The sequence below is a fragment of the Lolium rigidum genome, chromosome 7, assembly GCF_022539505.1.
Source record: "Lolium rigidum isolate FL_2022 chromosome 7, APGP_CSIRO_Lrig_0.1, whole genome shotgun sequence".
Classification (NCBI taxonomy): domain Eukaryota; kingdom Viridiplantae; phylum Streptophyta; class Magnoliopsida; order Poales; family Poaceae; genus Lolium; species Lolium rigidum.
The window spans coordinates 22,599,131-22,671,219 of NC_061514.1; the positions used below are offsets into that span (position 1 = coordinate 22,599,131).

The 72,089-nt window shown below is 42.2% G+C and overlaps 4 protein-coding genes across 4 annotated transcripts; 3 read left to right on the forward strand and 1 right to left on the reverse strand.

Annotated features, from left to right (window-relative positions):
• Positions 1-27,691: 27,691 nt before the first annotated feature.
• On the reverse strand, positions 27,692-29,678 carry LOC124678284 (UPF0235 protein C15orf40 homolog). The gene is made up of 3 exons (XM_047214198.1): positions 29,507-29,678; positions 29,340-29,428; positions 27,692-27,943 (listed from the first exon to the last, which is right to left on the reverse strand). The coding sequence occupies exons 1-3, from the start codon at positions 29,676-29,678 to the stop codon at positions 27,812-27,814; spliced, it is 393 nt and encodes a 130-aa protein (XP_047070154.1). The 3' UTR covers positions 27,692-27,811.
• A 1,796-nt stretch (positions 29,679-31,474) lies between these two features.
• Positions 31,475-34,865, forward strand: LOC124674445 (3-isopropylmalate dehydrogenase 2, chloroplastic-like). Its single transcript, XM_047210493.1, has 11 exons — positions 31,475-31,831; positions 31,924-32,053; positions 32,190-32,301; positions 32,625-32,700; positions 32,827-32,915; positions 33,184-33,270; positions 33,550-33,666; positions 33,754-33,861; positions 33,976-34,029; positions 34,147-34,299; positions 34,552-34,865. Exons 1-11 carry the CDS (start codon positions 31,618-31,620, stop codon positions 34,612-34,614), a joined length of 1,203 nt encoding a protein of 400 aa, XP_047066449.1. The 5' UTR covers positions 31,475-31,617; the 3' UTR covers positions 34,615-34,865.
• A 3,948-nt stretch (positions 34,866-38,813) lies between these two features.
• On the forward strand, positions 38,814-43,723 carry LOC124671019 (organic cation/carnitine transporter 4-like). The gene is made up of 11 exons (XM_047207464.1): positions 38,814-39,171; positions 39,284-40,109; positions 40,186-40,500; positions 40,884-40,969; positions 41,248-41,285; positions 41,383-41,454; positions 42,562-42,636; positions 42,742-42,816; positions 42,930-43,004; positions 43,100-43,150; positions 43,232-43,723. Exons 1-11 carry the CDS (start codon positions 38,814-38,816, stop codon positions 43,721-43,723), a joined length of 2,463 nt encoding a protein of 820 aa, XP_047063420.1.
• A 427-nt stretch (positions 43,724-44,150) lies between these two features.
• On the forward strand, positions 44,151-46,127 carry LOC124671020 (protein FAR1-RELATED SEQUENCE 5-like). The gene is made up of 5 exons (XM_047207465.1): positions 44,151-44,715; positions 44,792-44,806; positions 44,856-45,117; positions 45,205-45,929; positions 46,030-46,127. The coding sequence occupies exons 1-5, from the start codon at positions 44,151-44,153 to the stop codon at positions 46,125-46,127; spliced, it is 1,665 nt and encodes a 554-aa protein (XP_047063421.1).
• Positions 46,128-72,089: the final 25,962 nt, after the last annotated feature.

Genomic DNA, 72,089 nt, shown 5'->3' on the forward strand with positions numbered 1-72,089 from the left:
GCTAACCAATACAAGCAACTATGTGATAGCAAGATATATAACTTCAAGCACGATGGCTATGACAAAGTAAAGTGCCCAAGTAAAAAAGCTCGGGTATAGAGATAACCGATTGATGGCGTGTAGAGACACGTCTGTTGGGAACCCCAAGAGGAAGGTGTGATGCGCACATCAGCAAGTTTTCCCTCAGAAAGAAACCAAGGTTATCGAACCAGTAGGAGCCAAGAAGCACGTTGAAGGTTGATGGCCGTGGAGTGTAGTGCAGCGCAACACCAGGGATTCCGGCGCCAACGTGGAACCTGCACAACACAACCAAATTACTTTGCCCCAACGTGACAGTGAGGTTGTCAATCTCACCGGCTTGCTGTAACAAAGGATTAGATGTATAGTGTGGAAGATGATGTTTGCGTAAAACGAGAGAGCAAGTATTGCAGTAGATTGTATTCGATGTAAAAGAATGGACCGGGGTCCACAGTTCACTAGAGGTGTCTCTCCCATAAGAAATAGCATATTGGGTAAACAAATTACAGTTGAGCAATTGACAAATAAGGAGAGCATAACAATGCACATACATGATATGATGAGTAGTGTGAGATTTAATTGGGCATTACGACAAAGTACATAGACCGCTATCCAGCATGCATCTATGCCTAAAAAGTCCACCTTCAGGTTATCATCCGAACCCCCTCCAGTATTAAGTTGCAAACAACAGACAATTGCATTAAGTATGGTGCGTAATGTAATCAACAAATACATCCTTAGATATAGAATTGATGTTTTATCCCTAGTGGCAACAGCACATCCACAACCTTAGAGGTTGATGTCACTCCCCCAGATTTAATGGAGGCATGAACCCACTATCGAGCATAAGTACTCCCTCTTGGAGTTACAAGTAATGACTTGGCCAGAGCCTCTACTAGCAACGGAGAGCATGCAAGATCATAAACAACACATAGATAGATTGATAATCAACATAGCATAGTATTCATTATTCATCGGATCCCAACAAATGCACATGTAGCTTTACAGATAGATGATCTTGATCATGTTAGGCAGCTCACAAGATCAGACAATGATAGCACAATGGGGAGAAGACGACCATCTAGCTACTGCTATGGACCCATAGTCCAGGGGTGAACTACTCACACATCAATCCGGAGGCGACCATGGCGGTGTAGAGTCCTCCGGGAGATGATTCCCCTCTCCGGCAGGGTGCCGGAGGCGATCTCCTGAATCCCCCGAGATGGGATTGGCGGCGGCGGCGTCTCTGGAAGGTTTTCCGTATCGTGGCTCTCAGTACTGGAACTATCATCAACGAAGGCTTAAGTAGGCGAAGGGGTAGGTCAGGGGGCCTCACGAGGGCCCCACACCACAGGGCCGCGTGGCCATGGTCCAGGCCGCGCCGCCCTAATGTGGCGGCGCCTCGTGGCCCCACTTTGTCTCTCCCCCAGTCTTCTGGAAGCTTCGTGGAAAAATAGGACCCTGGGCGTTGATTTCGTCCAATTCCGAGAATATTTCCTTACTAGGATTTCTGAAACCAAAAACAGCAGAAAATAGCAACTGGCTCTTCGGCATCTCATTAATAGGTTAGTGCCGGAAAATGCATAATAATGACATATAATGTGTATAAAACATGTGAGTATCATCATAAAAGTAGCATGGAACATAAGAAATTATAGATACGTTTGAGACGTATCAAGCATCCCCAAGCTTAGTTCCTACTCGTCCCGAGTAGGTAAACGATAACAAAGATAATTTCTTAGTGACAATGCTACCAACATAATCTTGATCAATACTATTGTAAGCACATGTAATGAATGCAGCGATTTGAAACAATGGTAAATGTAATATACAACTGAGTATACAACTGAATCATATAGCAAAGACTTTTCATGAATAGTACTTTCAAGACAAGCATCAATAAGTCTTGCATAAGAGTTAACTCATAAAGCAATAGTTTCATAGTAAAGGCATTGAAGCAACACAGAGGAAGATTAAGTTTCAGCGGTTGCTTTCAACTTATAACATGTATATCTCATGGATATTGTCAACATAAAGTAATATAACAAGTGCAATATGCAAGTATGTAGGAATCAATGCACAGTTAACACAAGTGTTTGCTTCTTAAGATAGAAGGAAATGGGTAAACTGACTCAAGAATAAAAGTAGAAGAAAGGCCCTTCGCCAAGGGAAGCATGGATTGCTATATTTGTGCTAGAGCTTTTATTTTGAAAACAAGAAACAATTTTGTCAACGGTAGTAATAAAGCATATGAGTTATGTAAATTATATCCTACAAGTTGCAAGCCTCATGCATAGTATACCAATAGTGCCCGCACCTTGTCCTAATTAGCTTGGATTTACATGGATTATCATAGCATAGCATATGTTTCAACCAAGTGTCACAATGGGGTACCTCTATGCCGCCTGTACAAAGGTCTAAGGAGAAAGCCCGCATTGGATTTCTCGCTTTTGATTATTCTCAACTTAGACATCCATACCGGGACAACATAGACAACAGATAGTGGACTCCTCTTTAATGCATAAGCATTCAACAACAGATAATATTCTCATAAGAGATTGAGGTTTATTGTCCAAACTGAAACTTCCACCATGGATCATGGCTTTAGTTAGCGGCCCAATGTTCTTCTCTAACAATATGTATACTCAAACCATTTGATCATGATAAATCACCCTTACTTCAGACAAGACGAACATGCATAGCAACTCACATGATATTCAACAAAGAAATAGTTGATGGCGTCCCCAGGAACATGGTTATCGCTCAACAAGCAACTTATAAGAGATAAGACGCATAAGTACATATTCAATACCACAATAGTTTTTAAGCTATTTGTCCCATGAGCTATATACTGCAAAGATAAAGAATGGAAATTTTAAAGGTAGCACTCAAGCAATTTACTTTGGAATGGCGGAGAAATACCATGTGGTGGGTAGGTATGGTGGACACAAGTGGCATAGTGTTTGGCTCAAGGATTTTGGATGCATGAGAAGTAATCCCTCTCGATACAAGGTTTAGGCTAGCAAGGTTGTTTGAAGCAAACTCAAGTATGAACCGGTACAGCAAAACTCACATAAAAGACATATTTAAAGCATTATAAGACTCTATACCGTCTTCCTTGTTGTTCAAACCTTACTAGAAAATATCTAGATTTAGAGAAACCAAACATGCAAACCAAATTTTAGCAAGCTCTATGTATTTCTTCATTAATGGGTGCAAAGTATATGATGCAAGAGCTTAAACATGAGCACAACAATTGCCAAGTATCACATTATTCAAGATATTATACCAATTACCACATATAGCATTTTCCGTTTCCAACCGTATAACAATTTAACGAAGCAGTTCAACCTTCGCCATGAATATTATGAGTAAAGCTAAGGACATATGTGTCCATATGCAACAGCGGAGCGTGTCTCTCTCCCACACAATGAATGCTAGGATCCAACTTTATTCAAACAAAACAAAAAAAAACAAACAGACGCTCCAAGTAAAATACATAAGATGTGATGGAATAAAAATATAGTTTCACTAGAGGAACCTGATAATGTTGTCGATGAAGAAGGGGATGCCTTGGGCATCCCCAAGCTTAGACGCTTGAGTCTTCTTGAAATATGCAGGGGTGAACCACCGGGGCATCTCCAAGCTTAGAGCTTTCACTCTCCTTGATCATATTGTATCATCCTCCTCTCTTGACCCTTGAAAACTTCCTCCACACCAAACTCGAAACAAACTCATTAGAGGGTTAGTGCATAACCAAAAATTTCACATGTTCAGAGGTGACACAATCATTCTTAACACTCCTGGACATTGCACAAAGCTACTGAAAGTTAATGGAACAAAGAAATCCATCTAACATAGCAAAACAGGGAATGTGAAATAAAAGGCAGAATTTGTCAAAACAGAATAGTACGTAAAGACGTATTTTTTAGAGGCACCAGACTTGCTCAAATGAGAAAACTTAAAACTAATGAAAGTTGCGTACATATCTGAGGATCACGCACGTAAATTGGCATAATTTTCTGAGTTACCTACAGAGAATTCAACCCAAATTCGTGACAGCAAGAAAATCTGTTTCGCGCGATAATCCAAATCTAGTATCATCCTTCGATTAGAGACTTTACTTGGCACAACAATGCAATAAAACTAAGATAAGGAGAGGTTGCTACAATAGTAACAACTTCCAAGACTTAAATATAAAACAAAAATACTGTAGTAAAATGATGGGTTGTCTCCCATAAGCGCTTTTTTTAACGCCTTTCAGCTAGGCGCAGAAAGTGTGTATCAAGTATTATCAAGAGATGAAGCATCAACATCATAATTTGTTCTAATAATAGAATCAAAAGGTAACTTCATTCTCTTTCTAGGGAAGTGTTCCATACCTTTCTTAAGAGGAAACTGATATTTAATATTACCTTCCTTCATATCAATGGTAGCACCAATAGTTCGAAGAAAAGGTCTTCCCAATATGATGGGACAAGATGCATTGCATTCAATATCCAAGACAACAAAATCAACGGGGACAAGGTTATTGTTAACCACAATACGAACATTATCAATCCTCCCCAAAGGTTTCTTTATAGCGTTATCAGCAAGATTAACATCCAAATAACAATTTTTCAATGGTGGCAAGTCAAGCATATCATAAATTTTCTTAGGCATAACAGAAATACTTGCACCAAGATCACATAAAGCATTACAATTAAAATCATTGACCCTCATCTTAATGATAGGCTCCCAACCATCTTCTAACTTCCTAGGAATAGAAGTTTCAAGTTTTAGTTTCTCTTCTCTAGCTTTTATGAGAGCATTTGTAATATGTTTTGTAAAGGCCAAATTTATAGCACTAGCATTAGGACTCTTAGCAAGTTTTTGTAAGAACTTTATAACTTCAGAGATGTGGCAATCATCAAAATCTAAACCATTATGATCTAAAGCAATGGGATCATTGTCCCCAATGTTGAAAAAATTTCAGCAGTTTTATCACAGGCAGTTTCAGCAGCTTTTAGCAGTTTCGAGCAGCTTTTGCTCGCTTTACATTAGGAGTAGAAACATTGCCAACACCAATTATTTTACCATTGATAGTAGGAGGTGCAGCAACATGTGGAGCATTAGCATTACTAGTGGTGGTAATAGTCCAAACTTTAGCTACATTATTCTCTTTAGCTAGTTTTTCATTTTCTTCTCTTTCCCAACTAGCATGCAATTCAGCCATTAATCTTATATTCTCATTAATTCTAACTTGAATGGCATTTTCTGTAGTAACAATTTTATTTTCATTATCCATATTAGGCATAACTTTCAATTTCAAAAGATCAACATCAGCAGCAAGACTATCAACTTTAGAAGCAAGTATATCAATTTTCCCAAGCTTTTCTTCAACAGATTTGTTAAAGCAGTTTGTGTACTAATAAATTCTTTAAGCATGGCTTCAAGTCCAGGGGGTGTATTCCTATTATTATTGTAAGAATTCCCATAAGAATTACCATAACTGTTACCATTATTATAAGGATATGGCCTATAGTTGTTACTATAATTGTTCCGATAAGCATTGTTGTTGAAATTATTATTTTTAATGAAGTTCACATCAACATGTTCTTCTTGGGCAACCAATGAAGCTAAAGGAACATTATTAGGATCAACATTTGTCCTACCACTCACAAGCATAGACATAATAACATCAATCTTATCACTCAAGGAAGAGGTTTCTTCAACAGAATTTACCTTCTTACCTTGTGGAGCTCTTTCCGTGTGCCATTCAGAGTAATTAATCATCATATTATCAAGAAGCTTTGTTGCCGCCCCCAAAGTGATGGACATAAAGGTACCTCCAGCAGCTGAATCCAATAGGTTCCGCGAAGAAAAATTCAATCCTGCATAAAAGGTTTGGATGATCATCCAAGTAGTCAGTCCATGGGTTGGGCAATTTTTAACCAAAGACTTCATTCTTTCCCATGCTTGTGCAACATGCTCAGTATCTAATTGCTTAAAATTCATTATGCTACTTCTCAAAGAGATAATTTTAGCAGGAGGATAATATCTACCAATGAAAGCATCCTTACATTTAGTCCATGAATCAATACTATTCTTAGGCGAGAGATAGCAACCAATCTTTAGCTCTTCCTCTTAATGAGAAAGGAAACAATTTTAACTTTATAATGTCACCATCTACATCCTTATACTTTTGCATCTCACATAGTTCAACAAAATTATTTAGATGGGCAGCAGCATCATCAGAACTAACACCAGAAAATTGCTCTCTCATAACGAGATTTAGTAAAGCAAGTTTAATTTCAAAGAATTCTGCTGTAGTAGCAGGTGGAGCAATAGGTGTGCATAAGAAATCATTATTATTTGTGTTTGTGATGTCACACAACTTAGTATTTTCAGGAGTATTCATTTTAGTAATAGTAAATAAAGTAAACTAGATAAAGTAAATGCAAGTAACTAATTTTTTGTGTGTTTTTGATATGGCAAACAATAAAGTAAAACTAGCAACTAATTTTTTTGTGTTTTGTTTTAGTGCTGCAAACAAAGTAGTAAATAAAAGTAAAGCAAGACAAAAACAAAGTAAAGAGATTGGAGGTGGAGACTCCCCTTGCAGCGTGTCTTGATCTCCCCGGCAACGGCGCCAGAAAAAGATTTGATGGCGTGCAGTTGACGTGGGAGTTAGAAATCTATGTGGTGTAACTTTTCTTCAGGTCCCCGGTAACGGCGCCAGAAAAAGAGCTTGATGGCGTGTAGACACATGTCCGTTGGGAACCCCAAGAGGAAGGTGTGATGCGCACAGTAGCAAGTTTTCCCTCAGAAAGAAACCAAGGTTATCGAACCAGTAGGAGCCAAGAAGCACGTTGAAGGTTGATGGCGGTGGAGTGTAGTGCGGCGCAACACCAGGGATTCCGGCGCCAACGTGGAACCTGCACAACACAACCAAATTACTTTGCCCTAGTGTGACAGTGAGGTTGTCAATCTCACCGGCTTGCTGTAACAAAGGATTAGATGTATAGTGTGGAAGATGATGTTTGCAGAAAACAGTAGAGCAAGTATTGCAGTAGATTGTATTCGATGTAAAAGAATGGACCGGGGTCCACAGTTCTGTAGAGGTGTCTCTCCCATAAGAAATAGCATATTGGGTAAACAAATTACAGTTGGGCAATTGACAAATAAGGAGAGCATAACAATGCACATACATGATATGATGAGTAGTGTGAGATTTAATTGGGCATTACGACAAAGTACATAGACCGCTATCCAGCATGCATCTATGCCTAAAAAGTCCACCTTCAGGTTATCATCCGAACCTCCTCCAGTATTAAGTTGCAAACAACAGACAATTGCATTAAGTATGGTGCGTAATGTAATCAACAAACACATCCTTAGATATAAAATTGATGTTTTATCCCTAGTGGCAACAGCACATCCACAACCTTAGAGGTTGCTGTCACTCCCCCAGATTTAATGGAGGCATGAACCCACTATCGAGCATAAGTACTCCCTCTTGGAGTTACAAGTAATGACTTGGCCAGAGCCTCTACTAGCAACGAAGAGCATGCAAGATCATAAACAACACATAGATAGATTGATAATCAACATAGCACAGTATTCATTATTCATCGGATCCCAACAAACGCACATGTAGCTTTACAGATAGATGATCTTGATCATGTTAGGCAGCTCACAAGATCAGACAATGATAGCACAATGGGGAGAAGACGACCATCTAGCTACTGCTATGGACCCATAGTCCAGGGGTGAACTACTCACACATCAATCCGGAGGCGACCATGGCAGTGTAGAGTCCTCCGGGAGATGATTCCCCTCTCCGGCAGGGTGCCGGAGGCGATCTCGTGAATCCCCCGAGATGGGATTGGCGGCAGCGGCGTCTCTCGAAGGTTTTCCGTATCGTGGCTCTCGGTACTGGAACTATCATCGACGAAGGCTTAAGTAGGCGAAGGGGTAGGTCAGGGGGCCTCACGAGGGCCCCACACCACAGGGCCGCGCGGCCAGGGTCCAGGCCGCGCCGCCCTAGTGTGGCGGCGCCTCGTGGCCCCACTTTGTCTCTCCCCCGGTCTTCTGGAAGCTTCGTGGAAAAATAGGACCCTGGGCGTTGATTTCGTCCAATTCCGAGAATATTTCCTTACTAGGATTTCTGAAACTAAAAACAGCAGAAAACAACAACTGGCTCTTCGGCATCTCGTTAATAGGTTAGTGCCGGAAAATGCATAATAATGACATATAATGTGTATAAAACATGTGAGTATCATCATAAAAGTAGCATGGAACATAAGAAATTATAGATACGTTTGAGACGTATCACCAATGCATGCGAGAGACAATGATTTATCCCGAAGTTCACAATAATATCCGTTGGAGAGGTGAGGTTGCTTAGTACTCCCGAAGGCCACAAGAGGCCTCACCTTGAGGTGTGGTTGCTCGATGCACACCAACGCCACAAAGGCCTCACCCCAAATGCGGTAGTTACACCACACACCGAGCGCCACGAAGGCCTCACCTTATTCTCCAGTGACCCTTGCCACAAAGGCATAGGTCACGGTTCCACTAAGGGATTACCTTTGAGGCGGAAACCTGGCCTTACATAAAGGTTGTGACACACATCCACAACTTAATTGGAGGCTCACAACAAATGACCACAAAGGCCTAGAATCCGTCTAGGGTTCCAAGAACCCAAGAGTAACAAGCTCCTCACTTTCACTTCAACGAATCTTCGTGGAAAGCTCAAACAGATGCACCAAATGCAATGGCAAGTCCATCACTCTCAAATTCGACCAAAGCTACAAAAGCTATTGGGGTAATAAGAGAGGAAGAACAAAGGAATTCACAAAGAACACCAAAATCAAGATCTAGAGGATTCCACTCACAAAGAGATGGATTTGATTGGTAAAAATGTAGATCTAGATCTCCTCTTATTTTTCCATCAAAAGGATTCAAGAAGCATTGGAGGAGTAGAGGGATATGGCAAGCTCTCATGGTCAACAATGGTGGAGAGCAAAAGAAGGAAGAAGAAGTGGGGAGAGAGAGGAGGAAGAAGGCCTCAAATAGGGGTCTCAGATTTCTACCCGTTGGGGCCAAAATCGCGACTGGCCGACAGTGCCGGGATGCTCCCGGCGGTAGTGTCGGCGTCCGCGGTAGTCCGGGGTGCTCCCGGCGCCAGCGTCGGCATCCCTGAGAAAACACAGACACCCAATACGAAAACCTTAAGAAATTTTATATATGAACTCTGATTTCAATGATCTTGGGCTCGTTGAAATCACAACAACGAGCTCTAAAACAATATGCATAGAAAAATCATAGTCCAGAAAGGGAGGATAGAAATAAATGAATAAAGGTTTGACCTATCTAAATAAAGACATACCGGTAAAATCTCCAACCTCGAAAATGCGACAAGTTTCCCGTGCAAAAACCATTCTCGATAAACTAGAGCTTATCATGAGAATAAGTACAAGCTATAAAACATCACATGGATAAGATCCAAATAAAAACCAAGAAAGATGATTGATACGTCTCCGACGTATCGATAATTTCTTATGTTCCATGCCACATTATTGATGTTATCTACATGTTTTATGCACACTTTATATCATATTCGTGCATTTTCTGGAACTAACCTATTAACAAGATGCCGAAGTGCCGGTTCTCGTTTTCTGCTGTTTTTGGTTTCAGAAATCCTAGTAACGAAATATTCTCGGAATCGGACGAAATCAACGCCCAGGTTCCTATTTTACCCGGAAGCATCCAGAACACACGAGAACCACCAGGGAGGGGGCACAGGCCCACCAAACCCTAGGCCGGCGCGGCCAGGGGGGGGGCCCGTGCCACCCTATGGTGTGGGCACCCCTTCGACCCTCTGGCGCCGCCTCTTCGCCTATATAAAGCCCCTGACCTAAAAACCTCGGGGCGTTCGACGAAACCCACAGAAACCTTCCAGAGCCGCCGCCATCGCGAAGCCAAGATCTGGGGGACAAGATCTCTGTTCCGGCACGCTGCCGGAGCGGGGAAGTGCCCCCGGAAGGCTTCTCCATCGACACCGCTGCCATCTTCACCGCCATCTTCATCACCGCTGCTGCTCCCATGAGGAGGGAGTAGTTCTCCATCGAGGCTCGGGGCTGTACCGGTAGCTATGTGGTTCATCTCTTCCATGTACCTCAATACAATAATCTCATGAGTTGCTTTACATGATTGAGATTCATATGAGTTTTGTATCACTACTATCTATGTGCTACTCTAGCAAAGTTATTAAAGTAGTCCTATTCCTCCTGCACGTGTGTAAAGGTGACAGGGTGTGCACCGTGTTAGTACTTGGTTTATGCTATGATCATGATCTCTTGTAGATTGCGAAGTTAACTATTGCTATGATAATATTGATGTGATCTATTCCTCCTACATATGCATGAAGGTGACAAGTGTGCATGCTATGTTAGTACTTGGTTTAATCTGTTGATCTATCTTACACTATAAGGTTACTTAAATATGAACAAATTGTGGAGCTTGTTAACTCCGGCATTGAGGGTTCGTGTAATCCTACGCAATGCGTTCATCATCCAACAAAAGTGTAGAGTATGCATTTATCTATTCTGTTATGTGATCAATGTTGAGAGTGTCCACTAGTGAAAGTCTAATCCCTAGGCCTTGTTCCTAAATACTGCTGCGTTACTACTCGCTTGTTTCATCGTTTCACCGTGTTACTACTGCTGCAATACTACCACCATCAACTACACGCCAACAAGCTATTTTCCGGCACCGTTGCTACTGCTCATACTTATTCATACCACCTGTATTTCACTATATCTTCGCCGAACTAGTGCACCTATTTGGTGTGTTGGGGACACAAGAGACTTCTTGCTTTTGGTTGCAGGGTTGCATGAGAGGGATATCTTTGACCTCTTCCTCCCTGAGTTCGATAAACCTTGGGTGACCCACTTAAGGGAAAACTTGCTGCTGTTCTACAAACCTCTGCTCTTGGAGGCCCAACACTGTCTACAGGAAAGGAGGGGGAACGTAGACATCAAGCTAATTTTCTGGCGCCGTTGCCGGGGAGGAAAGGTAAAAGGTACTCACACTCCGTATCTCAGCTACTAAGCTATTTTCCGGCGTTGTAAGTACTCAAAGCTATTTCCTTTAGATCCTGCAATTGCAACTTTTTGTTTCTTGTTTACACTAGTAAGGCATAATGGACAACATCTGTGAGCTTTTTATTCTATTTCCTGAGTCAAGACATGAATGGTTTAATGCTAAAATTAAAAAACCTATGGAATCTTATTTGCATGCTAGTAGCAATGATATTAGTATGAACGCTTTGAACACCATTGTTGCTAATGATATGGAAAATTCTAAGCTTGGGGAAGCTGGTTTTGATGAGCATGATCTTTTTAGTCCCCCAAGCATTGAGGAGAAAATTTTCTTTGATGATACTTTGCCTCCTATTTATGATGATTATAATGATATTGGTCTTTTAGTGCCGCCTACTATGGAGAGTAATTTTTATGATGATAATACTATGCCTCCTACACTTGATGAGAATAATAATGATAGCTACTTTGTTGAATTTGCTCCTACTACAATTAATAAGAATAACTATGCTTATGTTGGGAGTAGTAATAATTTTATGCATGAGACTCATGATAAGAATGCTTTATGTGATAGTTATATTGTTGAGTTTGCTCATGACACTACTGAAAGTTATTATGAGAGAGGAAAATATGGTTGTGGAAATTTTCATGTTACTAAAACACCTCTCTATGTGCTGAAATTTTTGAAGCTATACTTGTTTTATCTTCCTATGCTTGTTACTTTGCTTTTCATGAACTTGTTTATTTACAAAATTCCTATGCATAGGAAGCATGTTAGACTTAAAGGTGTTTTGAATTTGCCTCTTGATGCTCTCTTTTGCTTCAACTACTATTTCTTGCGAGTGCATCATTAAAACTGCTGAGCCCATCTTAATGGCTATAAAGAAAAGAACTTCTTGGGAGATAACCCATGTGTTATTTTGCTACAGTACTTTGTTTTTATTTTGTGTCTTGGAAGTTGTTTACTACTGTAGCAACCTCTCCTTATCTTAGTTTAGTGTTTTGTTGTGCCAAGTAAAGTCTTTGATAGTAAAGTCAATACTAGATTTGGATTACTGCGCAGAAACTGTTTTCTTGCTGTCACGAATCTGGGCAAAATTCTCTGTAGGTAACTCAGAAAATTATGCCAATTTACGTGAGTGATCCTCAGATATGTACGCAACTTTCATTCAATTTGAGCATTTTCATTTGAGCAAGTCTGGTGCCATTTTAAAATTCGTCAATACGAACTGTTCTGTTTTGACAGATTCTGCCTTTTATTTCGCATTGCCTCTTTTGCTATGTTGGATGAATTTCTTTGATCCACTAATGTCCAGTAGCATTATGCAATGTCCAGAAGTGTTAAGAATGATTGTGTCACCTCTGAATATGTCAATTTATATTGTGCACTAACCCTCTAATGAGTTGTTTCGAGTTTGATGTGGAGGAAGTTTTCAAGGATCAAGAGAGGAGTATGATGCAACATGATCAAGGAGAGTGAAAGCTCTAAGCTTGGGGATGCCCCGGTGGTTCACCCCTGCATATATCAAGAAGACTCAAGCGTCTAAGCTTGGGGATGCCCAAGGCATCCCCTTCTTCATCGACAACATTATCAGGTTCCTCCCCGAAACTATATTTTTATTCCATCACATCTTATGTGCTTTTTCTTGGAGCGTCGGTTTGTTTTTGTTTTTGTTCTGTTTGAATAAAATGGATCCTAGCATTCACTTTATGGGAGAGAGACACGCTCCGCTGTAGCATATGGACAAGTATGTCCTTGGTTTCTACTCATAGTATTCTTGGCGAAGTTTCTCCTTCGTTAAATTGTTATATGGTTGGAATTGGAAAATGATACATGTAGTAATTGCTATAAATGTCTTGGGTAATGTGATACTTGGCAATTGTTGTGCTCATGATTAAGCTCTTGCATCATATGCTTTGCACCCATTAATGAAGAAATACATAGAGCATGCTAAAATTTGGTTTGCATATTTGGTTTCTCTAAGGTCTAGATAATTTCTAGTATTAAGTTTGAACAACAAGGAAGACGATGTAGACTCTTATAATGTTTTCAATATGTCTTTTATGTGAGTTTTGCTGCACCGGTTCATCCTTGTGTTTGTTTCAAATAAACCTTGCTAGCCTAAACCTTGTATCGAGAGGGAATACTTCTCATGCATCCAAAATACTTGAGCCAACAACTATGCCATTTGTGTCCACCATACCTACCTACTACATGGTATTTTCCGCCATTCCAAAGTAAATTGCTTGAGTGCTACCTTTAAAATTCCATTCTTCACCTTTGCAATATATAGCTCATGGGACAAATAGCTTAAAAACTATTGTGGTATTGAATATGTAATTATGCACTTTATCTCTTATTAAGTTGCTTGTTGTGCGATAACCATGTTCACTGGGGACGCCATCAACTATTCATTGTTGAATTTCATGTGAGTTGCTATGCATGTCCGTCTTGTTTGAAGTAAGAGCGATCTACCACCTTATGGTTAAGCATGCATATGTTAGAGAAGAACATTGGGCCGCTAACTAAAGCCATGATCCATGGTGGAAGTTTCAGTTTTGGACATATATCCTCAATCTCAAATGAGAAAATTATTAATTGTTGTTACATGCTTATGCATAAAAGAGGAGTCCATTATCTCGTTGTCTATGTTGTCCCGGTATGGATGTCTAAGTTAAAGAATAATCAATAGCGAGAAATCCAATGCGAGCTTTCTCCTTAGACCTTTGTACGAGCGGCATAGAGGTACCCTTTGTGACACTTGGTAAAAACAAGTGCATTGTGATGATCCGGTAGTCCAAGCTAATTAGGACAAGGTGCGGGCACTATTAGTACACTATGCATGAGGCTTGCAACTTATAAGATATAATTTACATGATGCATATGTTTTATTACTACCGTTGACAAAATTGTTTCATGTTTTCAAAATCAAAGCTCTAGCACAAATATAGCAATCGATGCTTTTCCTCTATGAGGACCATTCTTTTTACCTTCAATGTTGAGTCAGTTCACCTATTTCTCTCCACCTCAAGAAGCAAACACTTGTGTGAACTATGCATTGATTCCTACATACTTGCTTATTGCACTTATTATATTACTCTATGTTGACAATATCCATGAGATATACATGTTACAAGTTGAAAGCAACCGCTGAAACTTAATCTTCTTTTGTGTTGCTTCAATGCTTTTACTTTGAATTATTGCTTTATGAGTTAACTCTTATGCAAGACTTATTGATGCTTGTCTTGAAGTGCTATTCATGAAAAGTCTTTGCTATATGATTCACTTGTTTACCCATGTCATATACATTGTTTTGATCGCTGCATTCACTACATATGCTTTACAAATAGTATGATCAAGATTATGATGGCATGTCACTCCGTAAATTATCCGTGTTATCGTTTTACCTGCTCGGGACGAGCGGAACTAAGCTTGGGGATGCTGATACGTCTCCGACGTATCGATAATTTCTTATGTTCCATGCCACATTATTGATGTTATCTACATGTTTTATGCACACTTTATGTCATATTCGTGCATTTTCTCGGAACTAACCTATTAACAAGATGCCGAAGTGCCGCTTCTCGTTTTCTGCTGTTTTTGGTTTCGTAAATCCTAGTAACGAAATATTCTCGGAATCGGACGAAATCAACGCCCAGTGTTCCTATTTTACCCGGAAGCATCCAGAACACACGAGAACCACCAGGGAGGGGGCACAGGCCCACCAAACCCTAGGCCGGCGCGGCCAGGGGGGCCCGCGCCACCCTATGGTGTGGGCACCCCTTCGACCCTCTGGCGCCGCCTCTTCGCCTATATAAAGCCCCTGACCTAAAAAACTCGGGGCGTTCGACGAAACCCACAGAAACCTTCCAGAGCCGCCGCCATCGCGAAGCCAAGATCTGGGGGACAGGATCTCTGTTCCGGCACGCCGCCGGAGCGGGGAAGTGCCCCGGAAGGCTTCTCCATCAACACCGCTGCCATCTTCACCGCCATCTTCATCACCGCTGCTGCTCCCATGAGGAGGGAGTAGTTCTCCATCGAGGCTCGGGGCTGTACCGGTAGCTATGTGGTTCATCTCTTCCATGTACCTCAATACAATAATCTCATGAGTTGCTTTACATGATTGAGATTCATATGAGTTTTGTATCACTACTATCTATGTGCTACTCTAGCAAAGTTATTAAAGTAGTCCTATTCCTCCTGCACGTGTGTAAAGGTGACAAGTGTGTGCACCGTGTTAGTACTTGGTTTATGCTATGATCATGATCTCTTGTAGATTGCGAAGTTAACTATTGCTATGATAATATTGATGTGATCTATTCCTCCTACATATGCATGAAGGTGACAAGTGTGCATGCTATGTTAGTACTTGGTTTAATCTGTTGATCTATCTTACACTATAAGGTTACTTAAATATGAACAAATTGTGGAGCTTGTTAACTCCGGCATTGAGGGTTCGTGTAATCCTACGCAATGCGTTCATCATCCAACAAAAGTGTAGAGTATGCATTTATCTATTCTGTTATGTGATCAATGTTGAGAGTGTCCACTAGTGAAAGTCTAATCCCTAGGCCTTGTTCCTAAATACTGCTGCGTTACTACTGCTTGTTTACTGTTTCACTGTGTTACTACTGCTGCAATACTACCACCATCAACTACACGCCAGCAAGCTATTTTCTGGCACCGTTGCTACTGCTCATACTTATTCATACCACCTGTATTTCACTATATCTTCGCCGAACTAGTGCACCTATTTGGTGTGTTGGGGACACAAGAGACTTCTTGCTTTGTGGTTGCAGGGTTGCATGAGAGGGATATCTTTGACCTCTTCCTCCCTGAGTTCGATAAACCTTGGGTGACCCACTTAAGGGAAAACTTGCTGCTGTTCTACAAACCTCTGCTCTTGGAGGCCCAACACTGTCTACAGGAAAGGAGGGGGAACGTAGACATCAATGATGCAAGGATGCAAATGTTTGAGCTCTCCGAAGGATACGATCGAGTTACTCACTCGAGAGCCCTCTTGATAGTACGACAACTAAAATATAAATCGGTCTCCTAACTAAACCACGAGACCGGTAAGAAATAAAACCTATCAAGGACAAACCTTAACCTTGCGCATTCCACTTGAGCTCGATGATGACAATGTTGACCGCATCCAGATGGAACGCATATCTTGATTGTGCTTGTTTGATGAAGTCTTGTGGATTGTTCCCCCATACACCACTATGGGTGAGCATCTTCTTCGGCGCATATTCACATATCCTTGGTCACCATATGTATGGAAAGTTTCAAGCATATGACATCTTCGAGATAGCTCATCTTGAACAAGCACTTCGTTTCTTCATTCTTCATCATGTTGATGTCTTAAAGTTAAACTTGATGTCTCACTTCATCGTCATCTTCAAGACATACTTGATACTTGATATTGTTCATCAATTTCTTCTTATTGCAACCTTGAAGCCAACATATGGTTCAAGCATTGCCTATGGATAGCTCCTACAAATATAACTCAATGCAATCATTAGTCCATAGAGATTGTCATTAATTACCAAAATCACACATGGGGGCTCCACGCACTTGGGCCACCTAGCTTACACTCCACTTTTGCGCGCCCTTCAGCTTGTCCCAGCAATGGACCATATAGAAGCCCTTCTTAGATGTTGCCTTTAACCTCTCCAAGGCCCTAGATACATTCAATTGGTTAAAGCCCGGATCATGGTTTGCTAATGATGTATATAGAATAGAAAGATGATGCTCGTTTCTTTACCACTGAAACCACGCCAATGCCGCTCAGGGGGTGGGCAACAACATGTTCGACGGGGGAGCAGAACTTGCTGGTCTCTTGTTTGATGTAGTTCCATATTTTTCTGATGGACTCTTCCGTGTGAGGGCTTTCCATCTCGTAGGGCGCGTGACTCTTTCTCGCTTTCTCTCATGGTACTCCTGGACCACCTTGGCCCAGTACACCTTTCCCTTTTGCTGGGTGCCATTAATGCACTCATGGCTGGTCGCTAGCCACGCGTCGCACAAATACTTGTCCTCGTCGTAGTTGAAGCCGCTGGTCCTGTGGCTCTCCCATTCTTCTTGGTACCATCATCTGCGGTGAGGACATGCCCTGTTGGCGCCTCCTCATAGTCATCGACGCAGACGGATGTTGCTTGCATGGGCTGGGTGGAGAACAGTTGTGCACCATTGATGTCCACCCCATCCTGCGTCTGTGGCCAGTGATCATGCGACCTTGTCCCGGCGCCGACATCGCCAACGAAGCCGCTGCCGAAGATCATGGCCTGGATGTCGCCCTCATTGCATCCCGTCCAAAAGGCCTACGAATCACCAAACGAAAGATGAATGACACACGGCAGACCGACACAGTGAGAGAGCTAACGTACCGGTCGTCCATTGCCCAGGCAGATGATTTCATTTCCTCAAACAGGGTGCAGGGCACCGGCATGCTCTCCTCCGGGACCTGACGCGTCTTCTGTGTCGCGCCCGGGCACGAGTCACTGATCGTCGGCATCCGATTCAGGTCGGGAACTGGCGCCCCGTTGAACTACATCGGCGCGGTGCCGAAGGCGAACCGTGTCGCTGTGTGGGCCGGCAAGGGTGCAGGCGTTCGAAGAAGCAGCTGGGAACTTAACGAGCTCACCGGCGAGGCCGGGGGAGCGACGTCGATGATCCTCTCTTGCTTGACGCGGAGCATGGCCTCCGCTATGCTCGGATGGAGGCCTACTTGAGCGTTGCCGGCTTTCAGCTGCATCTGCCACGTGATGTGCTATGTGGCCTCCACTTGCTTTGTGGCGGCGGCCGCTGCATTCCTCTCCTTCAGATTCTTCGTCGGCCTCGACGCCTTTCTCCTCCTTGGACACACCTTCATTGCCGCCTTCGGCTTAGGTACCCGGCTGCCGGTGGCGGCACGCTTTGATTCGGCCGGAGATGCGGCTTCCATTGGGGCTATGGTGGTGGCTATGGGGGAGTACGGGGCGGCGGCGGGTGCGAGGATTCCATCGAAATCCATGGTGGCTGCGGCGGCGAGGACGTCCATCGCTATGGCCTGAACTGCTAGCGCCGGTCTACTTTGATTTTTCGCGCTGGGAATAGCCACTGGCGGAAATGTTATCGACGTCCCTACTCGCGGGTCTTACGTAAGTTTCGGCGGTCACTCAACGCGTCCGCGCAGCGTTCACCTACATACTAACTCAACACATATTTAGATCCGCTTTACATCACCGCCGAACAGCTCAACCACTATGCGTCGAGCCGCTGGGATGGTTCCATACACATTTTTCTTCCGCGCGGTACCGTTTGCGTCTGAGGCATCTGTTGGAACGACAGCAGAGAACTTGCCGCTTCTGCACATGTCGGTCAATGATTCACCCGATGCTACCGGCTGGTCAACAACTGGCCCACTTCCCCACCTTCCCGTGAATAAGGCTAATAATATATTGTTCAAATTAAATTTCAGAAATAACATATATCTTTAGAAAATTTCAAAAATGATATGGCCGAGGCCATATCACCTTCGCCGACGCGGTTGATAAGTTCTTATTGGCCTGGCCGACCCCGAAAGGTTTTCTTAATAGGTGACCAGCACTTATTAGCTTCAAAAGCGGGTCGAGCCGATGCCTATTTTTTTTCAAAAAGCGTATTATTTCAAATTAGAAAATCTGTTATTTTATAAAAGCGGGAATAAGGTCCTTTTTATCGCGGTATCCTACATGTTTTGCCAATTTTATGCAAAAAAGTTATTGTACTCCCTCCTTTCCAATTTAGGATGCATATTAATCTTTGTTAAACCCATATTTATAAAACTTGACAAGTTTAAATAAAAATATATTAATTTTCAGAATGGTTATATTCATACTACATCCGGATGTAGCTACACCCACATGTGTTTCTCACAATCTAGAGAGTATCTATCATACCGGAGAGCATGTACATGTAGTATGAAATATATAAGACAATTTTAGTAGTATATATAATAGGTATTGTGTACATTTTTGTACGCATATTTTTTTTAAACACAGTACAAACGCAACGCTCACTTACACGCGCATACACTCACTCCTATCCCTATGAGCTCCTCCGAATGACTGAGCCGGCGGATATTCTGCTTTTATGAGACATACAGATGTCAAACCTGGGGTTTGAACTCTGGTGGGCTCGGGGTACAACCATCCTCCTAACCACCCAACCTCAGGTTGGTTCTAATAACATTGAGTTACTGTTGCCGATGTTGAAATTATTATTTTTATATATTGATGAGACCGACCTTGAGGCCTTGTTTGATTTAGTAATATAGTACTCCTTCGATTCATATTAGTTGATTCAATTTTGTATAGATATCTAGTCAATAAACACGTCTAGATAAATCCGTATGTAGATAAAATATTGGGTCAATTAATTTGAATCTCAGAAGTACAAAAATTATTGAAAATGGTGACGACGGCTCCATGCCCCCCCCATACGAGATCACATGTGCAATATAGTGTGTATGTATATCAATTAACCCAAGTATTTACATAAGAATATATTGTCGCAGGGACCACTACCGTGCGCGAAGTGCTCCCGCTTCGACGACGGGCCAGCCCTTCCGGCGGCTAGTAGTAGGCCGCGCGACTGCGAGTAACCGAGACCGGTGTAGGCCGCGCGACGGTGAGTAGGTACGGCCGTTGTAGTTTTAGGTTAACTGGACTAACCATCTCTGTAAAGATGGTCCTTTTGGCCAATGAATAGTAATGAAAATATCTTTTGCTTACCTACTCACTGCCGACCGGGCCCGGATGCACGCAACGCGGACAGTTTCCGCGACCGCCGAGCGTCCGCGAAGACGCTAACCTGACGCATATTTGATATGGGGTGGCCCGATCTTCTCAGTAAGCAACGGTGGTGACGATGATCACGGGATGATAGCAGCGGAGAAACACGACGATGAAGTGGATGATAACTTGTATGACGCAACGAGATCTCTCGATTGGTCCCTCTCGCCAATGCAACAGCTCTCAACCCTGCAAGATATTCGCAACTCCGCACACTTGCGCACGTAGCCGCCGACCACGAAGCGGTAAGTTGCAACCGTTTAATTCCAATGGAGCAGATCACACAAGACTTTTTCAGGATCTACACAATATCAAGCAATATGGTGTAGGGATTCAATAGTTTTGCTAAAGCAAAGAACTAAGAACTAGGGTTTATCTTAAACGTGGTCTAAAGCAGCTAGGGGGCGTCCTGGGCTCTTATATAGGCGTCCGGGACGATCTCAGGTCGAAAAAGTACGAAAATAAATGGCCCAGAATAGATCTGGTCGAGACAGACTCGGACACGGCTGGTCTAGGGGGCGGTTGACCGGGCCTGGGACCGAGCTAGCCGGTTCAAACCGGACCAGGGACCGGTCGGGAACTGAAGCCCAATGGCCGGGAAGATGAACCTGGCGCCTGGACTAAGCGCCCGCATTGTACATGCCCTTACAACTCTCCAAATTAACTTGTCGATTTAACTTACGCAAAAGAGAAAATCAAACTTGACCATCCATCAAGTCTTGTCATGCAAATTGATGTAAAGCTAGAGTCTCCGCGCCTGAGCCATTCATCATCATTATCATCATCATTCCTATCATGAGTAGCATTAGCACTCACTGTTAGTCTCTTGCTCCCAGGTACATGCATCAAGTATTAACCTTGCATCAAGGAATCAGACATATAAACCAGTCTATGTACATGCTTTGACCGGGTCCATGTGCTCGACGATTGTAGCTCGCAAACTTAATCATGCGATCACACCCGGCCAATCAATCAACAACAGGAGTGTGCTCGGGCTTAAGGGTTGCAGGGCAAGAAGATCAGCCAGAATCAAGATGTGAGTAGCGCTAGTACAAGACAAATGGATACATCATTCATCGTATCAAAATCCAATCAAACCCAAGTTTTTCTTGCAGGATTGTCCAATCAACCGAAGCTGCCAGGCTTGACACTAACCCTGCTCTCCAGTCTCGAGGCACGGACCAAGTAGCCTGCCTGAATCCCCTTGAACCAATAGAGTCCAACACCAGGCTTATGTTACACCCCAATGGCATCTACTTGCATCAAGCCAGTAGTCAGAGTTGCAAAACCGTCGACGCTAGTGTTCCAGCTCCCAACGTTGTTTCTTCTGTTCAGTCGACCAGCCAGGTAGCGTTGGGTTATGAACAAAAGAAGTGCTCAAGTGCCCTACTTGGCTTTGGCTACTTGATTTACCTTAATCAAACAATTACGAGATGTGTAACTTTATGCCCACAGCATACCAGGCCTAGAGCCTAAACAGGGTGTTTATCGCCTGTACTTCTGAACTTCTGATACAGCCATGCAGCAAAACAACAAATGCAAAACATGAGCACGGTCGAAAAAGAAAGAAATTGGACGCAGCAGGTTCCTAACTGGGTTACTAGGACGGTCTTCGTTGTGATGTCTCGTCTATACTCCCCTCCATCCATAGTCATTTTTATTTGAGAACACAGTACAACGCAGACGCTCACAAATACGCACGTACAAACACCCCTATGAACGCACATACGTATACCCTACCCCTATGAGCACCTCCGAGGAACTGAGCCGACATATCTTGAGGTTGACGAAGTCACCACTGGCGCCTCGCTGTTGACGGGCACGTCACCTACCACTGAAAGCATAGCGCCGGTTAAATCCTGAAATAAATCCAGGTAAATGCAAACACCCATACCAAATCTAGGACTTGAACCTGGATGAGCTGGTTCCACCACAAGGGGACCTAAGCCACCAGAGCCAAGCTCTGTTTGCATAGTCCGTTTAATTTCACAGTGCAACTCAATGCACCAAACCGACGAGCAACAATCAGATGCCCAATCGCATCGGTGGACATTGTGCAGCGGGCAGCACAGTGCCTAGAGGCAGGCAGACTTGTGTTTTTGAGATCTGTAGCGGCAGACTTGTTCCTACAAGGAAAATCTTAACATTGCCAAATTTGAAGTGCTATGAAGTATGGAAACCAATCAACACTTGATTTAACACAACATCACAAAGTCCAGCATATGGTTTAACAGACATTGTCCACATATATAACACCCCAAAAGTGGAAGTGTAAACCCAGGCCAACACACAAGCGTTACTGTATAAAAACATGGGTGACAGCGAGTTCCATCCTTAACTGAAGGCTCCTGATGCTCCATGTTTCGCTCTTCTGTCTACTAACACAGCAGCCGAGAAGTTGCAGCATTAACCGGCGTGTCTCTTAACTTGTTTGCCTTGTGGAGTCTCACTGCGCAGGGTATCTTCGTTCCCCCGAGCTGTTGTATTTGGAGTAGCAGTTTCCAAGAAGCATGTGTAAATGGCAACATTGTACCAAAGGAAGGCAACCAAGGTCATCACCAACAGCAAACTGCACAAGATGGAGAGGATATGGGATATGAAGCAGATCGCAGGAAAAATTATCATCCCTGGGACAAGAGCGGGCAGTATCTCTGGCATCTGCTCTCTGAGGATAACTCCACGCACAGGCAGCTCGGCGGAAACGAAGAGCACCCACACGGCTGCATGGATCCACCCAAAATACGATAGGATGAAAAGGACGTCCAGCTCGTCCCTCAAGGGCTGGACAGTGGTAATAATCGCCATGAGCAAAGTCCAGACCAGCACTGCAAAGGGTGCCACGGTATTGATGTTGAAGTTGAGCTCTCTGACGCTGTTCTGGATATTGAAGGAGGGGGGAGGCAACTTGAGTATATCCGGCTCGGTTCCCTGGAGCAGGCGGTGCACGGCGAGAGAGTAGCCCAGGTTTCCGGCAGCCCAGAGCGTGCCGAAGAAGAGGACGAAGGTGGTGGCGGTTGAGCCTACCGCGGGGGCGAGACAGAAGGCGAGCATGGGGATGTAGGAGATCCGAACCCATTCGGTGAGGAGCGACCGATGCCGCGACATGCACGTGAGGAAGACGAAGACGTATGCGCAGACGCTGACCGACATGATCTGCACTTGCGACATGGGGTGTCCGTCGAAGCTCGCCAGCAATAAGATCGGAACGGCCACGGCCACCGCCGCCATGAGAACCAGCACTACGGCGCGCGGAATCACATGTCTGGCGGGTGACGTAGGCCTCTGTTCGTCGCTTCCGGTGGCCCCCTTGTCGGAGGCAGGGCAAGCAACCATGGATCGAGTCGGGGATAAAACGGCCCCTTTCCAATTCTCCGCTGAGATCTTCGTCGTGGTGGCCCCCTTGTTGGCAGCGGCGGAGAAATAGGGTTTGGATCTGGGGAACGATGGAAGAATGGAACTGTGTTTTTTTCAGGTATGGTGCTTTTCCTTAAGCAGAGACCTGACACAAGTTTCTTTCTTGCCTTCGTTAGACGAAAGATTTATGCAATCATGCAAATTGACATAAAACCCTGCGCCTAGGAGCAAGAGCTAGCATTATGGTTAATCAGACAACCCGAATCAAACACATGTTGTTAAACTATACTACCGGTCAATGCCGCATGTTTGACCGATCCATGCATATGCTCAATCCTTTACATATTTGCAAACCCGATTTTCCATGTACATCATGTTTTATTGGTATATCTCGATTACGTGGCATGATTAAGATAAGCTAATCTTATCAACCATTATACATGCCCTAACAACAGATGCATGTTTTGTTTGCAGGGCACAAATCATATAGATTAGCGCGAAAGAAGACGTAACTAGCACAAACAAATGGGTAGATCATGCATGCATGAATCCAGAACCAAAAGTTGGGTTGAAGCTAATCACGCTGCCATCTCGAGGCACATCGCTCCCGTGGTCGATTCGCACAAACAAATAGTAGAATGCAGCACCACCCAGTCAGTTACAATCGTCATACTCCACGACCCACTAGATTGCTCAGCTTTTTAATGTTTTAATCGACCAGCCAGGTAACGCTTGGGTTATGGATAAATCATTTTATTCTGGTTTGTCTTTTAGTTTTCACATGTGCATTCCTCGAAAAAAAAGTTTTCACATGTGTTACTTCATGTAACTTAATTTTTAATTAATGAAATATATGGTTGCTCTCAAAAAAAGTGGCAGACTTGTCTTTCGTTAGCTGGCTTATACCTACTGAAACAAGAGACTGCCTTTTTTTTGAGCTTGGACTGCCTTTATTTTAATGGACGAGAGAAAGAGATTGTCTAGTTTGACAAAGAAACATCTTGCAATGTTGGCCCAACACATAACAGGCCCAAAGCCCAAACAGAGAGGGTGTTGCTTGCTGCACTTTTGATACAGCTAACCATGCAGCTCTCTCTCAAAAAAACAAAAACAAAAAATCCATTCAGCAGAAGAGCAAAAGTGAACTATCATAAATACAAAGGCATAGCCAGTCACGCCAAATCATTTGTGTTACTCTATCTTCAGAAACCAGCATTTCAGTATCATGATCTCAAAAGGAATGGCGGTCAGCCATTTTCGCCCAAGGGGAGCTTCCTTGTTAGCATGTTTGGCAACCATGAGACTAGACTAGGAGAAGGTGACCGGCTGGCGCCAGCTTATTTGCACGTGCTAACAGCCTAGTCCTACTAAGTCAACGGCTCAGATCAACATTGTTAGCATGTTGGAGCATGCTAAAAGAGCTCAGAAGTAAGAAACTTACACTCAAAGGCTGGTTCTTATCCATGAAAAAGAGGGAACACTAAAAAATCTCTAGTACCGTACTCTATGTCGAAGATTTTGGCAATTCCATATGGATTATGGAGGTATCAAAAGTATGTAAATCAAAAAGATTAGATGGTTAAATCAGATACGCTGACAATGCGAGGCACAAAGAAGGTCACTTGGCAGAACGTAACGATCAATCACAATTCACAAAGTAGATTCAAGCAAACAGATAATTGCACATAATGTGGGCAACATCAAGTAATAGTACAAAATAAAGGAAATGAAATAACAATGGAGTTACACAACCAAAATCGAAAACAATGAAAGGGGAAATGATAATTATATACATAGTGTGGGCAACATCAAGTAATAGTACAAAATACCGGAAATGAAATAACAATGGAGTCACAGAACCAAAATCTAAACAATGAAAGGGAAAAATGAGAATTATATACATAGAGCTGGCACCAACCGCTGTCGTCTATGTGACGGTGCTTCTTTTTTCTCTGATCAAAAACAGGGGATAGTTAACCGTAGCGGAACTAGTTGAAACTTGTAGTTCATCTCCCGGTAGCATAAGCTGGAGCCCCAAACCAGCCTGGTCTCCCATCTCCCGGTGCAGCATGGCTAGCCAAACAAGGGTGAGCAACTCTCCTCCCATGGATAGCCGCCGGGCATGTTCCTCTGGGTGGCACTTGCCAGCTGCGTACATGAGCAGCCGCACCCACACCTGCTGGAGCACACCGAAAAACGCATGTCGCTCCTCCAACCCCCTGCAGGGCCCTCCAATGATAACCAGAATCATCAGTAAAGAAGTCATCATTTGTGATATCCAATGACGCTTCAATGTTTCCCCTAACTCCCTCCTTGAAGTACGCCACGTGCTCATCCACTTCGCCGTCGACTGGCAGCATGGCAGGGTTCACGACCAGCAGGTGGATCATGTAGTCAGATATCACCTTAGATTGATCCATGAGTTCGGATATGTCCACCGCTGACATATGCATATTTTGTAACCAGAACTCTGTGCGAATGTGTAGCCGTAACAAGGCTACCACGAAGGGACACTTATCGATTTCTACTTTAAACTGGGACATTGAAACCGGCAATCTGAGAATAGCCAATTCGGAATCTTGACAAAATTCATAGAATGTCTTGTCGATCAGCTGCTTGATCCCTGTCGGAACTTGGACATACTTGATGTGCCGCATTTTGTGCCAGAGCTCACCAAGTCCAACCATACCAACCATCTTGGTGAAGAAGCTACCCGCAGACTTGTTGCCATCCATGCAGGAGTCTACCAAGTTGTACTGCCCCATGGAGTTTGACCACCATGGCCTAGTCTCTGGCTTCATCTTCACCAAGATAGACCAGGCTACTCGAGCGAGCAGGTGACACCCTCGAGCTTCCAAAGTTGCCCATGTTTGCGGAGACATCATCAGAATGAAGGCTGAACAACCTTCTAAGAAAATAGCCCCTATGAATAATACATAGGTTATAGTGGTGTCTACGAGGGAAAATTTGTATGTTTGCTTGGCACCCATCATGATGAAGAGCACCAAGGCAACCATCGTGGAGGTGAATGAGACGCACCCAAGGACAGTACCAAAAGTTGTGTGGATAATCCTATACTTTGTGAAGAGGAGGTCATACATGATGCTAAGCTCAACCTCTATCCTTTTGAAAACTAGCTCAGAATCATCTCCTTCCCCATGGTCTTCATCAAAATTGAGGAACGACCATCGTAACTTCGGTGACATCGAGGACAATGTCTGTCCTGCGAATAAATACCTGACATTTTCTTCACAGTCAAGAGCACGCTTCACAATTATTGGATACATCAGCCCGGTTGCACCTTGTCGTTGTTGTAATTCAGATGATCGCGCCGCTTCTCCGCGGCTGGAGCTCGTAAGGTATTTCTTGCTGCCCTGCTTGAGTGCCCATATCCTCTCTCCATACTTGATGATCCCCGTGACAAATACAAAGATAGCCGGGACTGCAAGTCGGTCGTATGCCACAGCTTTGGAGAGTACATACGAAACTAGGGAGGCTTGGATTAGCAGATTTAGCATGTGCCTCAACCATAGCTCATTGTCCTCAATGGAAAAAGCAGTTAGAGTGTCTTGACCGCCAAGGTGGACTAGAAGAAAAGGTGCCCACAAGAGTTTGAGTAGCTGGGTTTGGTTCAACATTACTAATTTATCATCACTGCATGTGGTCGTGGGCAAATGACGGGATAAGTAGCCTAGTGCATATATGGCAACAGCGTCAGCCGATAGGTACGATAACCAAAGCAGAAGTAGCATATGGTTGTTGCGACGCGGAAGGCCACCGAAGAAAAAGAGGAAGAGTTGCAAGGCAAAGCTTAAGAGAATCAATAGCTCGATTTCCCAATCGTTAAATAGCTGCAATATGATAGTGGTCGAGGGAGATTCAGCCATTATCGGTTCTCAGTGTTTCCGTTGGTTTACTACTGCATATCAGAGTGAGCATGTATTAGCGCAATGTATTGAACTCTTTGAGATAATGAGATATACTCCATATAAGTCATTAGTAGTCCTATTCAATGTTTACATGTTGCCATCTAAAGGAAAAAAACGAAATAAAAATGCAAACTGAAGACTGAAAACTGAAACGGGCTACTAAAAGGAAATGAAAAGCATACCTGCGACGTGCGGTCGGTGTAGTAATAAATGTTTGCATATCCTGGATGAGGATCAGGAGGAGATGGACAGACGGAGAAGTTATTATCTGCCGAATGTGCTTTCCTTCCATAGGAAGAGCTAGCCCAAATGGCCTTTATTCCTTTCTTCTACTCCTGAACCAAGCAGGAATACTTGGAAGGAAGGATGCGCACACATGCTCAAGTTAAAAGAAAGATACATGCATGGTGCTCCGCCCTGTCATGCCAAACCATCTCTGATCTCTGTTACCCTTTCTTCAGGAAAAAAAAATTGTTTCCTGCATCATGATCTCAAAAGACACGAACGATTTTCAAAGATTTCCATTTACAAGGTTCAGTCAATTTATACTGGAGAGAGAGCAAGTAGTCTAGCTGATACAGCTAAGTTATACATGGTGAACATACATCATGAAGAATTACATGCCTTCTTTAAGGCCTCGAAAACGCTTCCGAGCGTCACGTCCTGCACTAGGACAACCTTCTCCCTCGATTTTGAACCAGAACCGATGGATACTTCTCTTTTCTTCACTCCGAGTACCTGCATATTTACACAAGGTTTTAAGAGACTCGTATGGGAGCTAAAAAAATAAAATATCAAATCGTTTAAGAGATGACAACATCTTTAATAGATCGCCATGTTAAACCAGTGAATGCAAGTCTAACAGCTTTTGATTCCCTCTTGATTTATGAACTAATCACTGGAAAATGTGCCTATTTTCAATCAATGACCAATAAGGCACCAACCAATGATACAACTGCTGTTTTGTCCTTGGATTTAACTCTTTGAGCTGAAATTTGACAGTGAATAAAGACGGTGGGAGCTAAAACGAGATAAATGATAGTGCAAATGGGATTATGAACGGTAAATATCAGCTCGGCACGCTTAGGAAGCTTAGGTTGTGGGATCGAGATAATGCATGCTTAGGCCGCTTAGGTGCGGGTTTGAGAAAAAGGCATGCCTAAGCAGTTAGCTGCAAATGGCCACGTAATTTAGTAGATTCTGGTAAACGAAAAAACAGGAGTTCTCTGTGTTCTTAAGATCGATCACAGTTCAAATCCTTGGTCTGTCCTTGACAGAATCATAAAGAAACGGACTGAACTTCAATGCTATCTTTCTCCAAGGGAACATTCCAGGCGTTGGGAATTAATCTAAGATGTTGAAGTAGAAGGACCAAAGAGGGAAAACTTGCAGCTACAGTCACACCAAGGCTAACATGTCAGACTCAATTGCAATGATTCAGGGAAAAAAAGAGATCCGAAATTCAAGAATATCACATATCTCCAAGCCAAATAAGCTCCTCTGATCCATGTGCTCCTTGACGGTCTGTTCAATATACCAATTCTACATGCACATCAGCACTTCCTACCATGCTAAACGTCTCAACTTTGATAGAAGATCTCAGGTCAAACCAAAGTTGACTAAAAAGGCGCGATCATCCCGCATGCCAGAAAATAAAATACTTCTTTTTAATCATCAGTATGCAACATGAAGTGCATCAGCAGACAGCAAAAGCTAATCATACCGTATGTCCCAATCTTGCAATCCCAATTTTCAAACCAGCATCATCTCTCTTAAACCATCTTACTACCTCCGTTTCAAGGAATAAGGCGTCCTCGTTTTACGAGCTTTTTATTTGATCAAGAATTACTTTAAATAGATACAAATTGTTTGTATAAAATTAACATCATTAAAAAGTACTTTTCAATACGAATCCAATGATACTATCTACATATAATATAATCAAGATTTTGTTGCTCAACTTTTATGGTTAAAGTTCGTTTTGGAATACGCGTGCGCCTTATTCCTTGAAACGGAGGTAGTATTCATCTACTTCATGACAATACAATTGAACTATCAATCAACATCAAGATGGCCAGTTCGTCGAGATCAAGCACTACTGTGCAACCGGGGCAAATAATAAGCAGTAGATTACCGAGCTGATGAAGTCGACAAGGGCGGCGTTGGCCTCCCCATCCCTTGCCGGCGCGTCGATCTGCACCCCGACGGCCTCCTCCCCGATCTCTGCGAATTTTTAAGCAAGGGTTAGCTTCTCTATTAGGAAGGGGATCGGCGAGGAGGGCGGAGACGGGGAGTACGGACCGGTGATGGTGGCGACCTTGGAGCCCGGCTTGGCGTGCACAGAGATGGCGACGGTGGACGGAGGCATCAGGCGGAGGCAGCCTGGGAACTCCCCGCCGGTGGTGGCGGCGGCGCTCGCGGCGGCGGCCGGCGCTTGGCCACCTTTGGCCTTGCCTCGCTTCCCAGGAGCCATCGTTCTCCAGTCGCGATTTGTCGTCGCTTTTTTTAACAAAAATATCGATATAACCCCTCGTTTAAAATTCCATTTGATATTCTTCCCGTCGTTGATTTAAATTGGGGTGTTGGACATAAATTTTCTTAAATATGGTCACATTTTCTTCTAGCCTTTTGACAAACACACACTCTCTCTCTCCCTAAAAGAAACTCTCCCTATCCATAAAAAAAGAACTCTCTCTCTATTTTTTTGCGAAACACAATATGGACATAGACGCTAACACACGTGCGTATACTTATCCATATAAACGCACGCATACCCTCCCTCTTTAATCAGAGATGCAAAATAAAAAAGCGAAGTAAGGGTGCTCTATGGGTATTTGATCTTGCCCCCACGCCTTTTTTCAAGAAAAAAAGGAAATATGAATTTCTCCATTTCATCAAACCCTAGTTCGGGACCGGCGGGGCTCGAACCTATATCTTCCCGACCAATTGAATTACAATTCCTGAGAAGTGTATGGCATACCTATTCTTAAATAGAACCATAAGAAGATTTGATTTGTCCGTCCTAGCTGCTATAAGAAATAGACGAATTGTATACTACACACCTACATATTATCATGTGGCTATAGTTGATAGCGACATAATCTTGTATGCTGTGATTGTTTCTCACTAAAAACCCCTATGAGCATCTCCGAGAGATTTAGTCCGAGAAATTGATCTAAGGAGTCTTGAGATAACCATATATATTTGAAATTACATGAATTTGATTAGTGTCTTAATGGAGAAAAATGAGCCTCTCGTGAGCTAGCAAAATGAAAAAATACATAATTTGCTATGTTGAACCAGTTTTTCATGTGACATAAATTCCCTCCGTTCTATTTTATAGGGGCGTTTCCTATATGCCGACCAGGTCGGCACCTGCACCGCGCCGCACACCCCCGCGCGCGGTGTGGGCTGGCTCGGTTAGGCGTTTTTTCTCCTTTTCCTTTTCTTTTCCGTTTTCTATTTTTTTCTTTTCTGTTTTCTTTTCCATTGTTTCTTTTTTTTGTTCTCTCGTTTTATTTTTCTGTTTAAAAATAATTTTCGAAAATTTTCAAATTAAAAAAATGTTCAAGTTTGCAAATTTTGATCGAATTTCGAAATTTGAACATATTTTGAATCTTAATTTTTTTTCCAAATTTAAAAGAATTTTGAAGTTTGAACAAATTTTAAATTTTGAACGAATTTTGAAATCGGAACAAAATTTTAATCTTGAACCAAATTTGATATTTTACAAATTTAAATTTTGAACGTTTTTTGAAATTTTGAACAAAAATTTTGATTTTGTACAATTTTCATATTTTGGTCGATTTTCAAATTTTGAACGAATTTAAAATCGTACATTTTTGAAATCTGTGGACAGAAATTTTGAACAAAATTTGAAAATATAAAAAAACCTGTAAAAATGTTAGTTTTTATAAACAAAACTATAAAGAGCAAAAGAAAAAAATAAGAAAACGAAAAAGGAAAAGAGGTTACCTGATGGGCTGCAGCCCAGTTAATAGCCGAACCGAAGCAACGAAATCAGCGATAATGGGCCAAGCCCACAGACGACCGGGGGTGTGCGGGACGTGGTCTGCGCCGACCAGGTCGGCACATAGCACCACCCTTTTATAGGGCCGGATGAAGTAGTTCCTTTCTTTTAACACTAGGGGCAGTTCGATGAACCCATGGGCCGGGCCGGCTGGCCGCAGTTCTATTGGGCCGTTGGCATTTAGTTCACCGCATAGGCCCACCTACCTAAACGCAGGGCAACCCCACTAGCTAGTTCGCTGACTCCCTAATCCCCCAAGAGAAGGACGATAACCTGACCGGCGGCTGCCCTCCTCCGCCGCAACCACCGCCGCAGCACCGCTTCTGTCTCTGCTCCCACTAGCTGCGGCTGCCACTACAACCTCTCCGCGCCGGTGCTAGCGATGAATCAGCTCCAAGCTACGCCGCTCAAAACACTCAGCCTCTCCGGCCGGCGGAGCGCCGGCGCGGCGGCGCGGCCGCGGCGTCCGATGGTGGCCTTCCGGCCCTCCGCCGCGGCGAGGAGCTACAACATTACGCTCCTCCCCGGCGATGGCATCGGACCGGAGGTGGTCGCCGTCGCCAAGGACGCCCTCTCCCTCGTTGGCTCCAAGGAAGGCAAGCTCAGCTGACCTCCATCTCGCGCAGGCTCAATCCCTCAAACGCCGAGGGTGACGACGATGACCCTGTTGTTTTTTCCTGCGCCGCAGGGTTCGAGCTCCGGTTCCAGGAGATGCTGATGGGCGGCGCCGCGCTGGACGCCGTCGGCGTGCCCCTCCCCGACGAGACACTTGCGGCAGCGCGGGCCTCGGATGCCATCCTCCTCGGGGCGATCGGAGGGTGAGCCAGTGCAGTGCAGTGCGATGTTGATTGCAGCAACCACCGTAGTGGTTGTTGCAGCTTTGGGTTGCATTTGCTTGGGTCAGGATTAGGTATGTTCATCTGCGTTTTCAGTAACCAGATGTTATCGTTCTAGGTACAAGTGGGATAACAATGAGAAGCATCTCAAGCCAGAGACCGGGCTGCTCAGCATCCGTGCCGGGCTTGGCGTGTTTGCCAATCTGCGGCCGGCCACGGTGTTGCCACAGGTATATCAATATCCCGTCTTAGTTTCAATGCAATTCATGTAAGTACACTGCACTTTATTTGGCAACACTGCCGTCCATACTTTAGGTAGCTACTTGACTATATAACTCAAGTTGCATCCATGGTCATGTATCAATGCCAGCACCTGTAGTTTGTAGCAAATTGAGCAGTAGCTACACATGTCGGGTGGATGTACTTGGTCGTTTCGATTATTTACTGGTTATTTATATACGTATATATTAACTATACTATCCTGGTTTGGTGATGTTACTACTCAAATGTTCTCTTCGGTTACTTTTTCTTCTTTGACCTAACACTTCTGTAGTTAGTAGATGCATCTACTTTGAAGAAGGAGGTAGCTCAAGGAGTTGACATTATGGTTGTCAGAGAGCTTACTGGAGGTACTGCTGACTGAATTACGATGAACAAGGATGGCTAATCCTTTTTCATTGCGTTCTTACATATTTCCAAGTATATTATTTTGAAACCTGAAACTTATGCTCGTATTTTATTTTTCTGCTTCACAGGGATTTACTTCGGCAAACCTAGGGGTTTTGGAACCAATGACAAGGGAGAGGAAATTGGCTTCAACACTGAATTATATGCAGTTTCTGAGGTTACTCCACTTTCCCTAGACATTTGAGCCATTTCCCTGAAAAATAATTTCTTCAATGAGAGAGTCTCTGCTGGCCCCCAAGACATAAGCTTGAGCAAATCTACTGTTTGCTTTGTTTCGCTCTTTGTTTACTCTCAGATGTTAGATGTGTTTTCTGCAAGGATATCTCTAATCAAATTAAGAACTAGTCTGTTTGATACCATTTGATTGAGTAGTGCATTAATCGCTAACAACTCTGATGTCTGGTGTTAATGTGGTCTATCCCCAGATTGATCGTATTGCACGTGTTGCATTTGAAGTTGCTCGGAAGAGAGGAGGGAAACTTTGCTCAGTGGACAAGGCGAATGTGCTTGAGGTAATCGATTTATGCCAAATATCATTTCGAATTTCTTTTGTAGAATATGTTTGTACGGTCAACTTGTATTAAAGCTTGAACCGAGCCATGGAGTTATATTTGAGACAGCCGGATGTTTAGAGTTTCTACTGTTCTATCTTGGACATCTAGTTGATACAGCAATGATAACCCATCATTTTTCTGACGCTGGAAATCCCCTTGAAATTATAAGCTTACACATTCTGAATATTTTAATTTCGCACACACGCAGTACAACCTTTTGCTCTAATATTATTTTAGGCATCTATGCTTTGGAGGAAACGGGTAACTGCAATAGCTTCTGAATTCCCTGACGTCGAGCTCTCACACATGTACGTTGATAATGCTGCAATGCAGCTTGTTCGGAATCCCAAACAGGTTTGTTTCTCTGTATGTAACTTATTTCATCCTGAGTTAAGCAGTATGGGGATGTGCTGACCTACTGAATTCCCTGCATCATCACAGTTTGACACAATTGTGACAAACAATATTTTTGGTGACATATTATCCGACGAAGCATCAATGATCACGGGAAGCATTGGAATGCTCCCATCTGCCAGCGTTGGTGAATCGGTAATTGAGTCTCTTCAATGTTCTTACCAGTAAAATTAAATCGCCTGCAAGCGCTCATATTATCTGCTGAAAATGCTGGAAGAAAGTGCTGAAGGATCTTCCTTTTCTTTTCAGGGACCTGGTCTATTTGAACCTATCCATGGCTCTGCCCCTGACATTGCTGGCCAGGTGATGAAACTTGTATTTTCAGAAATTTCTGTGTGTTCACAAAGCAGAGCTTTCCTTAGATACTACTATGTTGTCTTTTGATCTGTAACTTGGTCTGAAAATCTGCATCGATTGCAGGACAAGGCAAACCCATTAGCTACGATTCTTAGTGCTGCGATGCTATTGAAATATGGCCTTGGAATAGAAAGCGCTGCGAAGAGAATTGAAGCAGCGGTAACAGCGACACTGGACAATGGGTTCCGAACTGGGGACATATACTCTCCTGGAACGGTAAGATTGGTCTGTTCAACATCATTGATGAATATATAGTCCCTGTCGAATGATTGCTGCATTTATGTTAAAGAGACAGTTGAACGCCTAGTATCTGCTTTCTATGTTTCTGCAAAACAAAAAATCAAACCCTTTTGCAGTTCGTAGCATGTTGAACGCAAGCCGTGTGACCACTTGAGCAAGCACTAGTTTATGCTCTTTCTCTTGTTTCCTCTTTTCCGAAACTTATGCTGTCAAGTTCTTGCGCTGCAGACACTGGTCGGATGCAAGCGGATGGGAGAGGAAGTCCTCAAGGCTCTAGAGTCGCAGAAGTAAACTGATAGCCGTTGGTCGGTGCGTATGCCTCTGATATGGGATGGTGGATTGTGCAATTTTGATTTTATTGGCCTGCTCTGCCCTTGTAGTTTGGCGCAGGAATTTAGGCAACGGATGTGCTGTTGCTTAATTGGACAGATCTTGTCGTGCAACTGGACTGAATTTTGGTCCCTGGCGAATAAAAATGGGGATGGAAGCTTTCCCTTTGTCTAGCTGAAAAAAAACATAATTACAAAAATTATTTTTGAACACTAATCTAGTGACGTTATTTTTGATCAGATGAATCACATATTCACAAAATAGTTACTGGTCGTGTCAGTCTTGCGCAGTAACAGTTCGCCCTTCGATCACAGTGAAATTCTACTGGGCCGGGTTGAGCGCGCGGCCGGTCTACTACGATGATGTAAAGCGTACAGGAGGAGAGTAATAGTAGCGCGCGCGGGAGCCTACTCGGGCTCGAATCGTATCCGGTTCCAAGAGGTGAACCTTTTGCGGCCGACTACTACTAATACCATGTGATGTAGCCGCACTGCCTGCGTCCTGCAGATCGGAGACATCGTAGGAAGAAGAAGCTGCACGATCTTCTTGTCCATCCGGACAAGGTAGATCGATGGACAGATCTTGTGAATCCAAGTCCCTCTTCACGAATCCGGAGGAGGGGGAGGAGGATGAGGCAACAATGGAGCTGCTCGAGGAGCTGAGCACGGCCGGGTTCGAACTGTACAAACCGACGATGGACAATGCCGGTGACGATGACGAATCCATCCCTGCCTGGGTTCTCGCCCTCGTCGGAGAAGGAGCAGCCACCGTCGACAGTTCTCCAGCCACGGAGGAGGAGCCAGCGGTCGTTGACTCCGAGTTGGCGTCGCGGATGGAGGAGGCAGAGGACGTGGTGGACAGCGGCAGATCGGCCATGGAGATGGCTATGGAGATGTCCGCCGAGGAGGAGGAATTCGCTTCCTACAGAAGCGACTGGGAATCGAGGTGGGGGGCGGACGGGTGGGGCTACTTCTGCGACATGAGTGAGCAAACATCACTTAACCATCTTTGCTTGTCGTGTTGGGGGGATTGATCTCATGCATATCACTTTGATGCATGCAGCGACGGTGAGCTCAATGCAATACACGCACTTGACGCCGAGTGTCATCCGCCGGGCCGAGGGCATCGTCGACGCCACCTTGCAGATCTTCTCCATCAAACTAGCGGAGATCAAAGGCGGCCTGGAGTGGCCACTGTCCGTCTATGGCGTGGTCGCTGCCCGGGACGCTGTTGATCACAACCGCAACCTCCTCTTCTGTCGACATAGAAGGTGCAGCCAGAAAATCAAGCAAGATGTACGTGCATCCTCTTTCTTTGCTCTTATTTTTTCCTTTTCTGAATGCTGCTGGATGTCTGCCTAGGCCATCTCTTGTTGATTTAATAATGTGGGTGATTCATTGGTGACACGCGCTTGCAGGATCCTTTTCTATGCTTGACCGGCCCGTCGCGCGCAATCGTGCTTACTGTTTTGGAACCGGTTGTCTTTGAGATCCAGCTCAAAGTACAAGGCAAAACGGCGTCTGAAGATAGAGCATTGATCAGCGCCACGTCCGACTACACAAGAGTAGGGCGTGGTCGTGGTGTACGCACCATTTGCTTCGAGAACTGCTTCTGCACCGCAGAGATATGTGTCGAGCGAGTTTCTGAGACGGTCCAGGCAACTATCTTCGGCGTCCGAGTTGTCAAAGGGGGGTCGGAGCCTTTTGAATACGGATGCCGGGTCGCTTGCCACTCACCGTCTGGTGCCTTTAAGCTCATCGATGGTAAAGTCACTTATGTTGCTAGTTCCACATCTCCTCAAGTCGTGCTGTTCGATTCTCGTTGTAGAGGGATGCTTAAAGGTTTCGATGGCTACTACATTGATCTGTCAAGGCAAGTTGTTTCTGTAGAGCTCGAAGGAAGCCTCAAAGTCGTCGTAGATGCCTACTCTTCATCTGGTGATATTGCCGCGCAAGGTCATGTCTCCTTCACGCCTGAAACTTGCAACGTAAGTCGGGAGAGGTTTTATGTTGGCGACGCTCAGGTGGAGGTTAGCGTTGCTTGGTCACTTCTTGTCTCCGACAAGCGTGATATCGCGCTCGAGGGATGGGTGTCTGAGTTTTCTACTATGTGAGTGTTTCAGAGAGGAAGGCCGGAGTTGGTCTACCAAACCTTTGCTTCGAACCGTAGTAGCAATTTGCTACCTAAGAGATGTCCATCTACAAGTGTATGGAGTACTAATAATTTGTGTATTGACTGCCACACTAAATCATCCAATGTTTTCTTTAACTATAAGGTACATCAAATGATAAAAAAATTACTGACCTTTGGCGTTAGAAATTTCTTAGATACTTGCGGAACCACCAAATAGGACGTCCCTAGGGCACCAAAAACCAAAAAAACCATTCAAACCATGTATCGGTAGTAACTGTTACTGGAAATTCTCGAAACCGAAAAATGTGCGCAATAGTTCATGAAAATGGGCAGAAAACATGAAAATATGAGTTTTGATGACGCCACTCAGACCATGTATCCATGATCACGATCTCTAGAAATGGTCATGAGAACCGAAAATTCGATGCTATAGCCCACAAAAATGGGCCGAAAACATGAAAAAGGCAAGTTTTAGCGATGCCTCTCAAACCATATACCGGTGGTCACGGTCGCTGGCAATTGTCCCGAGAACCAAAAATTATCTGCTATAGCCCATGAAAATCGGCAGAATAGATGAAAAAGGCGAGTCAACCATGTATCGGTGGTCACGGTCGCTGGAAATTGTCCCCGGTTCAAAAAATGCGCTCTACCGCCCACGAAATGGGCAGAAAAGAAGAAAAATGCGAGTATTGGCGACACCCGTCTAACCATGTATCGGTGGTCACGGTTGGTGGGGTTTTTCTCTGGCAACAAAAAATTGCATGCTATAGACCACGAAAATGGGTAGAATACATGAAAAAGGCAAGTTTTGCCACCGCTCGTCTAACCATGTATGGTCACCGTCGCTCGAAATCGTCGCTCGAAATCGTCTAGGAACTGAAAACTATGAGAGCGAGTAACCCTACTCGTAACCCTACTCGTAACGTTGAGAATGTCTAATTAATTTGCACGAGAAAAGACAAATAGGGGAGTATCCTACTACAATGGAACACTAGTTTTCGCGAAGCTTCTGAAACCATGTATCGGTGGTCATGCATGGTCACTGGTAATCATCTTTTGAATTGAAAAATGTGCACTATAGCTAATGAAAATGGGTAGAAAACATGAAAAATATGAGTTTTGGTGACTCCACTCAAACTATGTATAGATGGTCATATTCGCTAGAAATTGTCTCGAGAACCGAAAAGTATGCACAATAGCTCATGAAAAAATGGGTAGAAAACATGAAAAGTACGAGTTTTAGCGCCGCTACTCCCAAAAGGATCACAATGTATCGATCAATATTACAATCAATATTTTCGCAACATCGTAATTTCTATCGGGCAGCAACAAGTCGGAGCGGTGGTTGTTGGCTTCAGCTTGGGGAAGAAGTGTTTGCACACTTAGCAGCTGCACGGCCGATGGGGCCCTCGGTATCGTAGCTCCATTGCAGATCTAGTCGTGCGGCTGCATATCCGGCCGTCTAAGGGGGATCACATATTGAACTTGAGGAGGAAGAGGATGGCACATAGGAGGAAGAGGGAGGCGGCGATGAATCGCAAGCATAGGAGGAATGCGGAAGCACGCCGCTGGGAAAGCAAGGCGGTGGCGGCGTGGGTCGGGAGTGTGTGGTGGATCAAGGTGGCCGATGGCGTCGGGTCGCGGTCGCCTTACCGAGAGAGCGAGGAAGGGGAGCTATGTCGGGGCGACATCGGATTTGGTCGGATGTTGGTCAATGGTTTTTGGAAATAAGGAATGGTGCGCCACATCCTTTATCCTTTTATTAACGGAGCGAGTAACCCTAGTCGTAACGTTGAGCATGTCTAATTAATTTGCACGAGGAAAAGACAAATAGGGGAGTATCCTACTACAAATCGGAGACGAGTGGAACGATCCACGCACGCACGCACGCAATGCCCGCGACTTGTTTTCTCTGTCCATCACCAGCGTAGCTCCGTGACCGTCTCCTAGCTAGGTCCTAGCTGCGCATAGTAATAGAGCACCCGAATCTCGGTAGTAGAAGAACGCACAGAGGGGCCGTGCCCATCATGGAGGCTCTTCTCGGTGGTGGGGCTAGCCGGCGCGTGAGCATCGACGACGCGCTTGCTGAGCACGCGGGGCAGTTGGGTCGGTGGCAGCTGCGGCACTTCGTGCTGGTGTCGGCGGCGTGGGCGCTGGAGGCGCTGAACACCATGGTGATCATCTTCGCGGACCGTGAGCCGGCCATGGCATGCCCGGCTGGGGACGGGCAGTGCGGCGATCCGTGCGGCGGCGCGGCACCGGCAGCCGGGTGGGTGTGGACGCAGGGGACCGGCTCGTCGACAGTGGCAGAGTGGGGGCTCGTGTGCGGCCAGAGCTACAAGGTGGGGCTCGTCCAAGCCCTCTTCTTCGCCGGCTGCTTGATCGGTAGGTCCATTAGTAGTGCATCTATATATCGGCCTTGTGGCCGGAGATCGACGGCATGTATCGGTAGTTTACATTACCGCATTCCGTTTGTTTTACTTACTTGTGCCCGCAGGCTCCGGTGTGTTCGGCCACCTATCAGACTCGTTCCTGGGCCGGAAGGGTGCCCTCCAGCTCGCCTGCACTCTCAACGCCGTCTTCGCCCTCCTCACGTCCATCGCCCCCAACTACTGGGCCTACGCCGCCCTACGCGTCCTCACCGGCTTCAGCAACGGCAGCGTCGGCTTCTGCTCCTTTGTCCTCGCCAACGAGCCCATCGGCCCCTCCCGCCGCGGGGTCGCCGGCATGTCCGCCTTCTACTTCTTCTCCGGCGGCGTTGTGGTCCTCGCCGGAGTCGCCGCCATCTTCCAGTCCTCCTGGCGCCTGCTCTACGTGGTCGCCTCCCTGGCCTCGCTCGTCTACCTTGTCGCCGTCTTGCCCTTCGTGTCCGAGTCGCCCCGCTGGTACCTCGTGCGGGGACGCGCCGACGACGCCATCCGCGTCCTGCGCGACATCGCGTCCACCAACGGCAGCCGCATCCCCGACGGTGTCACGCTCAAGTTCGACGACGACAAGCTGGCTGGCGGGGAGTCCTCCTCGTCGGCCTCGATCCTGGACGTGCTGCGGTCGAGGACGACACGGCGTAGGCTCGTCTTGTCCGTGCTCATCAACCTGCTCTGCGCGGTGGTCTACTACGGGCTGAGCCTCAACGTGGGCAACCTCAGGACCAACCTGTACGTCAGCGTGGCCGTGAACGCGCTCGCCGAGATGCCCGCCTTCCTGCTCACCACGCTCTTCATCGACCGTTTCGGCAGAAAGCCGCTCGCCATAAGCACCTTGCTTCTCAGCGGCGTCTTCTGCACAGCCGGCAGCCTCATCTCTGCCGCCGACGACTCAATGAGGTACGTACTAGTACTAAGAAAATTTTCTAAAGTTTCTATGTTCTCATTAACTTGTTCTGGCATGCACTGCACGCAGCGTCGCCAAGATGGCATGCAGCGTCGTGGGGATCTTCGGAATGGCGGCGACGTACAACCTATTGTTCATATACACCTCAGAGCTATTCCCTACGGTGGTGCGGAACGCGGCGCTGGGGTGTACCGGGCAGGCAACGCGGATGGGGGCGATACTTGCGCCGTTGGTGGTGGTGCTCGGGGAGCGGGTGCCATTCGCGGTGTTCGGCGTGGCTGGGATCCTAAGCGCCCTGCTCGTCTTCTACCTCCCAGAGACAATGAACAAGCCTTTGTATGACACCATGGCCGGCCTAGAGGAAGGGGAGAAGACCCTCTTCAAGTAAACAAAATGTGTGCGCCTAGAGTGTCTTAAAAAAAAGGGAGTCTTTAACGCTCAGTCGACTGAGACATAAGCTATGTCTCAGTCAACTCACGTCATCTTTCTTGTCTTTGTATTTCTTTGTCTTGGGCTGTCCAGTTGACTTTGTTGGGCCATAGATCTGGGAGTTGTCAGGCCAATTTTTGTTATTGGGCTTCTTCAGAAACAAAAGCCCAACTTGAAGCGTACGAAATCAACAACTACCAGATCTCTCTCGATCATCAGAAAGCAGGATAAAAATTACAAAAATGCCCCTGGCGATTACGAGAAGCAGGAAATAACGCAAGGCAACACAACCACTCCCAGATTCGTTTCCTTTCTTCCACCTCCAGCTAAAACTACAGGAAGAACAATGAAGGAGCAGATCTGACGAGAGGGGACGAGTTCTTGAAGAAAATTGGAACAATGGATCTGACAGAAGTTTACCATGGTAAAACTCTCTCTCGATCTGTCTTTCTGGCCGAACTCTGACGACCAGTAAACCTTGCTCACCCCTTTCCCCCAAAAATCTTGCTAAAACTTGATTCATCATTGGTCAGTTCTTGAAGAAACTGAACCAACCTTGCTACAACCTGATGCATCAAGAACAAAAACCTTGCTCAGCCCTTTCCCCAAAAAAATTTGCTAAAACGTGATGCATCATTGGTCAGTTCTTGAAAATTTCATTAATTGCTAGTAGCTGACATCTTTAAATTTCATTTGCAACAGATTCTAATTTGGACGTTGATTTCATAATAGGAACCCAGGTAAACAGCACAAAAATGGCTACAATTTTTATAAAAACAAATTTGAATCAAAGATCATATACAGAGTTAGAAATCCAACACTGCAAAACATTTTTAGATACCCAAGTACACATACCTAGAGGATGGAGGAACCAGTAGCAAGAATTACAGCAACTTCTGCCCGAATCAGGTACCTCTTCTCTGAATCAACTTATGCATGTACCCGCATGATACCTGCAAAAAATACAGTATCAAAGATCATATAATCGAGTACATGGATTCAAAATCTGAGCTCATGCAATCTGATAGTTCAGACTCGATGGTCGTGAGTATGAAAAATCTTGGTAAAACTACATGTCTGACCAAATGCAAGCATGTACATATCCAAAAATCTCCTCTACAGGCTACTATGGTTATGTCAGTATATATCACAAATTCTGGCCCAAGCAACTATACTACCAACTGCAACAAGCCTCGGTATTGAACAAGACATTCCTGAGTGGTCCTATCATGAAAACATTGAAAAAATGTATACTACTCCTATCAGAAGCCTGGACAAGCACAACATATTATCACTGCAAACTTCACTGACAAAAATGCTGTGCGCAAAGGTCCTCACAGAATTAAACCTCATCTTCATTGTTTACTTGTACTCACAATGCGTGCTTATATTTTATTATGTTTACCAAACCAATTCAACAAACCAGACATGGCATCTAGATAAGACACAGCGACAACAGAGGATCAGATCAAATCACCTTCCTCACGACCCGCACGCGGCATCCGGCCATCCCATCCTTCCTCCCTCCTCCAAACACCTGCACCCACAACACAAAAGAAACCTTCAGAAACCACTGCAAAAGGAACTACGGGTCTGCGGTCGAAGAGGTGTTCCCGTGCCTTGGACCAGGCGGCGACAACGGTTATGATGAAATAATTATACCTCACATTTGCATGTTGTACACTTCCGCCTCACTTGTTGTCAGGCAGAAGTGTTTGCACCCAAAAAAAATAGACGGAAGTATTTGTGTACAAAAAGAAAGAAAGCATGCAATTGTGAGGTATACCGACCTTAAACAACAAGTCATCTAATGTTACTTTGTTAAGAAGCACCCAACTAAAAATACAAAAAGTTGTTTACTTCGGTATTTATTCCAAGACTATATAAGTAGTAATTTGTTGTGGAACAGTATTTTTAATTTCTAGCATATAAGTTGTTTACTTGTGCATTAATTGTCAAGACTATATACAAAAGCACACTATATTGGAAGTATATGACTGTTAATTTTCCATGCAGAATAAAATTGAAGCTCACACAGCAAGCTATACTTTGAACAGCTATACTTTGAACAGCAACTATGTTAATATGCAGGTTAGTTTGATTTACTTTCTGAACTATATATCAAAACATGAATTACAAACTCAACATTGTCAACTTACTGTTGCTTACATATGTTTTAATGAACTTGATGTTTAGACTAAGACACCACCATGGACATATGACTACAACTCAAAGGAAGCTGAACAAGGTGACCTTGAAGATCGCTATGCTGTAAGTTGTTCCATACTAACTTTAGTACATAATTATATGATCATAAAAACATTGAAATATGGGATAATGGGATGACAGATTGATTAATGACTTATTTGAAACTAAAAATGCAGATATCCTTATCACAAGGTAATGGTATGTCCTTCACGGAAATGTTGTTGTCTGTCGAAGCACCATCAACATCACGAGTAACAAGCAACATACATATCGCAGGGAAAATGTTTTAATAAGAAAGTTCTTGGTTGTTTAAACTGACTATTATTGTAAAAATATAAATTTGCAGAGCTATCTACAAAGCAATTTCAATGGAATGGAAGAGGGAATGGGTTCAGAGGTAATTACATGTGACTACAAATTAGCTGCGGATTATATTTAACTACGGATTATATTTAACCAAAAATTGAAAAATGTGCAGAACAAGACATTCATGATAACTGGCAGATATGCAAGTTCCCAGTCTACACTCCTAGATGTACAAGAAGAAGAAGAAGAAGAAGAAGAAGCTTATAAGCAACCAGTATTTGGCCATGAAGATGAAGAATTAGATGAAGATGAGACAAATATTGGAAATGAAGATTTGCCGAATTATGGTTCAGATAGCTATTACAATTGGCAATTTGATCACAATGAAAATCAGAATAATGATCCAGTACATAATGGTCAGCATATTCCAGAGGAAAATAACAGTTTCGACAATGAAACTCACAATAATGAAGATGGTGAAGAAGTAGATATGGACATGCCTGAAGGAGTGGAGAAGCTAACTCAAGAAGATATCCGTATTTTCCTTGAAAATGAAAGTGTTGTTGCAGCATTACAAGCTAGTCAGGAAGTTACTGGGCATCATGCTCCACACTTAAACATGGTATTTAACACTCGAAGAGGAAGCCTACAAATTTTACAATGAATATGCTTCAATTTGTGTATTCTCTCGTGAAGAAAGCGGGAAACTACAAAGGCAAAAATATTGGAAATGCTATTGGCACGAGAAGAACTTACACATGCGGTAAGTTTGGAAAAGTAGTTGCTCCCGAGGTAATTGAGGAAAGGAAGAAGAAGAGACAAGAGAGAAACCAACAGAGAGCCGGTTCGGACCGCCACCTAAAACAAGAAAAAGGAGAAGAAATGTAAATCCTGTTTCGAGGTTGCAAAGCCAAAATGGTGGTTACACTAAAAGGAGACAAGTGGGTTATCACAAACCTAGAGTTGCACCACAACCATGAGTTAAGCCGCCCGATGAGAGCAAATTCCTGGCATCCCATAGACATATGACTGATCAAGAGAAGCTCTTCATTCGCACTTTCACTTCGTGAAGCTTCCGAAGACGAAACATAATGGCAATACTCACATACCTGCGAGGAGGAAAGCCAAAGAATGTTCCTTACAACAAGAAATATGTGAGCAATGTCATGACTGCAATCAGATTAGAAGACAACACAAATGATATGATGAAAGTTCTATCTTATTTTAGGCAGAGGCAAGAAGAAGATCCAAGGTTCTACTATAATTTTGATCTTGGAGAAGGGAACAAGGTCAAATGCATATTTTGGTCTGATGGATTTTCTCGACACATGTATGACTTATATGGTGATTGCCTTAGCTTCGACACAACATTCAAGACTAACAAGTATAACCTCCCATTTGCTCCTTTTGTCGGAGTGACAGGACATGGCCACAACTGCCTATTTTCTTGTGCAATAATCAATAATGAACAAGCAAGTACCTTTGAGTGGCTATTCGGGGAATTCCTCATATGTATGGGAGGGAAGCATCCTGCAACAATTATCACAGATCAAGATGCTGCAATGGCAAAAGCAATAGATGAAGTTTTCAAACAAACTTGTCATAGAAACTGCTTCTTCCATATCAAGAGAAAGTCGGAAGAGAAGTGTGGAGGAAGCTTCGATAAAATACCAAACCTTCATGCAGATTTCTCCGATATTCGCGCAACTCACCGACTATAGCTGAATTTGAGCATTTGTGGCCAGAGATGATTTCCAGATAAAATGTTGGACACCTGAAATACTTGAAAATTATGTGGGAAAACAGAGCGAAGTTTGTCCCTGTTTACTTCAAGCATAACTTCTTACCTTTCATTCACTCAACTGCTAGAAGTGAGGGAACTAATGCAATCTTTAAAGACAATGTGGGGTCTACATATAGTGTTATCAGCTTCTTGGGTGAGTACCAGAAAATATCTGAAAACATAGAGGAATTGGAAAGAGAACAAGATTCAGTAACAAGGATAACAGAGCCAGACTATTGGGTGCGTAGCGAGATAGAACTTCAAGCTGGTCGCATGTACAACCGGAAAATCTTCTATCGTTTCCGGAAACAAATAATGTTCACAACAAAATTGCATGTTCAGGAGGTTCAAAAGTTTGTCAGGTATGAGGTCTACAAGACACCTATGCTACAACTGCAAGATTTCAGGTCCAGAAAGTATCTTGTTTCTGTAAACCTACAAGCAGAAGAATTCGCCTGTATATGCTGCAAGTTTGAGAAGGATGGCATAATATGTGCACATATACTGAGGGTCCTCATCCACCTTAACTTGTCAGAGCTTCCTGAAAAATACTACATCAGTAGGTGGAGGCCAAAAGATAGAAAATACATCAGAGATAAGCAGTCCATCCCAATAGATCTAACAACAAGTAACAAACATCTGAGATACTGCGTGCTATCTAGGAAATTTTGCAATATTGCCTCTGAAGGAGCTGTGACTGAAAGGAAATACTTGTTCTTGCTGGATGAAATCAAAAGGATAGAGGACAGACTAGATGAGATGACTCAAGAAGATGAAACTGCGGAATTCCAGAAAAGAGAAAAGGGCAAACAACCATCTGCAACAAGTGAACAGCAAAAAGCAAGAGAACAGCAACATAAAGATGGTTTCCCTGATAATCTACAAGATCCTGATGTTGTTTCTTCGAAAGGACGTCCAGAAAATTCTAAACGACAAAGGACATTCGTTGAAGAATTGCTGTCAAAAAATCAAATTACATGCAGCCACTGTGGTTCACATCACCATAACATTGCTACATGTACAATGAGGCACATACCCAAGTCATTTTTTGAGAAAAGTGTCAAAACCAGCAACAAGAAGACAGCGGGTAAAAACAAAACATTAGCTAAAAAAGAGCAATTATAATGTATTTCCTATGTTTATAATGTTTAGAAACTAATTCCTAGAGAATTTTCATTTTGTTGCAGGTAAAGCTGATGCTGAGAAGTCAACAAAGAAGCAAACACAAAAGAGAAACCAGGCGAAATCAACAGGCAACATGAAGAAGACATCGTCAAAAAGCTAGGGCAAAAAATGCCTCTAAAAAAGCAAGCTGGAGATTTGTGTGAAAAAGATTCTAGCTATTTATTGATGTTGTGAAGTAGATTCTAAACAATGAATCTGAGATACTGGAGCAAATAAATGTAATAGTACTAGTCATACGTGGAAAAAAGCTTCTGCATTTCTTCTCTCGTGTCGGATTCCGATATGTCTTCTCGCATTTCTTAACAAAAGCTTGTCATACATGTCTTTACTTATGAAAGGTGAAAAATATGCAGTTGTCATGGTACTTATAGAAAAAGACAGTAAAGCAACCAGAGGCTGTTTCCGCATATCCAAAAAAAGTTCAAACAACACAGATAATGTGAATGCTAAAAACATATAAAGCACACCATGAACATAACTATTTGAATAAAAAGAAGACATTCATAACACTCGAAAAGAAACAAAGACACTAAAACGTTGTTCTCCGATAACACTCGAAAGGTCTGAGATAACATGCCATGTTCTCCGATAACAGGGCGACAGAACTTATATACACGTCTCTTTGAATTTACAGAAGAGAAGGATCAAACTACAAATCATTAACTATTTCGAGCACTGTGGTAGTCACTTTGGGAGTATATTCACAGCTTATGCAGCAACTTTGTTTGAAGTTCACCATTTTCATGTCTTCTTTTGATATTCTTCTCCCGACAATACCACAAACACAATAAATTTAGTTATGAGAAAATTCATTAGCAAACAATTGTAATATACACCTAAACACTATACCTATGAAGAAAACTGAACGGCTAATTTTTTTGCATCATTCTCAACATTGTAGTCACACATAAAGATGTCATGAGCATATTTCATACGAAACGCCGTAATGTCCAAATGAGAAAATGAGCACCGAGCAGGATTTCTAGCAGTAAAGAGTTCCAGATACTTCATGCTGAAAATTCCACAATCATTTCTGTGGGGGAGACAGACAAATAAAAGACAAGGTGAATAGAAGCACAACATCTAAAAATGCATAAAAAGGAATAGAAGAAAGTGCCACAGGAAAAAACAATGCATACCCATTCTTTTGCTTAGGTACATTTGGATATGCTACTCCAAAACTGTTGAAGTCCAAATTCTTTAGCCCAGCCTCGTTCCAGGTTGCCTTGAAGTTTTTAATCTGTTTCATGCACAAAAACAATGATAGGTATTACTAGCAAGAGGCAAAATTCAAGAAAGGATTACAAAAAAGAAACTACAAAAGAAATTTGTTATTACCAGCAAGTTTGCAACTTTCTTCTGATAACTAGATTGTTGAGAATAATATGAATCTAGGAATATGAAGTTGCGATATTTCATGTCAACCATGAACACAAACCAATGATCATCAAACACACTAGGGAAATACAGCTGCAGCATATAAAAATACAAAATTAGATAAACTAGAATAGTAGAAACAACAGATAATGAATCTTGGGATCATAGAAGAACAAAAAAATACCCCATCTGACAAGTGCAATGATCTGGCTTTATTTGATAAGGTGAATGATTCTACTGCTTTCTGTTTCCAAATTATCCTAGTTTCTTCATTTTTCCATTTTTCAAGAAGATAATCCTGTTTAAGAGATAGAAAACTGAAACATAAATGATTTACTCTTGTACAAGTAAACTGAACAACAAATACTAGTTTCAGCAAAATAGACTTACCGAAGTAGTATTGAAGAAGAAATGCTTGTTAGATTTTCTAGGATGTTTGTCTTTGAATAATTTGCGACAGAATGCATTCATTAGCCAAGCCTCAACCCAACCGTTTACTTTCATTGAGTTTCCTAACTGCAACATGGATACTCTTACATTATCAATGTTAATTGCCCATATCCTGCAAGACATTAAAAATCAAAGTAACTTGTTTAGAGACTGCAAAACTCAATAAAAAATAAAAATAAATATTATAGAGATAAACTTACAATCTATCAGGTTCTACATCACACAGAGAAGTGACAGCTTCCCAAATTTTTTGCTGAAAAGGTTGTACTGCCACTGCGGGGCTTGGGTTGACATCAAAAGGTGAACATATGTACTTGCTGCGTTGTGGTATTCGTTGCGGAAGCACATTTTCTTTCCCATGCCATGAGGAACTCCCAAGTGACAAGCTAGTATTATACATCTTTTCTGCTTCATCATTCATAGTATTGCAGTTCTCTTTGAATGATTTTTCACCCAAAATCTGAACTTCTGGTAACAATGACTGCTGAATTACAAAATTAAACAACATAAGTACATACTAAATTGCAAAGTTCAACTAAGAAAAGCTATAGTCGTGACTCAGTTGCATGTGTGGTTGCAACTCGTGACTCAGTTGCAAGAGTTGTTGCAACTTGAGTTGCAACTCGAGAATTCATAGGTTGCGACTCATTTTGAAACTTAACAGAGATAATAGGGAGTGGCAAGTAAATTTCAAACTGACATAACACTCATTTTGAATTGGAACTTGAGTTCTACCAGTATTCCAACTATGCTTGAAACTATGCTTGGAAAAATGCTAGTTGTCACTACGGCTGCAGGTTAAGCTCAATTACAACTGTTGTTGCAATTGGCATATTATTTGACAAACCCCCTTGATAAAGCGCTAAGTTTATAGATGCCAATCTGAGTTGCTATTAAGGTTGCAAGTAATATATAAGTACGGACAGTTGCGACATGAGTTGCAATTCAGATAAGTTTATAGATGCCGATCCGAGTTATGAATAAGGTTGCAAGTAATATATAAAAGACGGACAGTTGCGAGACGAGTTGCAATTCAGAATGCCAATCTGAGTTGAGACTAAGGTTGCAAGTAATATATAAAAAGACGGACAGTTGCGACAAGAGTTGCAATTGAGATAAGTTTATAGATGCCAATCTGAGTTGCGACTAAGGTTGCAAATATATAAAACTATCAGTTGCAACATGGGTTGCAACTGGCTTATTTGACAGAAAAACTTGAATAAAAGCACTAAAGTTTATAGATGCCAATCCAAGTGGTGACTAAGGTTGCAAGTAAAAATATGTACAGTTGCGACTGTCATATATAAACCTGTCAAATAAATAAGGCTATAAAATCAGTCAGTTGCGACACCGGTTGAAACTGGCTTATTTTGGCAGTTGCGACTCAGGTTGCAACTACGAAGATTAGTCTTGCTCTTTCAACTCATGTTACTAAAAAATGCCAATGATAATAAAGTAGAAGACATGAATTTGATCATGTGCATACCTTGCCAAAGTTGTTCAACATTTGCTTGACAGGACTCTTGCACATCGAGCTGGAATCATAATTCTGATCCCTTCAAAAAGCCTACGGCCAACAATAGAAGCTCTGTTGTAGCTCTGCATTATTATAGCAGGAAAATAAAGGAAAAAAAGCAAAGAATATATCAAAAAATCACTATTATCTTTAAATTAGAATAGTTAGAATAAAAGAAAGTTCAAGAATCTCACAGGTGTTGATTTATATGAAGTATCATGTTGATCCACAGAATCTATATATCTGTCATGTGTTTCTGGCGAAACCTAGAAACAATAGAAAATGAGCAAAAAGTAAAATACTTAGAAAAAAAAAATTTGCTCTTTAAAGAACAAAAGTAAAACACAACTTACAAGATCTATAAAATCATGATCCAATTTGGATGGCCATCTTGGGGAGTTGGTAAGACCAGTAACACTAGGCTGATTTTGTGCACATTGAATGGTAGTGTCACATTCGGAAGTGTCAATTCTCTGAAGACAAAGAATAATATAATTTAAAAACAACATAAAAAACTAAAATATGAGACAACAATTAATACAAGTTAACTGAAAAAAATCTGGAAGTAGATTGGCACCTCTGGTGTACTATCTATCTTGGTAACAGAATGAGTGTCAGTGTGTTTGATTGAACATGTGCTGCTCAAATTCTTCTTGCAGTTCAATATAGCTAACTGTGAAAATTGCAGAATGATGAGAAAAAACTATATTACAAAACATATAAAAATGTAAGAAAAACAGACTTAAAAATGATAAATATGGCTATACAAATTTACCTCAATCTGCTTGTTATATGTGTAATCATTCATACCAATTGGACGAAACAATTCAGGCTCTTGAATTGATTTTCCCATGTCATCCTCATCTTCTAACAACCTAAATGATATTCCAGTGTCATTCCAATAGTACTTGTGTCGTGCAATCTCTAGATATTCTCCTCTATTCTCTGCAAAATATGTGTTTCGGTATAAGCATTCAGAGCAATGATAAAAACCTAATGATATATGAAGTAAAATCAATTAAACAAATGGGTTTTTAGCTAATAAAAAACAAGAATAAAACAAAAAACAGTACCAAAGTTCTGAATATTGAGAGCATCAACATCCATTGATCTGCCTGCCTCTTTTTGATCCTTGTTTTCTTGAAGGATGCCACAGTGTTTTAGTTGGTGTGAAGTATGCTGTAATTATAATAAAAGAAGTATGTTGTTAATGACTCGCCACACAAATTTCATCACTGGCAAAAACAATGTGAAAAAGAGCCAGCACGGGGAAAGAGTCTTTTCACGGGAGCTTGAATTGATAATTCCTAGTGTGAATACTAAACAGACAAGATGATACTGAAACGGTGTAAAAACTACCAAAATTTAGTATAAAATAAGTTGTGTGACTGTATAATTTTACCTGGTCAATATTCGTTGTGTTGAATCCATTGAATTCTTCTTGTTCTTGTTCAATACATTTTTGATTCAAATCCATCTTTACTGACGTTACTGAACAAAAACAAAGAAAACAGCGGATTAAAGAAAAACTTCATAAAAAAACGAAATGATATTATCAGTAACTGGTTAATAAAAAATTGAAATAACTATTGAAGATTTGCAATCTACCTTCTTTTACACCAACTTTTTGAGTGAGTCTGTTAACTTGTCTAGAAGATAAATCATCATCAATTGATGCTTTCTGTGATTTAATATTTGCGGGCAGCATATATCCAAGACTTGCTGAGTGGACAGGTTGGGACACAATATTTGCATTTTCAGGTATATCCTTCATAGATATAAGAGAAAACAATCAAAAAGGAAAGTATATAAGAGACACTCAAAAAAAAATGCTTTGAACTAGTTTTTATTTGCCATTCTACCTTGAATGGTACATTGTGTTCTTCAAAACTCATGTTGGCTGTTTGCGAATTACTTGAATGTTGTGAAGTATTATTCAGTACTATTCGTCTCCTTTTCCTATGATATAAAGCACCCTCTATACAGAACCAAAATGATAAAAAATGATGTTACTATTAACAGAGAGAAATGAAGTTATTATTTACAGGAATCAATGATCCAGAAAAGGAAAGAATAAATGATAAAAAATGCTAATTATAAATGACAAAAAAATTACCATTGCTAGCTAGTTTTTGGTCACTAGATGGCAACTTTTCAGTAGTGCGAGAATCTATTGCAGTTTTCTCAGAACCATCATCGGAACAATCTAACTTCAAAGTATCCTGGGATCCAAGGTTATTTGATTGAAAAGCTTGAACCACTTTAACAACTAGCTCTTGAGCTTTCATACAAAAACTATTTCCTTCATCTTTCATGATACTTATGAATGAAGAAGAAATATCTTCCTTCAACTGAAGAAAAGAAAATGCACCAACAATTCAGAAAAAGTTATAAAAAAAGAAAAAAAGGACATTTATATAGTAATATAAACTAATGTGCTATGGGTACCTTGTTGTTAACAAGACCACCAAGAGCTGCTTGTAACGACTGCTTCATAATTTCATTGGACCATACAAACTCACTTGTACTGTTGGTATTTGTTGAGTAACATGTTTCTGATATATCCTTGATCTAAGAAATGATATAAAAGGTTATTATACCTGATAAAACATAAGCATTACTGATAATAGAATAATGAGAAAAAAAAAGAAAAGAGATAACTTACTGGATATGCACCGTATTTTCCATTAGTGCCAATGAACATGTCACTGAAGACTTTAATTAAATTTCCTTTCCAGATTCTGATCCTTGGCAGTGTTGCCGGTATATGAATTGGACTGAAATCCACGAAATCAAGACAACGAATCTGGAAAAACCAAAACCAAAAATAGTTATGAAAAAATTAGAAACTATCGAACTAAGTGACTCATATCAAACTAACAAACTAAATTAGAGAAGTATAATCATACCGCTAAAAGATAAATACATCCACCAAGAGTTCTATTCAGTCGTTTTGCATTAAGTGGCTCATTCTGGTACTTCCTGATGTAAATCATCATCCACTCATGAATAAACTTGGACCAGTTGCGATCTTTTATTCTATCAACAACTACTAGAGCTCCCATGTACTTGGTACTAATCTTTGTGTTTGAGTTTGGACAGAATAGAGTTCCTAAACAAACCGCCATGAAACAACGGCAAAAAACATCATCAGGGAGAACCTCCTTAGACAGAATTTTTTTCCCGAAGAATTTGATTGAAGGAACATCAATAAGGCTAAAAAGAGCAAGAAAAGCAGCTTTTCCTAATTCTTCATCACTATCAACAAGGATTTCACCAGAAGGAGTTCCAAAGGTATCAACAACTGCTTCAGGTGACAACTTGATTGATTTGGAGCCAAGTTGAATAGCTTCATCACAGCAAGAAACATTGCCTGCAACCCACTGAACAAATGCCCTTGGCACGCAGCAATCATCCATATTCAGAACCTCTGCAAAACCCATCCACTTGACAAGACGCACATAGTTGCTATTAGATCGAACTGCTGTTAACACTTTGTTCAAGAACGAGATACTGCATCTGCTATAAGCTTTCAACTCATTATCTGCTTCACTGCCATTAACTTCAGATCTTGCAAAATTATACCTATACCAAAAAAAAGAAAAAAAAAGAAGAAGTGAGAACTGACAGAACTAATAAGAAGTGAGAACTGATACTGTATAAAATTAAACAACAGAAGTACATACTAAATTGCAAAAAGTGCAACTACAAAAAGCTATAGTCCTGACTCATTTGCAAGTGTGGTTGCAACTTGCAACTCACACTATCAGTCGCAACTTGAGTTGCAACTCGAGAAATTCATAGGTTATGACTCGTTTGAAACTTAACAGAGAGAAAAAGGGAGTTGCAAGTAATTTTGAAACTGGCATAACACTAATTTTGAGTTCCTACTAGAAAAAAAGTATCGGAACTTGAGTTCGACCAGTATTGAAACTTGGTATGCAATGCTGGTGGAAAATCAAAAAAGGATTTGCAACTATGCTTGAAACTGACATAAGAATTTCAATAAAAGGCAGTTGCGAGTAGGGTTGCAACTAGACGGCTTCCTAATCAATTGATTAATCTAACTAGTGATATAGTTGCAACTAAGGTTGCAATTAGCATAATTGACTATGTAAAAAGGAGCAATTCCAACTAAAGTTGCAACTAGACAAAAAACATGTAAAGAACTAAAAATAATATTACTTCAGTTGCATATAGTGTTGCAATTGTAATGTCAAAAAAATATGATAGTTTCGGCTAGGGCTACAAAACTAACTCATCACTGGCACACTTGTGTCCTAAAAATGCACCTCCAAAAAATACTTGTGTCCTAAAAATGCACTAGGGCTGCATGGTCAAAAAAAAGAAAAATGATAGCTATCACTAGGGCTTCAGGTATACGTCAATTGCAACTGTCGTTGCAACTGGCGTATTATTTGACAAAAACAACTTGATAAAAGCACTAAGTTTATAGATGCCAATACGAGTGTTGACTAAGGTTGCAAGTAATATATAAATATGGACAGTTGTGACACGAGTTGCAATTGAGATAATTATATACATGCCAATCCAAGTTAGGACTATGAAACAAAAGAAAACACATGAAAATTAAATACAAAATGAGAAAATCACAGAAAAGGAACAATACTAACCTTTCTCTTCTGCTTCTTAGCACTATTACGTCTCTCTTTCTTTTGAACACTATTGATAATCTATAAAAAAGTAAAAGAGAATGCTCAGATATAAAAAATTGAAGCTCCAAATATAATAGCAAAAGTAACAAATTCAGTTTCAACAGGAGCAAAAAGCAAAAAAAGATCAAAAAGATCATACCAGCCTTATAATCTCCTGCGACAAATCATCATCACTCACATAATCATAATGATTGACTTCACTTTCTGCAACATTCTGATGGCCATCATTGATATAATTCCCATCAAATGAATAATCCATTTGTACTTCAGTATCCATGATCACTAGCAAAAGAATCAGACAAAAGATGAAAAACATGACCAAAAGGGTAGTACCTTGCAAACTAAATTTAGGATACACGCATCCAAGCAGTTTAAAACTATTTGTTCTCACCACTGATTTTACTTTCAATTACTCAAGACAACTACACAATTAAACATGACTATAGGCAGATTGAAACTATGTTAATCCAATCATTAAGCAACTTAAAAAACAGGACCAGCTACTGGTGTTATCTCTGAGAAGCAGCGAGGGAGGAAGGTATTCAGATAGCTTCATGGCGCCAGGAGACAGAGCGACGTTTGTCTCGCAATACATGGTCACTGAAACAACGGCTAATTTAAAAACAGCCTAGCGAATTGATATGGGTATGGGAATTGCAGATGAGTATGGGAATTGGGCGAGCAATATTTGCGATGGACCATAACAAACCATATAACATATAAAGAGGGCAGGGGTGATATGAACAAATTCCAACATGAACAATGACAAACTAATCCAACCATTTCAGAGTTCAGTCCAATAGCTCAAAATAAAACCCAGAGTGGGCACAAAAGATAATTTCTACAGGTCCAGTCTTCAATTCACAACTGCAATATAGATGGTCATGTCATACTCCAAAGGCCAGCATTCCAGGTTGAAGTACACCAGCAAAGTTACTTCTGCTTCAGACTACTGTGCACAAACCCATCCCAGTTGTTAAATCAGCTGCATTAGCTTCACACTCATTGAACTGTTGATATTTTAAGCCCGGTCATTACAGCACTATACTAGGCATGCAGTACAGCCAACCAATTTCACTTCTGAAAAATTATAAAAACACTACCAGACAGGGCTCCACGAAATTCGCACCAACTAGACAACGAACCCACACAAGAGGACAACTAATTTCTCCCTAATCCTTCCAGGTTTCAAATAGCAAGTGAAACGACATGAACAAACAACGAGGCAAAACACAAATCCAATCCTGAAAAACGCACACGAACATACCACAAACCTACCAGATCTCTACATGAACCAACCTTAATGCTCAAAAAACAAACATAATCGACTACTATCATCATATAGACAAGATATTCAAGGCTGGTTACATAGGGATTCGAGGAATAGAGACCCAGATTTGGTCCGCAACTAGCAAAAAACAGAGACAAAAACCAGCAGATATCCTGACCTTCCCCCGTCGATATCCTGACCGCCTCCAACGCCGGAGACACCTCACTCCTACGAGGCGGCGAACCCATCCATCCTTCTTCGCCGGCGAAACCTCCCTCCTGCGACGCCGCCGATTCCTCCATCAAGCGACGGCGGCGACGCCTCCCCTCCTGCGACGCCGCCGACGCCTCCCTCCTGCGACGCCGGCGACGCCTCCCCACCGACGCCGGAGACGCCTCCCCACCGACGGCAGCAACGCCTCGCCCCCGTCCCCTGCTTCTCCCTCTCCGTCGGTCGTGTCGCTCCGTGGTTTGAACAGGGGAATGGATAGGAGACGAAAAGCGGTGAGAGAGGAAATGATACGCTCACAACTACGAGAGACAGACAAGCGGGACCCACACAGGCAACGGTAGGCAACAAAAAAGCCCAACAACTACCCAAATAACAATCTGGGCCCAACTAGACAACATAACGGGCTGACTGCCAAAAAGCGGGATGACACAAATCTTGATGCACGTAGAGATCCAACGGACAAAAAAACGACCGAGACATAACATAAGTTTCAGCTGACTGAAACTTAGAAAATTCGTAAAAAAAATTACATAACAGGCCAATCTACTATTGCCTGTCTTTATAAATTAATAAAGCTTGATTAGTTCGTAGCATAACATCTTGTCTGCCTTCAAATACCCGCGTCCTCCTCTCCCCACAGTAGCTCCTCAAGCAGACGGTAATATTTTCAAATAAAACAGCACGAGTATCAAATGTTTTATAATCCGCAATAAGCGTTGGTAAGGGTAACATTTATGATGTATATATCAAATATATATTTACCTTCATCATCTATGATCTCTGCTGGAGTTGGTGCTTCATGAAAATCCTTAACTTTCCTATGATCTCATAGAAGGTGAACGGTTATCCTTGCATGACAATCTTCCTAACACTATCCTTGTAGCTGGGTGGAAGCGAAAGCAATACCCTAGCCACTACGATATCGTCAGGCATGAAGTAGTCACAAAGATTCACAAGATTTGAGTATGCCTTACGTATTCTCTCTATGTTATCCTTCAGACATATGCTCTCATCTATCTTGACAGACAAAAACTTGTCTAAATACGTTTACCTCATGAGCCTGACTTATCCGAAGTATCCGAAGAACATCAGCTTGAGTCTAATGATTATATCCATTGGACTAGAGTGCCCAAAACGCACGGTCAACTCAGGATCCATGGTACTCTGCATAAGACGCGCGATATAGATGAGCTAATCACGGTGTTGTAGGTACAAAATCTTCTCCTCCACGCACGTGATATCGCCAGATATATCTCCCAGGAATTCCTTTAGAACATAGAGTATACTATTCTGCCACAACACACTTTCTGAGGCGGAATTACCAATCTACGAAGTTTGACCCATCACTCTTTAGGCTAGCACCCATGATGAATTGTTTGTCATGCATCAAGGTCGACTTTTGGATATTCCAGAGATTCCTTGATATATAAACATATTTCCAAAGACATTGAGACTAATTTCATAATTTATTGTGAGTTGAAGTTTTAATCAAATTATTTAATGAGCTCGCAATAGAAGACGTTATACCTAAGAATGCTTCGGGTGATTACACGATCCCAATTCACTACGTCCGCCCTGATCGTCACATAGAGACATCATAGCTTCAAGGGTGGAAAATCATATCGATCACATCATTCATGTGACTCATTCCCAATCTTTCGACCATTTTGTGTTCTCGACGCCATGTTTGTACATGCTAGGCTCACCAAATAACTCCTTAGTTTTTGTGTTTGTGCAACATAGCTTACACCCTCGATACATGAATGCCGCAAAAGGATAGCGCCTGATTTTCACAACCCTCTTCATTAGGGTACCCAATCTATTATGATGCACACTAAGGATGAACACTAATTTGATGTTTGATTCAGAGATCATCTTATTAGAGCTTTGTCAATGTGGCTAATATGAACTAGTAACTAAACAAGACGTTATATCGGTATCCACATCAAATGTATTAGTTGACATGTCATGGGCGAATCATCTACGGATCTAGATTTTCATCATATGCTCTGGCCATGGAGCCCACTTTGTAACGCCTCTAGTTGATTGACCATTATGACGATTGGCTGTCACTACAACTTAGTAACAACTAGTAGAAAGCTACTACACACCATAACAAGCCCCCTTGCAAGAAAGATAACGACTCTACTTTATTAGTTGCAAACTTTAGGTGGTTGTTTGGGCTTATGCGAGAAGAACGATTCTTAACCTACGAGCATACAACCACAACATCGGTTAGATAATTATCTCAAGTACACCCATGTCGGGTCCCTTTATTGCAAATGACATACCGCTAAAGTAAGAGAGACAGACACCCCCAAGCCACGTACATGGTACAAACCATGTGTCAAATGCAGAACCAGTTTCGCGTAAGCGTACACGTGAGGTCGGTCGGGGGCCGCTTCATCAAACACTGTCGCAGTAGTAGACAAGTACATGTGGAATGGTAAAAATTATAGAATCGATGCTCGCATGTAGCACATGTGTTTTATCCGTACAAGCATACTACACATAGATCGGCTCTGTTGGTCTTGCAGCAGAAAACAAAAAATTCCTACTATAACACAAACCCTAATATGCCCAAGATCTATCCATGTAGTAATGTGGTTAACGTCCGCTAGAACGTGTATGATGTAGACGAACAATCGTCGCCGACCTCAGGGTCATAAAGAAGTCATCTCCCTAACGTTGAGTGCCGCAGGTGCAGCACTCGTAGTTTCGCACTCGTACGGTGCTCAATGACGCTCAAGGCTCCAATCCAGCGAAGTTGCAGAACTAGATCTTCTTGATCCGGATCTCGGATGTGCTGCCGCGTACCGGGTGGAGTTGTCTCCATCCTATGCAGTTCTTCGAGGAACCGCACGGAGTCGGAAACTAGAGAGAGATATTTCTCTATTTAATTATGTATCTAATTTGCCCCAATAGACCACTATATATAGGGCGCAAGGGGGAACTAAGCAACATAAGGAGGCAAGGTGGGACTAAACAAACAAGAGGAAGGAGGGCAGTCGGCTGGCCCCTCGCCGCGCGCGCCACCCCGCGCACCTGCTCATTTGGCTGACCTGGTGGGCTCGCCCACTTGGCCGGCCTTGCCACCCTTCCCATTTTTTATTTTCTTTTCCATTTTCTTTTTATTTATTTGGCTCCTTCCATATGGGGCCTAATAAAATAGGTATGCCCTTTTAATTAATAAAAATCATATTTTTATTTAATTAAATATATTTTAATATATTAATTCATCCAATCAACATATAAATCATATCCTATAATTGCCATTAGTTCGAGACACCTCCCGAACTATTCCGGACATCTTTCAAACTTCTCCATAACCATAATCCGAATATATCTCTCAACTCCGATGAATCCAAAACTATCTTAGTTTCGTTGAACCCTTAAGTGTGTTATTCTACGGTTCGGGAATATCATATCTATGGACCGAGACTAGGTCACCGACCATATGATGTCTAGGGAGGTTTGGAGAATTTTTGCGATCATTATGTATTCCACGAAGATATAATCATCGTGAATCTATGCAATTAATCTTATTCCTTTTCTTCATTCTATACTTGCACTTGTCGAAGACATGATCATCGGTATCTCGATACATAGTTAGGTCTCGTAAACAACAAGGCTATTTCACTCATTCACACGTGATTTCATCCCCATGAGCTAGCCATTAGCTGCGCACCTTTCATGGATGCAATCTCACCGAGTGGGCCCTATAATAAAGTGTCTTTTGTTCACATGGAAGGAATAAATCTCTCTCTAGATAACATAGGCCTCAACAATTCCATCGATATACCTAGCTACACCTTTATGATCACCTACTACGATGTGATGGTTGATGCAGCTAAGGCAACCTCCAGAGAGGATGATTAATACGATCTTATGGTCTAAAGATTAAGTTGTTATGCACTTTATAAACATTGGAACATTGGACTCGATATCGATTGATCGTGTTACAATACTTATATTGTGGGTATGTCCATTATATCATTCATCCAACGATATGAGTTCATTTTCAATGACGTGTGTGTCCATGATCGGGAAAACCTCGACCAATAATTGACCTCAATGAACTAGTTATGCACTTTTGTGCTTACTAGGAACTCCTGGTTGTTTACAACGTGTATTAATGTTTTCCTCTTAATACAGTTATAGCATGGTATGAAACTAATTATGAACGTACGACATATAATAAATAGCTATTATTATTTGTCTGAAGAACACTATCTCCAACAATATGTTCATATTCTAACTACAAAGATTTTTTTTGTGCAGTTCGTTTCAGATGAGATACCGGCATCTTGTCATAAGGATTTGCAAACCGTCACTATTTTGATATTTTGGTGCACTGCATAAGACACTTTTTTTAGTTAAGAGTGTCTTATGCCGTGTTACCAGAATATTAGAAAGGTGACGAGAAGACCACTGAAGGTTCTCAATAAACTGTAACTAGCAGTTAATCTATATCGAAATACATGTGTACATATGGTGTATGAAATTTACAATTAAATATATATGGGTTTTGTTACTTTGTTGTGAACGCAATGTTGAGTTATAGGCTACTGGTGGACAATTGAACATTGCTTGTTGTATATATGAAAGGTCAGCAATGCTGGCAGAAACCAAGCGGCTGGTTAAAATAAACGTGTGCTAGCTCTGTGAAACACATACGCCTAAATTGATAACAATGTTTACGATCTTCAAATCTACTGGATCGAAAAGAGAGCATCGTGTGTGACGGGCCAGCTTACGCATACGATTTCACGTAATGAACCGTGTGCAACATTAGACCCGTTGCACACGATTTTAGAAACCGTGTTTTTTATTTTAGTGTATCGCCAACCCTGATCCTGTGACGGTTAGGTTTACCGTATGTGATGGACTATTTTAGCCTCGTGTGAAGACCCAATATATACTACTAGTATCACCAAACGCTGTTTCCATTATTTAATGATGACTTCGAAACTAGCTGCAGCTGGCTAACTATCTCGTACCATCGTGTACGACAATTTGTCCAATCCGTGTACGGGCACAGCATCCGGTGGTCACCTGCACCTTGATGCCACACACTGACACACCTACAGACGGATTGATTTGGGTATATGGTACGTGGATCGTACCAAATCTGTCGTACACACAGAGTAGATTATGCTATATCTGAGATTGTACAGATTATGATTTAGATTTTATTGCTATATCCGAGACGGTAGGGGAAAATTCTCACAGAGTTTCCACGACCGTTTGTCAGGCGGGATTAACTTTCAGTGGTTTTCTCGCCCGCCTCGAGGTAGGTCTGGGGGCATTTTGCTTGGTGTCCGTATAGACAACATGACTGTTTTAGCTAGTTCTGATTGGGAGTATAATATTAAACTCGATATTCAGAACAAAGCGGACGGTTTCATTTGGAGTCTGGTTGCTGTGTATGGTGCTGCCCAGGACGCCTTTAAGGCTGACTTTTTACGTGAGTTGGTAAATCTTGCAAAAGATAACCTACATCCGATTCTAATCAGAGGGGATTTTAATTTGCTGAGATTTCCTCACGAGAAAAGCAAAGGCCTTTTCGATGGACATTGGCCTTTCTTATTTAATGCTGTCATTGATAGCTTGGACTTAAGAGAGGTGTTCATATCAGGTCGACAGTTTACTTGGGCCAACAGCTTGCCTGAACCCACATACGAGAAACTAGATCGCGTGTTGATGGATACCGAATGGGAACATAAATACCCTATGGTGTCCGTCCGTACACTAGAACGTATTGAAAAATTGTCTGACCATGCTCCTATCCTCCTAACCACTGGGAATCCCCGACCTGTTTGTAAGAGGCCGTTCAAATTTGAACTTGACTGGTTACATCGGGATGGATTTCATGAGATGGTTAAGAAGGTTTGGGAAAGACTAGTCGGGGGTAGCACTCCAATATTGAGATGGAATAATAAGATGCGGGCAATGCGCAAACATCTCTCTGGTTGGGCTGCCTATATGGTTGATCCAATGCGCAGATGGCGAGTCTTCTCCGCGAAGAGGAACTCAAATGGTATCAACGATCCAAAACCCAATTCATTTTAGAGGGTGACTCCAATACGCGATATTTTCATGGCCTGGCCAATGGAAGACATCGGAAAAAACGTATTCACTCTCTTATCCAAGATGAAGGGGTGATTGAAGGTCACGAGCAACTTAAAGCATACATTACTAATTATTATAAAGACCTGTTTGATCCTCCGGGGGAAAGCTCCTTTTCTCTTAACAAGGACTTAACGGATGATATACCCCAAGTTTCTATTGAAGAGAATGGCCTACTAACCGCACCTTATTCTGAGGATGGGGTTCAAAAGGCAATTTTCCAAATGGAATGCAACAAAGCACCGGGTCCAGATGGTTTTCCAGCGGAGTTTTATCAAACTTTCTGGGATACCATTAAATCGGATCTTCTAGATTTGTTCAGTGATCTTCACACATGACAACTAGAATTATTTCATCTAGATTTTGGTGAAGTAATTTTGTTACCGAAAGTTAATGAGGCAGAAAGGATTCAACAATATAGACCTATTTTCCTTTTAAACGTCAGTTTCAAAATTTTCACGAAAGTGGCCACCATTAGACTTAATACGGTTGCGGATCATGTCGTTCAGCCATCACAGACTGCTTTCATGCAAGGAAGGAACATCCTTGATGGAGTGGCAGTTTGCATGAGACAGTACATGAGATGCATACTAAGAAATTAAATGGGGTCATTTTAAAATTAGATTTCGAAAAGGCGTATGATAAGGTCAAGTGGTCTTTCCTACAACAGACACTCAGGATGAAAGGTTTTTCTCCTGAGTGGCGGGCTCTAATTTATGATTTTGTGTATGGAGATAGTGTGGAAATTCGGGTTAATGATGACACCGTCCACTATTTTCAAATATGAAAAAGGTTACGCCAAGGGGATCCGCTATCACCGATGTTGTTTAACATTGTAGCAGATATGTTGGCGATACTCATAGAGCGGACCAAGTCTGATGCTCAAATTGAAGGTGTGATCCCACATCTGGTTGATGGGGGTTTATCTATCCTTCAATATGCCGATGATACAATTCTTTTTATGGATCATGATCTCGAAAAGGCTCGCAATCTGAAATTAATTTTGGCAGCTTTCGAGCAGTTGTCGGGATTGAAAATCAATTTCCATAAAAGTGAATTGTTCTGTTTCGGTGATGCCCAAAATGATATGGCTCTATATACAGAGTTGTTAGGTTGTGGGCAAGGCCAATTTCCTATTCGCTATTTGGGTATTCCGATTCATTATCGGGGACTTACAATTGCTAATGGAAAATTGTGGAAGAAAGATTACAAAAACGCCTTAGTAGTTGGAAAGGTAAATTGTTGTCCCTGGGAGGAAGATTGGTACTCATTAATTCGGTACTCACAAATATGGTACTATATATGTTATCATTCTTTCTTCTGCCGAAAGGAATTCTGCATAAACTCGATTATTTTCGATCCAGATTCTTTTGGCAAGGGGATAGCAAGAAAAAGAAATACCGACTGGTGAAATGGAGTATAGTTTGTAGTCCCAAAGATCAAGGTGGACTTGGAGTTCACGACCTAGAGGTTAAGAATTCAGCTCTGCTGGGTAAATGACTTTTTAAGCTTCTTACCTAGGATGGGATATGGCAAACTATCCTTCGGAGAAAGTATATTAGCTCGAAGACGTTATCCCAATTGGTTTGAAAACCTGGGATTCTCACTCTGGGCTGGACTCATGGCGATAAAGAATGCTTTCTTTCGCCATGGTACTTTCTCGATTAAGAATGGAGAACAGATACGTTTCTGGGAAGATGTTTGGTTAGACAATGCTCCCTTAAGTGAACAGTATCCTGCTCTGTATAGTATTGTTCGTCGCAAAGGTGATACCATTGCCACAGTAATGACTACCTCACCCCCGAATGTGACGTTCAGACGGATTTTGCTTGGACAAAGGCTATTGGCATGGAATGCTCTAATTCACCGGCTGGGGGATATTCACCTATCGCCTGAACCAGACGAATTTAGATGAAATCTTCATGTAGATGGTACGTTCTCAGTTAAATCGTTATACAAAGCGATCCTTCATTCTGATACACCAGTTGATAATAATAAGAAAATCTGGAAGATGAAGATACCATTAAAAATTAATTTTTTTGGATGGTACCTTCGTCGAGGAGTTATTCTTACTAAAGATAATCTTGTTAAGCGGAATTGGCACGGAAGTTCAAGGTGTGTTTTCTGTCTTCATGATGAAACTATTAAACACCTTTTTTTCCAGTGCCATTTTGCGAGATCTATATGGTCAGTCATCCAAGTAGCGTCTACCCTGTATCCCCCGACTAGTGTGACCAATGTCTTTGGCAACTGGCTTCAAGGTGTCGATTCAAGGTTTAAGTTGCTTCTTAGGGTGGGGGCGCTTGCAGTTATCTGGGCGCTTTGGGTAAGTAGAAATGACAATATTTTTAACGATAAAAATTGTTCTTTGTTGCAGGTCATCTACAGATGTACAACTATTCTCCGTTCGTGGTTTCCTCTTCAGCGGGTGGAGAACCGAGACCTATTTACGGAGGTCTGTACACGGTTGAAGGCTACAGTGAGGGATACTTTTTTCCTACATGAGTAGCAGCATAGTCTACGGATTGTAGCGCCACCCTCATCTTAGGCGTTATATGATTATCGCTTCGATATGTATTTCACCTAGTTTTTATATACTTTGAATCCAGACAATTGAACGGCTGTGTGCATCCTGGTTATGCAGAGACCGGATGTAATTGCTTCCCAAAAGTAATAAATCATCCTTTATCGAAAAAATATATATACACATGCATATATACCACTCTTTTCAAGGAATGTACAATACCATATTTTCGCGATGGATTCGGAGCTGATCGGAAAGTGACCAGCTACGGATTCAAAACAGGAATATGTGATCACGTATTAGCAACAGAAATGGAGCGGTCAAGACAGAAACAAAATTAATCCGATAAATCCACGAATAAGTAGGTCCACAAATCATACAACTAAATATTTTTTTGTTAAAATGAGATCAACAAAACAGTTATATTCGATAAAATGAATCTATACATGAGCTAATGTTTAATGGTAGCTCACTAACTATTACGTATGCTCTATTAGCTTTGACGTTTTGATTAAATTAGGATTATTCACATAAAAATCATCACATAATCCTAAGTAAATTTTGGATACGGATATCCGGATGCTATTTGGCATACCGTATCGGGTACAAGTTCAGAATCGAGATTCGTTTGATTCCTTCAATGGATATGAATTTCTAAAAGGTATTTCCTTATTAGTCAGTTTTATGCATCTTTTCAATTCAGAAACGGATGTGGCAACATCTTTTTCAAAAAATGGAGTGCTCACCGACCCACCAGAGCACTGAGTTCTTCTTATTTGAATATAAGGACTTTCTCTTATATAATATTTCATTTCGGAATTAAGCTTGGGGTATCTGCGGACAGGAATATAGTGCCTGGATGCTTTGGGCTGAGCCCCTGTCCACATGTACCTGGCGAATTGAGGACCTGACGACGTCCCTGCTTGGTCTGGTCCTGGAGTGGCATCACATTATAGTTGTACGTTTTATGATCTACTATGTGGATGTACGTTCGCAATAACAGGTTGAGGTAATAGCTAACTCGTGGAACGCGTGGGGTGGCTCTTGAGATGCACGTTTGCAATGACTCCTTGAAATAATCGTCCTTCTCGCTAACGCGTGGAACGCGTGGGGTGGCTCTTGGGCCCGTCAGATTTTGAGATGTTCAGTTTGTTATATACGAGCAGTTTTTTTTAGCAATGTTATAAGAGCAGTTTGTTCGTATATACGAGCAGCAAATGTGGGCCTTATACATGGACGCTAGGGATTAAATTCTAGTCATTTTCACTACTTCTAAGGGCATGTCCAATGGTAGACGTTTATGTAGGCGCTAACAGAGAAAAAGAATACTACTAAGAATTAAAGAAAGTCTAAGCGTCTTGCCTTTCCAATGCTAGGCGCTAAACCAGAACGAAAACTCTTTTCTGTTAGCGCCCCATCTCCTCTGATTTTTACCTCCGCCCAAACGGAGGGTCGCTGCTTATATTTGCGTCGATACAGCACCATATACCAGGATTTGCTAGAGCAACGGCTGCTCAATCAGGAAAATAATCCTGGTGCCCTCAGTTAGCGTCCCACGTTGGACATGCCCTAAGCGATCGGGGCTGCTCTAATACGCATCTGCTGCATAATATAGAATTAATCCATCCAAATTTTTCAAGATTTATTTTTTAATAATAGTTAGTTCAACCATATTATGCTTATTTAATTTAAAGTTTGTATCATTAGAAACTGTTTGTTCAATACAAATGTATATCAATACTAATTTGGTACACTCAAGTCATTGTGAAAGATTCACCGTGGAAACGGGCAAGCCTTATTCATATGTTTTGAGGGAGTAACTTTGCTGATTATAGTTTGTGACATCGTATATGCTGTGAAAATATTTTGTAAGGCAAATAGAACGATAAGAAATTACATGCGCAGTCCGACCCACCAAAACACCAAGTTCTTATTATTCTTTGAAAAAAATGGACATTCCTCATATATTTCAATTTCATTTAATCTGGAATTAAGCTTGGGGCATATACAGAGAGAATATTGGCTGGATGCGTCGGGACGAACGCCTGTCCGCATGTACCTGGCAAATTATGCTGGGGGGCCTGACCGTCGTCCCTGCTTGGTCTGGTCCTGGACTGGCATCGCACTATAGATGTAGATCCATGTTGATGCACGTTCGGTAGCAGTCACTTGTGGGTCCGTCAGATGCACTTTCGCAAGACAACCTAAACGCGTGGAACGCGTGGGGTGGCTCGTACACTCACTTTCCGTGTAAACCATACTCTGAGATGTTCGCTTTTTTTAGGGAAACACGTGCTCTTTATTAATCAATAATCATAATATATCATTGCAAACTGCCTCTCGGATGTAATACTGTGAGATGTTTAAGGCATCTACAACGCTAAGACCTAAACAGATGGTATATTTCATTCGGTTGGGTCGTCCGGCGAACAGGTAGATGTTGCGTCGCGCGGACGTTTGCAGACGTCCACCTCGAATTTTATTCCCCGCACTGGCACAACCCAAATCGGACGAGGCAAGAGGAGACACGAGGCGAAAGGGGCGGCGGCCACGCACACACGACGCCAAGGGCATATGCAGATGCCGTGGGGCGGCGGCAGCGACGCGCACGCGACACCTAGGGATGGAGGCTGTCGGCGTCGAGGGTGGCGTGGCGCAGCGCGGCGCGGCTGGCATCGTGGGGCGTCGTAGCGCGGCCGGCGTCCGTGCCCGCGCGGCGGCGGCGAGGCGTGACCGGCCCTGTTCCTGCGCGGCCGGCGCCCGCAGCGGCGTGGTGAGGCATGGCCGGCCCCATGCCCGCGGGGCGGTGGCGAGGCGCGGCCGGCGACCATGGTCGCGGCGGTGTGGCGAGGCGTGGCCGACACCCATTCCCGCGTGCGCGTGGCGAGGTGCAGTTGGCCAGCGCCCGTGCGCGCGCGTTCATGCCCAAGCTCGAGCCTGCGGCCACCGACCTTATCGTCTTCTTCCGCTCCGTCCAGGCCTCCGCCGTCGTCTTGCTTGTCGGTGTCCAGGCCGGCGGCGCGGAGCTTGTTTCGCCTCCGGCAACTTCCAGCAGGTGTGAAAAAAGGAGGCGGTAGCGACAGGTGCCTCCATTTATAGGCGATGGCGGTAGTCCACGAGGCGAGCCAAACATCGGCGGCTGTACCCACGATTTCCAAGGGGGAAAGGAGGACAAAGGGGAGAGAATGGTGCGGGGTCTACTGGGTTTCCTTTGTCTCTCTGTAAAATGGGCCAGAACCAGAACACATATCCGCCCGGACACAGATGGACGCGCGCTCGTGTCCGCCTCACCCCAAAATGCTACCAGATTTGAGTCAGTTTTGGATCAAACCGGACGACGGGAGCATCTGCTTTTAGGATGGGTTGCCCCGCTAGGTGCAGTTTTGACCCATCTGTTGTCCGCTTTTGGGTTTGGGTCTCCCCGTTGGAGATGGCCTTAGTTTGTTATATTACGTCCTTCGCTACACACTAAATCGATCCGCATTTGTTATATTAATTTATTATTTAATTTAAAATTATAAATTGTTTGTTCAATATGAATCTATATCAATACCAATTTTGTACACTAAATTTGTTTTGTAAAATATTCACCATGGTTAACTCGTATGCCTTATTCATATATATGCTTGGAGGGAATAACTTTAATGATTATATGTTATGAATATATTTTGCAAGGAAAATAGAATGTTATAATCTTGACATGTACAATCCATATATACTATTGTATACATTAATCAACTGTTAAAGTTCCAAAGTATTCACAAAATTGTGTCTCATATTTTTTTAGATCAACGGGACATCGCCCCATTCTGTTTTCCATAGCAAATGAAATAATAGTACAAAATAGCAGTTTAACTTAGCATACTCCCAGCTAAAACCAGGACAAATCCCCATGGACAAAACAAAGCAAAACGGACACCTAGATTACAGTTTTTGGCGCACAGACAGCGAGCACCCGCAGCTTGAGCGCATCTGGTGTCCTTGGACCAGCCACTAGGAGCATCTTGCGCTTCTTCAGTTGTTTGTAAGAGCTGGGACTGCCACCATCTTCACTTGCAATTGTTTCATGCATCCTTCCAGGAACTCCAAATTCTTTGCTGGACATAGCGGCTGCCATCTCTTCAGTTGCTTCACCACACGCATCCAGAGCACCTGCATCCTAGACCAAGAGCATCGCCCAAACAGAACGTCATTTTGATGTTTCCAATTTTGACCACATAAGAGCAGCAGCAATCATGTTAGTAACGACATTCTTTTGATTGCTAATCAATAACCTAGCAACACTTCTAAAATTGACCCCAAGGTTCTTTCAAAGCAAAGTTGAAACTTCTATCAACATGATATTCATAATATCACAAAGAAAAGAACAGATGGTTAACAGTTTCCTTTTAAGAGCATAAAGGCAAGTTTTATCAGGAATATTTTGCCTATTCACAAGGTTATCAAGGGTAAGCAATTTATTGTGTGATAACAGCCGGAGAAAACTTAGACCCTAGGGGACACATTAAGCTTCCACACCGCAGGGATAAAAATCGGCCTCATCCTACGATAATTGAGAACCACATACAACGATTGAGAGCTATAAACACCAGAGCTATGAAGCTTCCACACTAAACTATCTACCACATCTGAAAGTCTGATAGAAGAAGCAATTTGTTCCAGTTGATACCATTGGTTTATCATTTTTTGGTTGAAAACTCTTCTAAAGGTTAGTTTCAACACACATTTCCATCCCATACTTCTTTAATTGTTACATCTTTTTGATTACACACCTAGTACATGTCCCAAAACATGATAGCCAACCTCGAATTACATTGCCACTGATGTGTTCCCAGAACCGGATTTTGTTTCCTTTACCGACAGGACGTCTCATATTTTCTTACCGATAAGGCCAAAACGAAAATATTTTTGACAAAATACTACGTCCATTCTTAAAGTTAAGCTTTCTTTAAAAAACACTTTCTATTACATTACGGAAGCTATAGAAGATCCTCTATTGTGAAAAGCGCTTCTAGTACTAGCTCCGTTCATTTGATTCTCCTTAATATTATGTCCATGCAGCAAGTCGTAGCATCCGTTGCATCACCATGGATTAACATGTGTTTTCTTCGTCGTCCCCCTACTAACAGTGACAGCACATGAGTGTGTACGTTTATCTCATAAATTTCTTTTTCTCTCGGTCCCGTCCAAACACTGACAACGGGTAGGAGGTGTGCTCATAATTCATGCGCTTTGTTGGTGGGCCCGAGGAACGAGCATGTGCCTCTAGTAGATTTCATTTGTCCTGGTACTAAGACAGTGAGAAATCCTCGGCTCTGTTGTTGCGGGTAATCGGTCCGTTGTCGAATCCCCTTCCTGTCAATCGATCGCTCGAGCAATCACTTTCCGTGGCGCGGAAGCGGCTCGCGGAGCAAGTCAATTCCCTTTTTATCACGTAGTGTTTTAATTGCGTTCACACGTGTTCACACTAACAACTTGTATTACTACTTTGCAAGTTGTATGCAGCCAAGAGCGTTCACACTGCATGCATGCACATGCACAGAGCATCTCATGGATTTGCATTTAATGAGCCAACTTTTCAGCACGTTTTCATAAGTTGTTGCATGCATACACATAGCATCTCACTCTTTTTCTTCAGCACGAGGCAGACTCTCAATTCTCTTTTTGCAATTCCCTTTTGGGTTTTATTTTCGTACGGTAATTCATATTTAATGGGGTCCTTTTGCAATTCCCTTTTTTGGGCCAGTGGTTTTTAAGGGGGAAAATAACGGGTGAAAAGATCCACTTGCAACTCAAATGAACTACCACTTGCTACTCAAATTAAGTGCTGTTTTAAGTTGTAAGCTAACAAAAGTTGCTAAAATATTCTAAATGAAATTTACTTTTTAGGGTTGCTAGGTATTTATATTTACTGTTGATAAATAACGCGGCACCGGGTTGATAACTTGTAAACAAAAAAAGAGTCGCTACATATTTTAAATTAAATTAAATTTTTAGGGTTGATATTTATTTATATTTACCATTGATAAATAGCGGGTCACCGAGTTGATAGCTTGTAAACTAAAAGAGAGTCGCTTAAATATTCTAAATGAAATACTTTTTAGGGTTATTATTGATTTATATTTACAGTTGATAAATAACGAGGCACCAGGTTGATAGTTTGTAAAATAAAAAAAATGTTCGCTAAAATATTCTAAATGAACTATTTTTTAGGGTTGTAGTTATTTATAATTACATGATAAATAACGGGGCACCGGATTGATAACTTGAAAACTAAAAAGAGTCGCCAAAATATTCGAAATGAAATTAGGTTTTTAGGGTTGGTAGTTATTTATATTTACAGTTGATAAATAACAGGACACCGGGTTGATAGCTTCTAAACTAAAAAAGATTCGCTAAAATGTTTAAAATAAAATTAACTTTGGGGATGATAATTTTATACATTTTACCGTTGATCACTCGAGTACTGAGGGTTGATTATTTAAACAGAGAGGATTGATAACTTTTAGCCCAAAAAAAGTTTCTCGAAACATATCAACATTGGTGCTAGTTTTGAAGATCTCGTCGAGATGGATTTATTGGTGAAAGCGAATCTTAATTTGGAGTTGTCGTTTAAAAGTTAAAACATTTTAAAATTTTAAATTTTGGAAAAGATTCCGCTGACATCAGCAAATTCATCTATTTGTGCATGCATGCAGAACTTTTCCTCAAGAGCCTGCACCAGGTTGATAATTTTATATATTTACGGTTGATCACTGAAGTACGGAGGGATTTACTATTCAAATAGAGAGGGTTGATAACTTTTAGCAAGAAAAAAAGTTCATCGAAACATATTAACATGGGTGCTAGTTTTGAAGATCTCGTCGAGACGGATTTATTGGTGAAAGCGAATCTTAATTTGAAGTTGTCGTTTGAAAGTTAAAACATTTTGAATTTTCAAATTTGGGAAACATTCCGCTGACATCAGCAGATTCGTCTATTTGTACATGCATGCAGAACTTTCCCTCAATAGCCTGCACCAGGTTGATAATTTTATACATTCACCGTTGATCACTTAAGTACGGAGGGGTTGATTATTTAAATAGAGAGAGTTGATAACTTTTAGCCCGAAAAAAAGTTTCTCGAAACATATCAACATAGGTGCTAGTTTTGAAGATCTCGTCGAGATGGATTTATTGGTGAAAGCGAATCTTAATTTGAAGTTGTCGTTTGAAAGTTAATACGTTTTGAATTTTTAAATTTGGAAAATATTCGGCTTACATCAGCAGATTTGTCTATTTGTGCATGCATGTAGAACTTTCCCTCAATAGCTTGCACCAGGTTGATAATTTTATACATTTCCCGTTGATTAGTCAAGTACGGAGGGGTTAATTATTCAAATAGAGAGAGTTGATAACTTTAGCAAGATTTTTTTTTTGTCGAAACATATTAACATGGGTGCTATTTTTGAAGATCTCGTCGAGACGGATTTATTGGTGAAAACAGATCTTAAATCGGAGTTGTCGTTTATGAGATAAAACGTTTTGAATTTTCAAATTCAGAAAGATTCTCGCTTACGTCATCAAATTCGTCTGTTTCTACATGCATGCAAAAGTTTCCCTTAATAGCCTCCACTACAGTCCAAAATTTTCCAAAAATGGAAAGAAACAAATTGGTTGGAAGGGGCGCTCATTTTCTCCCTGGCGCTCGAGCGCTCGCTAGGGCAGCCCGTCCGTTGTTGTCGCTAAGGGCATCTCCAGCGGGGCGACGCATATTTATGTCCGTTTGTGTCGAACACGAACACAAAAAACGTCCGCATGTCCGCATGCGTCTGCCCTTTCTCCAGCGGCAGTGACGCATTTATTTGACCGCATGCGTGATTAGAGAGGAGAGAGAGGGAAATATTATTT

Bases quoted from the DNA above. Each gene is read 5' to 3' on its own strand.
- LOC124671019 (XM_047207464.1), top strand. From the start codon at position 38,814: ATGGAGGCTCTTCTCGGTGGTGGGGCTAGCCGGCGCGTGAGCATCGAC. The intron at 40,501-40,883 runs GTAAACAAAATG...CTAAAACTACAG, and splicing joins GGGGAGAAGACCCTCTTCAA to GAAGAACAATGAAGGAGCAG. The intron at 43,005-43,099 runs GTAACAAGCAAC...ATAAATTTGCAG, and splicing joins AAGCACCATCAACATCACGA to AGCTATCTACAAAGCAATTT.
- LOC124671020 (XM_047207465.1), top strand. From the start codon at position 44,151: ATGGCAATACTCACATACCTGCGAGGAGGAAAGCCAAAGAATGTTCCT. The intron at 45,118-45,204 runs GTACAACCGGAA...AAAGTTTGTCAG, and splicing joins GAACTTCAAGCTGGTCGCAT to GTATGAGGTCTACAAGACAC. The intron at 45,930-46,029 runs GTAAAAACAAAA...ATTTTGTTGCAG, and splicing joins CAGCAACAAGAAGACAGCGG to GTAAAGCTGATGCTGAGAAG.
- LOC124678284 (XM_047214198.1), bottom strand. From the start codon at position 29,678: ATGGCTCCTGGGAAGCGAGGCAAGGCCAAAGGTGGCCAAGCGCCGGCC. The intron at 29,429-29,506 runs GTCCGTACTCCC...AAAAATTCGCAG, and splicing joins CAAGGTCGCCACCATCACCG to AGATCGGGGAGGAGGCCGTC. The intron at 27,944-29,339 runs GTAATCTACTGC...GTAAATATGCAG, and splicing joins TTGTCGACTTCATCAGCTCG to GTACTCGGAGTGAAGAAAAG.
- LOC124674445 (XM_047210493.1), top strand. From the start codon at position 31,618: ATGAATCAGCTCCAAGCTACGCCGCTCAAAACACTCAGCCTCTCCGGC. The intron at 32,054-32,189 runs GTGAGCCAGTGC...TTATCGTTCTAG, and splicing joins CTCCTCGGGGCGATCGGAGG to GTACAAGTGGGATAACAATG. The intron at 33,862-33,975 runs GTAATTGAGTCT...TTTTCTTTTCAG, and splicing joins CTGCCAGCGTTGGTGAATCG to GGACCTGGTCTATTTGAACC.